Genomic DNA, 72,089 nt, shown 5'->3' with positions numbered 1-72,089 from the left:
GTGGCTTGCCACCCATGTGACCGGATATGAAGATGCCGACAACACTTGTCAGAACCACCTTAAATTACCTCACACACAGCACTGGCATGCATAAGAATATGATGTAAACTTGTTTTTTAAAAGGCATCTTTGGTTTGCGTTAAAACAACTTCAACACACGCAATTGCGTCACAAACGCAGTAGTCATCCTTACCTTTCACAGAGGCACTGAGTTTGATAAATATGAACATGATAGTGTAGAATAATCATATCCAAGGATCAGTGGTGGGTTTCAAAATTTTTTGGAACCTCTTGTGGCCTGCTTTCCTGGTCCACTGGTGGAATCTCTTCTAACCAGTTCGGTAGATTTGATGAACTGGTTCTACCGAATAGGTGTGAACTGGTAGGAACCCACCTCTGGGCAACTCTCTAGGCTGTGTTTGGAGTCCAAGCTTGATTGAGTTCCCAGATGCTATGTGGTGAGTTTCTGAAGAAGGCTAATCCTATCTTTATTATATAACGTAGACTAGCTTAGGTTTTAATGGCTCATTAACAAAGGTGGGGTGGGGGCAGGAAGCTACAGGGAACGACTCTGTCTTTAAAAACATGTTTCTCCCTTTTCACATCCAGGGGAATATAATATTCTGCCTTCTTAATATTTCCAAGGATATTTCAGTTTTCTAGCAGAGGGGTGGGTTTTAACTTCCTACGCTATCCTGGGGCTTCGACCATTACACAAAACTATCTCATCCAGACATTATTGGTCCATTATTTTATTTTTTTACAAAAATGGTACTTATTTATTTTTAAGTCATGGGTACATGAACTATGTACACTGTGCAGAATTAGTATACTTTCAACTGGATCATCAGAGTGTGCCCTTTTCAGGGCTTAATTGATCAGGTGGAATAAATCCGTGGGTTTATGTGGGTCTCCAATGAAGGATGGCCAAAATGTCCAGGCAAGAAACAATGGATGGAAACTAATCAAGGAGAGAAGCCACCTGGAATTCAGGAGAAATTTCCTAACGGTCAGAACAATTAACCAATGGAAGAGCTTGCATTCAGAAGTTGTGGGTCACTAGAGGCTTTTAAGGACAGCCACTTGTTTGAAATGGTATAGGGTCCCTTTCTGGAGTAGGAGGCTGGACTAGAAGACCTCCAAGGTCTTTTTCAATTCCATTATTCTGTGTTCTATGCTCTATCAATTGTGTAGTTGTAGCAAGTGAGGATTATTGTAAAGAATAACTGTAAAATAATAATAAGTAATGCTGTGATGAAGAATCATTAGTGGATTACATTTGAGGAAATGTACTTCTTTCATGTGTAGTCTCTGGAGATTCATTGCTGGGTTTTAAAAAAGACTCATCAAATTTCTACCAAAAAAACCAACAACAACAGGCAATTAATTGCATTCACCCACCAAAAAGTCCAGGCAATAATCTTTCAAAGGGTTAACGGCAATAATGAACCTTACCAGTTCCTTGCAATTTATTGCCAGGCCCTGAGCTCCCAGCAGAAAACCTTCAAAATTAGTTCTGGCAAGCAGTCTTTGCGGCACAAAACATGATTAGCAAAATCTTCAGAAATACAAACTGTTGTCTCCTATGACAGCCACTCCCCTTTCCTTCTAAAGATATAGCTGTAAAATAATAATAAGGAATGCTGTGATGAAGAATCATTGGTGGATTCCAGTTGAAGAAATATACTTCTTTAATGTAGAGTCTCCAGCTCTATTCTGATTGATCGATTGATTGATTGAATCCATGGGGTGGAGTTGCCAAAAGTGAGGTCACATGGGTTTAAAGTTGAGATAGGCTTATGACTTAACCCATTTCTGTGGCCCACAATAATAGAAAGGTATGACATATTTATGATGGACTATTTTTATAATTTATGGCAGTGGTTCTCAACCTTGGTCCATGGACCTCTGGTGGTGGTGGGGCATGATATCATCACAGAGAATCTGCAAAGGCTTGTTATGATTTTCCGTATTTTTTGGACTGTAAGACGCACCGGTGTATAAGACGCACTGAGATTTCGAAGAGGTAAGTAAGAAAAAAAAGCTTTTGCCTTCCCTCAGCCCCCAGTAGCACTTTGCAGGCTTCAGTAGGGCTGGGGCAAGGCAAAAATGCCCCCGTTTTTGCAAAAATGGGCCATTTTTCACAAAAGCGGAGGATTTCTTTGCCTTGCCCCAGCCCTGATGAAGCCTGCAGAGGGCTGCTGGGGCTGAGGGAAGGCAAAAAAGTGTCTGATTTTGCAAAAAATGGGGGCATTTTGCCCAGGTCCGTCTGGTGCACCAATTGCGTCCCTAACTGAACCGGGAGGATCTTACAACAGTCACTCATGCCCTCGTGACCTCAAGACTGGACTACTGCAATGCACTCTACATGGGGCAGCCCTTGAAGAGTGTTCGGATACTCCAGCTGGTCCAGAATGCAGCCGCGCGAGCGATTGTAGGTGCACCCCGGTACACCCACGTTACATCTATCCTTCGCGAGCTGCACTGGCTATCTATTGGCCTCCGGATACGCTTCAGGGTGCTAGTTATTACTTATAAAGCCCTACATGGTATTGGACCTGGGTACTTGAGAGACCGCCTTCTGCCAATTACCTTCCACAGACCCATTCGATCCCACAGATTAGGCCTCCTCCGTATTCCATCTGCCAGCCAATGTCGGCTGGCGACTACTCGGAGGAGGGCCTTCTCTGTGGCTGCTCCAGCCCTTTGGAATGAGCTCCCCGTGGAGATTCGGACCCTCTCCACCCTTCGGGCCTTCCGGACGGCCGTGAAGACCTGGCTGTCCCAGCAAGCCTGGGGTTGAGTTCCCCCCCTACTCGAATTTGCTGTGTCTGTTGTGCTTTTAAATTGTTCTTATTGTCTGATTGCTTTGTCTTACTTTTTGTAATTTCCCCTCCCTTGGCTTTTGTTCAGCCGCCCTGAGTCCCTTCGGGGAATAGGGCAGCCTACAAATTGAATAAACTCCAAACTCCAAACTCCACCCTGCTGAAGCCTGCAGAGGGCTGCTGGAGGCTGAGGGAAAGCAAAAAACCCTCTGTTTTGGCAAAAAAATGGCCCATTTTTTGCAACAATGGGATGTGAGGGCGGGTCTTCAGGTGGCAAAAAATGACTGTATTTGGTGTATAAGATACACCAATATTTCCACGCTCTTTTAGGGGGGGGAAGGTGCGTCTTATACTCCAAAAATATGGTAAATCTTATGTTAGGTCTTGGGGCATGGCCATGGTTCACACCCATCAGTTCACACCCTGTTCATGAAGGCCCAGACATGCTGGGCGGGGCCGTGTTGCAAGGATGCCAGACCATTGCATCACTAAACAGCACTTCTATAGCAGTGGTGGGATTCAGCCGGCTCGCATCTATTCGGGAGAACCGGTTCTTAACTTTCTAAGAGGTTCAGAGAACCGGTTGTTGGAAGAAATCTTCTTTTGTTTTTTTCCCACTTTACAGGGATAATCCTGTAAGGAAGGCAGGAAGGAAACATTCTGGTATTGTTTCCAGCTTAATCTTTATTGCCCTGCTTACAGAAACTGCCTCTCCGGTTAACCCTGATTACATTGTAACAGCTAAGGTAAAGCGCCCATCGACGTGAGTGACGTTGAGTTGGCCATGCCCACACGGTCACATGACCACCAAGCCCCGCCTACCCACTTGGTCATTAGGACAGAAAACCGGTTGTTAAATTATCGTGGTGACCAAAACTGAATGCCGTATTCCAAGTGTGGCCTTACCAAGGCCTTATAAAGTGGTATTAACACTTCACGTGATCTTGATTCTATTTCTCTGTTAATGCAGCCTAGAATTGTGTTGACTTTTTTGGCAGCTGCTACACACTGCTGACTTATATTTAAGTGGTTGTCCAGTAGGACTCCAAGATCCCTCTCACAATTGAGCAAGATACCACATATACTGTACCTGTGCATTTGGCTTTTCTTGCCTAAACGTAGAACCTTACTTTTTTCACCATTCCATTACAGAAAATTCTATAGGAGCTCATCCATACATGACAGATCCATTTTCTAAATTAGATTTGATGCAGTCTTGTAAGAAATCTGCCAAGGGTCAGAGTGCCATCATTATTTTCATTATTGCACCCTAACTTCCTCAATCTCCAAACCAAAATCGCAAGGTGCATAATGAAAATAACGATTCCACTCTGAACTTTTGAAGACTTCGTTCTCAAGCACATCAAGTTTCATTTTTCAGAAGTCTTCCTTTGCTTGGGGCTAGTCCAGCCAAATGGTTACTGTACTGAAATGTAACACTGTGGGAGCTACCGTAATAACACAATGATTTTCACTCATTCTAAAACCTTTGCCTTGGACATGTGCATTCCAAATCCAATCCTTCTCTTTGTGCCTAAAATCCTGGAATTCTTTACACTGGGAAATCTGAACATCGGCCAAAGGATTTACAATCGGAGAATTAAGCAGACAAAAAAAGTTTTAATAAGTTTGACCAAGTGAAGTTATCCTGGAATTTCCCCAAGGAATCACTTGCAGAAAGTCTTTGGCTCAAGGACTTTGGCTTGGTTTGACTTTAGTGCCTTAAAGTTATTAAGAAAGATAAATATTGATTGGAGAAATAGATGAGCCTGGATATAAGCTGAAATGAAAGTGGAAACCAGGAAAAAGGGGGAGGAAAAGAGAGAGAGAGAGAGAGAGAGAGAGAGAGAGAGAGAGAGAGAGAGAGAGAGAGAGAGAGAGAGTCAACTATTCTCCAAAGCACCAGAAGGTAGGACAAGAAGCAATGGATGGAAACTAATCAAGAAGAGAAGCAACCTAGAACTAAGGAGAAACTTCCTGACAGTTAGAACAATTAATCAGTGGAACAACTTGCCTCCAGAAGTTGTGAATGCCCCAACACTGAAAGTTTTAAAGAAGAGATTGGATAACCATTTGTCTGAAATGGTGTAGGCTTTCCTGCTTTAGCAGAGGGTTGAACTAGAAGACCTCTAAGGTCCCTTCTAACTCTGCTATTGTGTTATTTTCTTAGATGGCAATCCAGTTTTTTCACCATCCCAAAATTAGAAATTAATCTTTCTAGAAGAGAAGAGGAGAGAGGAGAGGAGAAGAGTAGAGTAGAGTAGAGTAGAGAAGAGTAGAGAAGAGAAGAGAGAAGAGAAGAGAAAGAAGAGAAGAGGAGAGGAGAGGAGAGAAGAGAAGAGAAGAGAAGAGAAGATTTGGCCAAGTGTGATTAATCAAACAAGGAATGTGTCTCTGGTACAGAAGCTATCAGTGTGCATGTAAAGCAACAGAGTAAGAATAATCACAATAATGATACCAATAAGAGGTTGTAGTAGGGGAGATGAGAAGGATAATTATACTACAGCTGTACAACACAGGTGAATATATTTAGACTAGTTCAAATTATTGCATGGATTGGTTCTCCATTATCTTACTGCAAAATTTGATGTCATTTTGAGACCTCAGAAAAGTAGCTGCTTCTTCTTCTTCTTCTTCTTCTTCTTCTTCTTCTCCTCCTCCTCCTCCTCCTCCTTCTCCTCCTTCTCCTTCTCCTTCTCTCCTCTTCTTCTTGCTCTTCTTGCTCTTCTTTCTTTCTTCTTCCCCTCACCTCTTCTCCCTTTCTTCTCCCTTTCTTCTCCCTTTCTTCTTCTTCTTCTTCTTCTTCTTCTTCTTCTTCTTCTTCTTCTTCTTCTTCTTCTTCTTCTTCTTCTTCTTCTTCTTCTTCTTCTTCTTCTTCCTCCTTCTTCCAAGCTGTGATTCCAGTCTTTATTTCTTTCGCTGCCTGTCCTCAGCCGACCTCTTTGCTAGCTTCCTGCTTCAACTGCAGCAGGAAACAGAAATCAGAGATGTTTCTGGTTCAAGATTAATTTTGCAGAGGGAGAATGAAGTGGGGAAGAAGGAGGGGGAGAAAGAAAAATGACAATTTGGTGTACCCTGGTTTCATTCAGAGGAATTCTCCACCAAGAGTTGCACATGCTCATCCCCGTACATTGTTGTTTTTTTGATATATATTTTAATCCTGGTTTATATCAGGAGATATATAGGAAATGAGATGTTAGTCAGTGATGGAGATCTAGAGAAAGTGAGTTTGGGAGAAAGAACGATATGCTCATGAGGAAACTTGATTTTATTTTTTTGGGGGAAAATACATTGTGATTCCCTCAACAACCCAATCCGGATCTGCAGCTTGAAGATGGCGAAAAAGGATATGCTGAAAATGCAGGTGAGATTTCTTTCTCTTAATCGCACCTGTTTATTTATTTCTAGTTATTTCAAAAGCAACGGTCCTTCAAACATGTGCTGTGCTTTGCATCTTCATAAGAACCACAGTGGTGATATACGCAGAGGGTACATTGAGATATTTGGAGAAACATTATTATTGGAGAATAACTTAGTTGGAAAAACCTTGGAGGTCTTCTAGTCCAACCCTCTGCTTAGGCAGGAAACCCTACACCACTTCAGACAAATGGTTATCCAACACCTTCTTTAAAACTTCCAGTGTTGGAGCATTCACAACTTCTGGAGGCAAGTTGTTCCACCGATTAATTGTTCTTTTGGTCAATTTCATTTTTCCCTTTTTTAATTTCAATTTTTCTTCATGGGAAAAAAAATCACATCTACTTTAGATTTAGTTTCCAAAAAGATGCTTCAGATTAACATAAGCACTGACTATTTAAAATAAAGATTTCTTTTTGGGAGATAGTGGGAGAAGCTGTGGAGAATAAACCCTGATCATTTTGAAATCAAATTGGAAAATGTGGTACAACTGTAAACATAAATGGACTGTATATTGAAAGAAAGATTGAAAGACATTATTGGACCATTTTAATCCTAGACAAACTCTTTTGTGGCACTTTGAAGTAGAAATTTGAGCCTTGCTAAGTGGGATACATCAAGGTAGAATCAAGACCATGTGAAATGTTAATACCGCTTTATAATGCCTTCATAAGGCCACACTTGGAATATTGCATCCAGTTTTGGTTGCCACACTATAAAAAAAGATGTTGAGACTATAGAAAGAGAGCTGAGAGGAGCAACAAAGATGATTAGGAAACTGGAGGCTAAAATGTATCAAGAACGGTTGCAGGAATTGGACATGTCTAGTTGAATGAAAAGAAGGACTAGGGGAGACATGATAGCAGTGTGCCGATATCTCAGGGGTTGCCACAAAGAAGAGGGAGTCAAGCCATTCTCCAAAGCATCTGAGGGTAGAACAAGAACCAATAGGTGGAAACTCATCAAGGAGAGAAGCAACTTAGAACTAAGGAGGAATTTCCTGATAGTGAGAACAATTAACCAGTGGAATTGAGTTGCCTCCAGAAGTTGTGAATTCTCCAACACTGGAAGTCTTTAAGAAGATGTCGGAGAGCCATTTGTCTGAAACGGACATAGCTGTTACATCGCTGGAGGTTTTAAAGTAGAGACTAAACAACCATTTGCCTAAAATGGTACGGGGTCTCCTGCTTGAGCAGGGGATTGGACTAGACGACCTCTAAGGTCCCTTCCAACTCTGTTTATTCTGTTGTTCGGTTATTCAAGCATTTCTTTGTCGTTCTTTTGATTCACTTTTGTGTGGTGGAAGATTTTGTACGAAGGTGCACAACTGTGCTGTTCCCAGAAGCCACAGCAATTCAGCTGTGTACAAAAACCTTCACAACAAATTCCATTCCCCACCCACTTCCAAAGATTTTAGTTTGCCCGGAAAAGATCTGGAGATTTTTGAATGTTTTGACTTATTTTTTTTAAAGCTAAATATTTATAACCATTATGCAAATGCTGATAAAATCCTAGTGGGTAGTGGTCTCTGCTGAGAAACATTGTGAGGAAGGAAGTGAAAAGAATTGTATACACATATGGTTTTGTAATATGGAGCAGAGAGTTGTTTATATCAGCAAATGCATGGAAATAGGGTATTTTGGAAATATATGTCATAAAAAAAGAACAGGCTAGCTGAGAAGGCATGAGTGCTACATGAATATGGGTGGAATACAAATATAAGTAATCAGAATAAAAGAAGTCTATCCCCCTCCCAAAATATGTTTTATTTGTAGTTTTTCTTTAACACCATACATATTTTGTGGATAGTGTATTGACTGGGTCAATATCCTTTTTTTTTTTTTTTAACAAAATGCTAACAGTAATTATCCCATTAAATATACACACTCCTAATCTTCCAACGTCCGCAATACCATTCTCTCTTTATGATTCTTTATCCCTTTTTTTCATAAATCCATTTTAATGTCAGTGACGTTTCTTAATACAATTTGTTGTCCCCTGTTGAATCTTGAATATTTTAAGAATTACTCAATTCCATCATAATTCCAATATACCGAATATCTAGAAACGCTAATAAGGCCAATTATGAACTGAATTTAATCAGTCCCGGGATTATATCTCAAAGTCCTCAAAATTTCTAGTCCCTAAAAATTATAGTTTCCAATATAATTTTATACGTATGACTAGTTTTTCTTTTTCTCTCTCCCCCTCCCCTAATTACTTGCATGGAGGTGATTCTTTTACTATTTATGTTGCTTGCATTATTTGTCATGGATTGTACCAGTGAGGCTAAAACCAATTTCGTTGTATAAATGATGTCCAATGACAATAAAGGCTATACTACACACTGTTAGTAACAATAATACAATTAGGTTTCCTAGTTCTAGACTTCCAACTTCTAACCTTAATTTGCTTACGATTATAATAAATTCTACTATCTACCAATATGTAGATTACTATTTTCCACTTTGTTGTTTCTACTTTTTTTTAATCTTTTATCTCTATCCATCACCTCTTATCCTTTTTGAATTTCCATCATTGATTGATTTTTTTGGGTCACTCTTTTATTTATTTCTCTTAGAATCTTATATCTCTTTCTAGCATTTTAGACCCACTACATATTCCCTTTGGCTTTTCCCCTTGTCTGCTTCGGTTGGATCCTTTGAGCACCCACGCACAGTCCCTTCTTTTTTTGGGGGGAGGATATTTTTCTAGACTAAAAGAAAGTTAGTTGAAGTGGTTTGGTTTTGTAGACAACAAAGGTGATTATCTATATCGTAACCCACGCATAGTCCCTTCCCCCTGGAAACAAGCAATTGATCACAAGCTGGGCTCTTATGGGCTCTCACCATTATTCTTAATGTCCCTAGGCTTTGAGCAAGCAAAGCAAGTAGTAATCAATAGAATGAGGGACATGGAGTTCCAAGAAGAACTAAATAGGTTGCCTCTCCACAGTAGGGACAGAATCAAACAGGGTGTGTGGGAATCGGCAAGATATCTAAATGACCTGATCTCCCCAAAACAAAGAATAGCTTTCTTCAGAGCCAGATTTAACCTTCTTCCTTCAGCACTCCTCCAGGGCAGGTATAAGAGAACACCTATAGCAGAACGGGTTTGTATATGTGGTAAAGGAGAAGTGGAAGATAATTCACATGTTCTATTACACTGCGAGCTATACAGAGCTTGTAGGTCTGCACATATTCTCCCCTTATTAGAGAGATTGCCAGGGAGGGCAGACAATTTTTATCTAGGCTTCCTCCTCCAGGACACTAACCCGGTTACCACGTATGCAGTGGCAAAGTTCTGTGCTGCTGTAATGTCCATAAGAAAAAAACTGGCTACAGAAGTATAGTACCATCTTGTACCCATTATCTGGACATACCTCTAACAATATTTGGACCATTATGTTATTATCCACTTCTAATGTCAATACTTTTTAATTATATTTTAATGTTAGTATTTTTTAATATAGTGTAAAAACTAATGTGCATTGCTGGTCTTTGACCGTAATAAAGATTTTACTTACTATATCGTAACCAAGCTGGTAAGTTTAGTTTAATTTACTTTATTGTCATTGCACATGGTACAACGAAATTAAATGCTGTCTTCAGTGTACATTATAACTATAAAAATAAAAACACGAACATGCATCCTTTACTTTCTATATAATTGAAATTGAAAACCCGATATTGCATTACACCATAGAATTCAATATAGTTACTGCTGTGGAATGGAAGCTGTTTTTCAGCCTATTTGTCCTTCTTTTTATTATTCTGTACCGTCTGCCAGATGGTAATAGTTAAAAAAAAAGGTGCCCGTGAAGAGATGGATCTTTAATAATGTTTTGAACTAAGGTTCAAATCCCTAGTACAGGTCTTTTGCATGAGCCTGGGGTAGGACTAGATGACCTCCAAGGATTGCAGGATGACCTCCTGCAATTCTCTTACATGACACCAAGACTAAAACAAGGATAATAGGACACGAATAAAATGGCAAAACCTTAACAAAAAGTAGCAACCGGAAGTAGTGCTATCAACGATAATCGGTGAATTTCTAGAACTGAGAAGTATTTATAATTCAACCGGTTTTGACCTATTGAAATGATTTAAAAAATGAATCGCTTTTCTTAATTGCAGGAGGGCTGGACATAATATTGTGCCATTATTTAACCAGGTTTTGGGCACAGTGAATATCACTGTGGCTGTTACTCCAGTAATACACTGTGATATATGGCTTGACATAAATCACTCTAGCTCCTATCGTATTGCACATTGAGGGATGTCTTGATAAAACAATGAATTTTATCATCATTGTTTTATCGTTAGCAGTTCTGCATAACTATGAGTAGAAATGTAGAAGAGAGGTTTTGTAAGGAATAGCAATGTTCCAGAATAACAGATTAATAGAGTTGGAAGGGACCTTGGAGGTCTTCTACTCCAACCCCCTGCTTAGGCAGGAAACTATACCATTTCAGTCAAATGGCTGTCCAATCTCTTCTTAAAAACCTCCAGTGTTGGAGCCTTCACAACTTCTGGAGGCAAGTTGTTCCACTGGTTAATTTTTCTCACTGTTAGGAAGTTTCTCCTTAGTTCTAGGTTGCTCCTCTCTTTGATTAGTTTCCATCCATTGGGTTTTTTTCTTGCTTTCTGGTGCTTTGGAAAATAGATTTGCTATGTTTTCTTCCACCATTCAAGGCAAAACATAATCTGTAAGATGTTATACGTTGCCAACAGGATTAGGGTTAGAAAACTCTATTGTTCGCATTTGACTGCAATGACTATGCACTATATAGATGGAAGAAGCATCTTTAGGATAAACAACTTTATTTCATCCCGTTGTCTAGTGGCCAACAGAGAACTTTTTGATAGAGCATCCATCACTGTGAGCCCCAGCTCCCACTATACACCATAATATACCATTGGACAAAATCTGGATGTAGTCCTGCTCAAAACTTTGACTTTCTCCTGTTGCATTGGAGTCACAACGTATTTGCTAGTTTTGCCTTTGATGCGGTAATGTGAGCAAACTCTTCATACAGCAAAGGTGTCTTCTGCCTTTGAATGGGGTGATGATGTACTTACATTGGTGGACAAGCACATTTAGCAAAAGTAGCCTTATTTAGTTCCATTGTCCAGGAACAGACTGAGAAGGTTTTTGATAGAGCATCCATCACGGTGAGTACCAGCTGCTATAGTACACCATGATATATCATTACACAAGAACGGAATGCAGTTCGGTTCAAGATTTTGACTTTTGCCCATTGTGTTAGAGTCACAAGGCATTCTTCAACTTTTGCGAAGACTTTTTGTATTACATTGGTGGATGAAGTTTCTAGTTAAAACACTATTTTCTTCATTTTTGGCCAAGGTGTCTTCTGTATTTGAACATGATGACTATGGTTACAACCTTTTTCTTAACCACAGAACACCTTCAAATGCCTTTTGTAGCCACAATACAATACAATACAATAGCAGAGTTGGAAGGGATCTTGGAGGTCTTCTAGTCCAACACCCTGCCTAGGCAGGAAACCCAATACCATTTCAGACAAATGGCTATCCAACATCTTCTTTAAAACATCCAGTGTTGGAGCATTCACAACTTCTGGAGGCAAGTTGTTCCACTGATTAATTGTTCTAACTGTCAGGAAATTTCTCCTTAGTTCTAAGTTGCTTCTCTCCTTGATTAGTTTCCACCTATTGCTTCTTATCCTGCCTTCAGGTGCTTTGGAGAATAGTTTGACTCCCTCTTCTTTGTGGCATCCCCTGAGATATTGAAACACTGCTATCATGTCTCCCCTAGTCCTTTTTTCATAAGACTAGACATACCCAGTTCCTGCAACTGTTCTCCATATGTTTTAGCCTCCAGTCCCCTAATCATCTTTGTTGCTCTTCTCTGCACTCTTTCTAGAGTCTCCACATCTTTTCTACATCGTGGTGACCAAAACTGAATGCCGTATTCCACGTGTGGCCTTATCAAGGCATTATAAAGTGGTATTAACACTTCATGTGATGTTGATTCTATCCCTCTGTTTATGCAGCCTAGAACTGTGTTGGCTTTTTTGGCAGCTGCTGTATATTGCTGGCTTATATTTAAATGGTTTTCCACTAGGACTCCAAGATCCCTCTCCCAGTTATTATGACCTTGGACCCCCAAGATTGAAACCATGACATTTTTAAAGCCTTGATGGATCCCCTTTGATGACGTTGTAGCCTCATAGGGGTCCATGGACCCCAGCTTGAGAAACACTGGTGTATATATTAGTGGAGGAAGTATCTTCAGCAATAATAGTGTCCCATTATCTAGTGAGAGACTGGGAAAGTTTTTCATAGAGCAGGTATCGTATTACCTAATTGACAGAGTAAACGTCACTGTGGCTGTAAGTTCCATATGCACTATTCTGTATGGCTTGACAAAATATGGAGGGTCCATGGATATATGTTTTGACTAATGGGCAAAACTCTGTTTTCTTCATTTTTCAAAGCTCTCTTCTGCCTTTGAATGTGGTGGCTGTGTCTTAGTTTGATGGAAGAAGTATCTTTAGCAAAAACAGTATAATTTAATCCCATTGTCCAGTGATAGATTGAGAAAGTTTTTGATGGAGCACGCATCACTGTGAGTAGTTCCACTGCACCACGATACCTCATTGGACAATATCCGGATTTAGTTCTGCTCAAACCTTTGACATTTGCAAATTGCGTTGGTGTCACAAGATGTTTGCTGGTTTTGTCTTTGATGTGTTAATAAAGCGAGTAAACTCTTCACTCAGCAAAGGTGCCTTCTGCCTTTGAACTTGGTGACTGGATGCTATCTTGGTGGGAGAACTATATTTGGCCAAACCAGCATTATTTGGTATCATTCTCCAGTGAGAGGCTGAGAAAGTTTTTGATAGAGCATCCATCATGGTGAGCCCCAGCTATGATACACCGTGAAATATCGTTGGACAAGAACAGGATGAAGTCCTGTTCTAAAACTTGACTTTTGCCCATTGCATTGGAGTCAGAAGATATTCTTCATTTTCTGCAAAGACTGTGTATTAGTAGTATATTTGTGTAGTATATTTGACTAAAACATTGAGAGACTGTGGAAGTTTTTGATACAGCATCCATCACTGTGAGCCGTAGTTATAGTCCACAGTGATATATCATCGGACAAAATCTGAACGTACTTCTCTTTCAAGTTTTGACTTTTGCACATTGCTTTAGAGTCACGAGATATTTGCTGGTTTTGCATCTGTTATCATAATAATGTGAGTAAAAGCAGAACTCTTCAAATAACAAAGTTAATCAAACTTACCCGAAGAACGCTTGCTGGAACTGGGTATGTCTAGTCTAATGAAAAGGACTAGGGGTGACATGATAGAGGTGTTCCAATATCTCAGGGGTTGCCACAAAGAAGAGGGAGTCAAGCTATTCTCCAAAGCACCTGAGGGCAGAACAAGAACCAATGGGTGGAAACTCATCAAGGAGAGAACCAACCTAGAACTGAGGATAAATTTCCTGACAGTGAGAACAATTAACCAGTGGAATTGAGTTGCCTCCAGAAGTTGTGGGTGCTACATCGCTGGAGGTTTTAAAGTAGAGACTAAACAACCATTTGCCTAAAATGGTACAGGGTGTCCTACTTGAGCAGAGGATTGGACTAGAAGACCTCTAAGGTCCCTTCCAACTCTGTTTATTCTGTTGTTTGGTTTTTCAAGCATTTCTTTGTTGTTCTTTTGCTTCACTTTTGTGTGGTGGAAGATTTTGTATGAAGGTGAACAACTGTGCTGTTCCCAGAATCCACAGCAATTCAGTTGTGTACAAAAACTGAATTGAGGAGAAATTTCCTGACAATTAGAACAGTTAATCAGTGGAACAACTTGCCTCCAGAAGTTGTGAATGCTCCAATACTGGAAGTCTTTAAGAAGATGTTGGATAGCCATTTGTCTGAAGTGGTGTAGGGTTTCCTGCCTAAGCAGGAGGTTGGACTAGAAGACCTTCAAGGTCCCTTCCAACTCTGTTATTCCATTTCTATTTCTATTTCCCTGATGCCACTGTGTGGCCTGAATTTGCAGATGGCTTCACCAAATACTGCTGAAATATGAGTGTTGACCAAGACAAGAAGACATTGGCATATGGTTGCCCTGGATATCTCAAAAGGAACATAAAGGCATAAATTGTGGTGGTCTTCCATTTTTACTGACAGTGATTGGATAGAAGCCTATAACACCATTTTTGTCCAACATGGGAATTCTGAAACATGTGCTGGAATTCTGGATGTCGAAGTCCACAAGTCTTAAAGTGCTACAACCTGTGGAAGTAACATTTTTATTGATTTCTCAATTGCAGTAGAGTTGGAGATAATGATTTGTCTGTCGGTCTGTCTGTCCATCCATCCGTCCGTCCATCCATCCATGTATCTATCTATCTGTATATGTGTATATGTGTATCTATTTATCTGTCAGTGTGTTCACAGAAAAAAGTGATAATAAAGTGTATATTATCTTTATTTTGTCTTACCCAATCCTACTTGACCCTAAGCCTAAGCCTAAGCCTAAGCCTAAGCCTAAGCCTAAGCCTAAGCCTAAGCCTAAGCCTAAGCCTAAGCCTAAGCCTAAGCCTAAGCCTAAGCCTAAGCCTAAGCCTAAGCCTAAGCCTAAGCCTAAGCCTAAGCCTAAGCCTAAGCCTAAGCCTAAGCCGAAGCCTAAGCCGAAGCCTAAGCATAAGCATAAGCATAAGCCTAAAACTAAGCCTAAACTTAAGCCTAAGCCTAAACCTAAACCTAAACCTAAGCCTAAGCCTAAGACTAAGACTAACCCATCCCATCCCAACCCAACCCAACCCAACCCAACCCAACCCAACCCAACCCAACTTAACTTAACTTAACTTAACTTACGATATTACCTAATCAGGCTTTTGACAGAGTAAACATCACTGTGGTAGTAAGTTCTGTATGCACTGTGCTAGATGGTTTGACAAAATATGGAGGGTTCATGGAGATACATTTTGACCAAGACTACTAAGAGGCAAAACTCTTGTTTTCCTCATTTTTGCAAAGGTCTCTTCTTCCTTTGAATGTGATGATTGTGTACTACATTGATGGAAAAAGTATCTTTAGCAAAAAAAAACCAACAATGGAATTTAGTCCCACTGTCCACTGATAGACTGAGAATGTTTTTGATAGAGCATCCATCACTGTGAGCTCCAAGTACTAGTACTGTACACTGTGATATATCATGGGACAAAATCTGGTTGTAGTTTTGCTCAAACCTTTGACTTTTGCTTGTTGCATTCGAGTCACAACAAATTTATTGTAGGTTTTGCCTTTGATGGGGTAATAAAGTGAGTAAACTCTTCATAGAGAGTTTAAAGAGTACTCATCATACAGCAAAGTTGCCTTCTGCCTTTGAATGTGGTGATGGTGTACTATCTTTGCGGGAGAAGTATATTGAACAAAAGTAGCATTGCTTAGTCCCATTGGTCAGTGACAGACTGAGAAAGTTTGGATAGGGCATTCATCATTGCTGTAGTATACCGTGATATATCATTGGACAAAATCTGGAGTCCTGATGAAAACTTTGACTTTTGCCTGTTGTGTTGGAGGCACAAAATATTTGCTAGTTTTGCCTTCGATGTGATAATGATGTGAGCAACCTCTTCTTACTGCGAAGGTGCCTTCTGCCTTTGAATGTGGTGATTGTGTACTGTATTGTGGTAGAAGTACATTTAGCAAAAGTAGCATTATTTAGTCCGATTGTCCAGTGACTGACTGAGAAAGTTTTTGATAGACCATCCATCACTGTGAGACCCCCCAGCTGCTATAGTACACTGTGATATATCATTTGACAAGAACAGGATGCAGTCTGGCTCAATATGTTGGCTTTTGTCCATTGCATTGGAGTCACAAGGCATTCTTCCATTTTTGCAAAAACTCTGTATATTACATTGGTGGAAGAAGTATATTTAGCTAAAACTGCATCCTTTTGTTCAGTTGTCCATTCAGAGACCACAGAAGTTTTTGATACAGCATCCATCACTGTGAGTTCCCAGGGTACACTGTGGTACCTCATTGGACAAAATCTGTTTGTAGTTCTACTCAGCACTTTGTCTGTTGAATTGGAGTCACAAAATATTTGCTAATTTTGCATTTGGAATAGTAATAATGTGAGTATACTCTTCATACAGCGAAGGTATCTTCTGCCTTTGAATGTAGTGATGGTGTACAATATTGTTGGAAGAAGTATACTTAGCAAAAATAGCATTCTTTACTCCCGTTGTCCAGGGATGGGCTAAGAAAGTTTTTGATAGGGCATTCATCATTGTGAGTAGTAGTTGTTATAGTACACTGTGGTGTATCATTTGACAAGAATGAGATGCAGCCCTGTTCATGACTTTTGCCCATTGCGTTGGAATCACAAAGCATTCTTCAATAGCAATAGCAATAGCAGTTAGACTTATATACCACTTCATGGGGCTTTCAGCCCTCTCTAAGCGGTTTACAGAGTCAGCATATTGCCCCCAACAACAATCTGGGTCCTCATTTTACCCACCTCGGAAGGATGAAAGGCTGAGTCAACCCTGAGCCGGTGAGATTTGAACAGCCGAACTGCAGAACTGCAGTCAGCTGAAGTAGCCTGCAGTGCTGCATTTAACCACTGCGCCACCTCGGCTCTTCAATGTTTGCAAAGACGTTATGTATTACATTGGTGGAAGAAGCATATTTAGCTCAAGCAGCATCATTGTGTACAGTTGTCTGTTGAGTGTCTGGGGAGATTTCTGACACAGTATCCATCACCGTGAGCCATAGCCAGCTTTACTCGATGACCGTGAGTTAGAGCCAGCAGTAATCGTCTGAAAGAAACGTATCACACTGTGATATATCCAGTGACAAAATGAGAACGTTTTTGATAGAGCATGCATCGTATTATCTAACCAGGCTTTTCACAGAGTAAACATCACTGTGATAGTAAGCTCCATATGTATTGTGTTTGACAAATTTTGGAGTGTCCAGGAACGTATGTTTTCATAAAGAGATATTGCCAATAGGGAAAACTGTTTTCTGAAAAAGTCTCTTCTGCATTTGATGGTGATCATGGTGTCCTATATTGGTGGAAGAGGTATCTTTAGGAAAAATGATGTATTTAGTCCCTTTGTCCAGTATTAGACTGAGAAAGTTTTTGATAGGGCATCCATCACTGTGAGCTCCAATCACCACCATACACTATGATTTCCTATTGGACAAAATCTGGATGTAGTCCTCATCAAAACTTTGACTTTTGCCTATTGTGTTGGAAGCACAAGATGTTTGCTAGTTTTGCCTTGGATGGGGTAACGATGTGAGAAACCTCTTCTTACAGCAAAGGTGCCTTCTGCCTCTGAATGCGGTGGTTGTGTACTATATTGTGGGAGAAGTAAGTTTAGCAAAAGTAGCATTCTTTAGTCTGACTGTCCAGTGAGTGACCGAGAAAGTTTTTGATAGACCATCCAGCACTGTGAGACCCCACTGCTAGGGTACACTGTGATACATCGTTGGACAAAATCTGCATGTAGTTCTACTCAACACTTTGCCTGTTGAATTGGAGTCACAAAATACTTGCTAATTTTGATTTGGAATAGTAATAATGTGAGTATACTCTTCATACAGCAAAGGTATCTTCTGCCTTTGAATGTGGTGATGCTGTACAATATTGTTGGAAGAAGTATATTTAGCAAAAATAGCATTCTTTACTCCCATTGTCCAGGGATAGGCTACGAAGGTTTTTGATAGGGCATTCATCATTGTGAGTCGTAGCTGCTATAGTACACTGTGATATATCATTGGGCAAGAACAGGATGCAGTCTGGCTCAATATGTTGACTTTTGTCCATTGCATTGGAGTCACAAGGCATTCTTCAATTTTTGCAAAGACTCTATATATTACATTGGTGGAAGAAGTATATTTAGCTAAAACTGCATCCTTTTGTTCAGTTGTCCATTCAGAGACCATGGAAGTTTTTGATACAGGATCTATCACTGTGAGCCACCATATTACACTGTGGTACATCATTGGACAAAATCTGTATATAGTTCTACTCAACACTTTGCCTGTTGGTTTGGACTCAAAAAATATTTGCAGGTTTTACATTTGATATAGCAATAATATGAGTGTAGTCTTCATACAGCGAAGGTATCTTCTGCCTTTGAATGTGGTGATGGTATACAATATTGTTGGAAGAAGTATATTTTGCAAAAATAGCATTCTTTACTCCCGTTATCCAGGGATGGGCTAAGAAAGTTTTGGATAGGGCATTCATCATTGTGAGCCGTAGCTGTTATAATACACTGTGATATATCATTACACAAGAATTGGATGCAGTTCAGTTCAAAACTTTAACTTTAGCCCATTGTGTTAGAGTCACAAGGCATTCTTCAACTTTTCCAAAGACTTATGCATTACATCGGTGGAAGAAGTATATCTAGCTAAAACAACATCATCTTGGACAGTTGTCCATTGAGTGTCTGCGGAAGTATTTGATACAGCCTCCATCACTGTGAGCCGTAACCAGCTCTAGCACACTGTGATATGTCATTGGGCATAAACCGTAACATAGTTCTCTTTAAAACTTTGGCCTTTGCGCATGGCTTTAAAGTGACAAGATATTTCCTAGTTGTGCATTTGATAGCATAATAATCTGAGTAAAAGCAGAGGTCTTCATACAGCAAACTTCCCTGCGGACCTTGTACAGCCTGAATTTGCAGATGGCTTCCCCAGATACTGCTGAAATAGAAGGTTTGACCACGAAAAGTAGACTTCGACATATTGTTTCACTGGATAGGATTCCCATATGTATACATTATAGTACACCATGAATTATCATTGGACAAAAACGGGATGCAGTCCTGATCAAAACTTTTGATTTCTGCTTGTTGAGTTGGAGGCACAAGATGTTTGCTGGCTTTGCATTTGATATCACAATAATGTGAGTACATTCTTCATACAGCAAAGGTATCTTCTGCCTTTGAATGTTTTGATTGTCTACTATTTTGTGGGAGAAATATGTTTAGCAAACAAGACATTATTTAGTCCGATTGTCCAGTAACCGACTGAGAAAGTTTTTGATAGACCATCCATCACTGTGAGTCCCCCCCACTATAGTACACTGTGATACATCCTTGGACAAAATCCATATGTAGTTCTACTCAAAACCTGGCTTGTTGCTTTGGACACACAAAATATTTGCTGGTTTTGCATTTAATGAGTAAATTCTTCACACAGCAAGGGTATCTTCTGCCTTTGAATATGGTGATGGTGTACTATATTGGTGGAAGACGTATATTTAGCCAAAGTAGCATTATTTACTCCTGTTGTCCAGGGACAGACTAAATTTTTTTTGATAGGGTATTAATCATTTTGAATACCACTGCTATAGTATACCACGATAAATCATTACACAAGAACAGGATGCAGTTCTGTTCAAAACTTTGACTTTTGACCATTGCGTTAGATTCACAAGGCATTCTTCAACTTTTGCAGACTTATGTATTACATTGGTGAAAGAAGTAGATTTAGCTAAAACAGCCTCATTTTGTTTATCTTTGCCTGTTGCAATGGAGTCAGAAGATATTCTTGAATTTCTGCATTGACTGTCTATTATAGCAATAGCAATAGCAGTAGACTTATATACCGCTTCATAGGCCTTTCAGGCCTCTCTAAGCGGTTTACAGAGAGTCAGCATATTGCCCCCAACAATCTGGGTCCTCATTTTACCCACCTCGGAAGGATGGAAGGCTGAGTCAACCCTGAGCCGGTGAGATTTGAACCGCTGAACTGCTGATCTAGCAGTAGCCTGCAGTGCTGCATTTAACCACTGCGCCACCTCGGCTCATAATCTTAATATTATATGTGTGGGAGGATTATATTTAGCTAAAATAGCACCCTTTTGTTCAGCTGTCCATTGACAGTCTGTGGTAGACTGTGATGCAACATCCCTCACTGTGAACCGTAGCAGAGGTGGTATTAAGTGGGTTCTGACCAGTTTTGAAGAACCGGTAGTGGAAATTTTGAGTAGTTTGGAGAACCGGCAAATGCCACCTCTGACTGGACCTGCTCCCATCTATTCTCTGCCTCCCGAGTCCTAGCTGATTGAGAGAAAATGGGGATTTTGCTGTAAGTTTCCCCTGGAGTGTGGAGGGAGTGGAAATTTTACAGTAACTTTCCCCTGGAGTGGGGTGGGAATGGAGATGTTGCAGTATCCTTCCCCTGGAGTGGGGAGGGAATAGAGATTTTACAGTAATCGTCCCCTGGAGTGGGATGGGAATGGAGATGTTACAGTATTCTTCTCCTGCCATGCCCACCAAGCCATGCCACACCCACCAAGCCATGCCCACAGAACCGGTAGTTAAAAAAAATCAATTCCACCACTGAGCCGTGTGTATAGTACTTTACACTATGATGTATTACAATGTGTTGACCAAGATCAGTAGAGTTTGACCCATTGTTGCACTGAATATGTATATTTTAGGACATCATTGGAGAAAGTCCATACGTAATTCTGCTCGAAACATTAATTTTCCATGTTACTTCAGAGTCACAAAATATTTGCTGGTTTTGCATTTGATGTAACAATAAGGAGAGTATACTTCTCATACAGCAAAGGTATCTTCTTCTTTTGAATGTGGTGATGGTGTACTATATTGGTGGAGGAAGTATATTTAGCCAAAGTAGCATTATTTAGCCCCATTATCCAAGGATAGACTCAGAAAGTGTTTGATAGGACTTCCATCACTGTGAGCTCCAGCTGTTAGAGTACACCATGATATATCATTGGACAAGAACAGGATGAAGTTCTGTTCAAAACTTTGACTTTTGTCCATTGTGTTGGAGTCATTTTTTTTGCAAAGAGTCTATGTATTACATTGGTGGAAGAAGGCTATTTAGTTAAAACAGATTTATTTTGTTCAGTTGTTGGTTGAGAAGCTGGGGAGGTTTTTGATACGGCACCCATCACTGTGAGCTGTAACTACCATAGTGCACAGTGATATATCATTGGACAAGAACAGGATGCAGTCTTGTTCAAAATATTGACTTTTGCCCATTGCATTGGAATCAGAAGATATTCTTCATTTTCTGCAAAGACTGTGTATTAGTAGTATATTTGTGTAGTATATTTGACTAAAACATTGAGACACTGTGGAAGTTTTTGATAGAGCATCGATCACTGTGAGCCGTAGCTATAGTCCACTGTGATACATCATCGGACAGAATCTGAACGTACTTCTCCTTCAAACGTTGACTTTTGCTTAAGAGTCACAAGATATTTCCTGCTTTTGCATTTGATATCATAATAATCTGAGTAAAAGCAGAGGTCTTCATACAGCAAACTTCTCTGTAGAGCCTGAATGTCCAGATAGCTTCACCAGATGCTGCTGAAATATAAAGGTGGACCAAGACAAGTAGACTTTGACACATCGTTGTCTTGGAGATGATTCTCAAAATGAATCTAACGCCTCGTATGCAGTGGCAAATTTCTGTGCGGCTGCAATGTCCATAAGAAAAATAATTGGCTACAGAAGTATAGTTGTCATCTTGTGCCAATTATCTGGACATATCTCTAACGATCTTTGGACCATTGTATTTACTCCTATACTTAACAGCGTTGTACCCAGGTAAACCAGGGAGTGATCCAAACAATCTGAGAAGATGTATGTTATTTTCCATTTTTAATGTCAATACCTTTTAATGATATCTTAATGTCATTTCTTTTTAACATGTTGTAAAAACTAATGTGTATTGCTGGTCTTTGACCATAATAAAGATTTACTTACTTACTTACTTACTTACTTACTTACTTACTTACTTACTTACTTACTTATTCCATCGTGATCTTTCATCTTTACAAACTTGGAGCTGATAGAAGCCTATAACACAATTTTACTCCAACATGGGAATTAGAAAACATGCCTTGGAATTTGGGGTGTTGAACAGTGGTGGGTTTCAAAAATTGTTGGAACCTACTCTGTGGGTGTGGCTTCCTTTGTGGGAGTGGCTTTCCACCCATGTGACCAGATGGGAGTGGCTTGTCACCCATGTGACTGGATATGAAATTATGAATTAGTACTTAGGTCGGTCCAAGTAGCTATTCAGAAATTCTGGCATTGAAGCATGCAAGTCTTAAAGCTATCAAGTTACAAGTGGTGGGTTTCAAAAAATTTTGGAACCTCTTCTGTAGGTGTGGCCTGCTTTCCGGGTCCATTGGTGGAACCTCTTCTAACCGGTTCGGTAGATTTGACGAACTAGTTCTACTGAATAGGTGCGAACTGGTAGGAACCCACCTCTGGTGTTGAAGTCCACAAGCTTTAATATACCTCTTTCAAAAGCTCAGTGATATTTTTGAAGTGGACATTTCTAGGGTATTCCAAACATGGGCTGAACAAGTGGTCTCGAGTCATTTTATTTTATTTCATTTATCTAGTTTTGTCACTCATGTACAAATAACAGGAATAAGAATAAACATGAATAACAACACAGGGAATGACTGCAAATAAAGGGAGATGGTGGGGCAGGGATGTTAGGCACACTGGGGTACTTCTGCATGCCCTTACTGACCTCTTAGGAATGAGGTGAGGTCACCAGTAGACAGTTTAAGGTTAAAGTTATGGGGGTTTGAGGATATAACAACAGAGTCAGGTAGTGCATTCCAGGCATTGACCACTCTGTTGCTGAAGTCGTATTTTCTGCAATCGAGTTAGGTGTGGTTTACCTTGAGTTTGTATCTATTGTGTGCTCGTATATTATTGCGGTTGAAGCTGAAGTAGCCCTTGATGGGTAGGATATTGTAGCAGATAATTTTGTGTACTACACTTATATCGAACCATAGGCGGTGTACTTCTAGGTTGTCCAAGCCCAAAATTTCGAGCCTGGTGGCATAAGGGATTCTGTTGCGAGCAGAGGAGTGGAGGACTCTTCTTGTGAAATATCTCTGAACTCGCTCAGTTGTGTTAATAGTGTGGATTCCAGACAGACGAGCTGTATTCGAGTATTGATCTAGCAAAGGTTTTGTGTGCCCTAGTTTGCAGTACAATATTATCGCAGAAGAAGCTTCACAAGATTAGATTAACAACTCTTAATGCCTTTTTGGCAATCTTGTTACTGGCACTTTGGCCATTTGATATGAGTACTCCAACGTCCTTGACAGAACGGGGGTTGTTTATGAGGTTGTATTTGCCGAGCTTGTTTTTGGTGTTCTGATTTTTTTTTTTGCCAAGATGTAAGACAATAAAATCATGCCTCCTTTGTGAATTCATGGCCAAATAGGCTGTTTTTTACTATTAAAAAAACTAAGGCACCTAATTTAGAATGTGATGCAGATTTACATATTTCTCGATCAAAGTACATATATGTTCTATCTATCGAAGTACATATATGTTCATATATGTTCTTTTCACTGGCTAGCTGTCACAGTTCTCTTGCATCACATATTAAAGAACACAAAACCTGAACCAAAAATAGTAACCTCAATAAAATCCAGGAACGATGAAAATCAGTAATGTTCCTACCACTGGTTTAGACCTTTTGAATGAACAATTTTATTGCGTTCTTGCTCCTACTAAGGTTGGACACAATGGTTTGTCGTTATCAAACGAGGTTTTTGGCACAGTGAATATCACTGTGGACGTTACCAGCTAGGCACTGTGATATATGGCTTGACAAAATTTCAAGGTCTCATGAAAATACATTTTCACCAAGACGTGCCATCAACAGGAACAACTATGCTTTATTTGTCTTCTGCAAAGGTTCTCTTGCATTTGAATGTCACGACTGTGTCGTATAATGGTGGAAGGCATACATTTAGCAAAAAAATGGTGTTATTTAGTCCCATTGTTCAGTGTTAGACTAAGGAAGTTTTTGATAGAGCATCCATCACCGTGAGTACCATCCACTATCATACACCACGATGTATCATTGGACAAAATCTGGAAATAGTTCTGCTCCAAACTTTGACTTTTGCCCGTTGCGTTGGAATCGCAACAAATTTGCTGGTCTTGCCTTGGATGTGGTAATAATGTGAGCGAGCTCATCATACAGCAAAGGTGTCTTCTGCCTTTGAATGTGGGGATTGTGAACTGAATTGTGGGAGAAGTACGTTGAGCAAAAGTAGCATTGTTTAGTCCCATTGGTCAGTGACAGACTGAGAGAGTTTTTGATAGGGCATTTATCATCGTGAGCCCAAGTTGCTGTAGTACACCGTGATCTATCATTGGACAAAATCTGGATGGAGTCCTGATAATGAGCAACTCTTCTTACAGCAAAGGTGTCTTCTGCCTTTGAATGTGGTGATTGTGTACTGTGTTTGCTAGTTTTGACTTGGATGTGGTTTTTGAACATGCAGCCTCAATTTTCAGGTGGTTTAACCAGATATTGCTGAAATATAAGTGTTGCCCAACACAAGTGGATTTTGGCACATGGTGGCCCTGGATATGATTCTCAAAATGAACGTAAAGCTTCTCATACCCTCGTGGTCTTCTTTCATTTTTACTGACAGTGAGCTGATAGAATCTTACTACACAATTTTTTTTCCCTCCAAACCAATCAAAACTTTGACATTTGCCTGTTGTGTTGGAGGCACAAGATGTTTGCTAGTTTCACCTTGTGTGTGGCAACGAACAACCTCTTTTTACAGCAAAGGTGTCTTCTGCCTTTGAATGTGGTGATTGTGTACTCTGTTGTGGGAGAGGTAAGTGTAGCCAAAAGTAGCATTAATTAATCCGATTGTCCAGTGACCGACTGAGAAAGTTTTTGATAGACCACCCATCACTGTGAGATCCCACTGCTATAATACACAATGATATATCATTGGACAAAAACAGGAGGAAGTTCTGCTTAAGATCTGGACTTTTGCCCATTGTGTTAGAATCAGAATGGATTCTTCATTTTTGAGGGGCAAAGACTGTATATTATATTGATAGGAGAAGTATATTTAACTAAAACACCATCCTCTAGTTCAGTTGTCCATGGAGAGGCGGTTGAAGTTTTTGATACAGCATAAACCACTGTGAGCTGTTACTGCTATAGTACACTGTGATATATCATTGGACAAAATCTGAAGGTTGTTCTCTTTAAAACTGTGACTTTTGCACTTGGCTTTAGCCTCACAAGATATTTGCTGGTTTTGCATTTGGTGTCAAAATCATTTGAATAAATCCTGCATACAGCAAACTCTCCCGGGACCACCAATGGTAGAACATGCAGTCTCAATTTTCAGGTGGTTTAACCAGATATTGTTGAAATATAAGTGTTGTCCAACACATGAAGACTTTGACACATGGTGGCTTTGGATATGATTCTCAAAGTGAACATAAAGCTTCTCATTCCATCGTGGTCTTTTTTCATTTTTACTGACAGTGAGCTGATAGAAGCCTACAACACAATTGTTTTTCTCCAACACAATCAAAACTTTGACATTTTCCTGTGTGTTGGAGGCACAAGATGTTTGCTAGTTTTGCCTTGTGTGTGGTAATGAGCAACCTCTTCTTACAGCAAAGGTGTCTTCTGCCTTTGAATGTGGTGATTGTGTACTCTGTTGTGGGAGAGGTAAGTGTAGCAAAAGTAGCATTAATTAATCCGATTGTCCAGTGACCGACCGAGAAAGTTTCTGATAGACCATCCATCACTGTGAGATCCCACTGCTATAATACACAATGATATATCATTGGACAAAAACAGGAGGAAGTCCTGCTTAAGATCCAGACTTTTGCCCATTGTGTTAGAATCAGAATGGATTCTTCATTTTTTGGGGGGGGGGGTGTGTGGCAAGGACTGTATAGTATATTGATAGGAGAAGTATATTTAACTAAAACACCATCCTCTAGTTCAGTTGTCCATGGAGAGGCGGTTGAAGTTTTTGATACAGCATACACCACTGTGAGCTGTAATCGGTATAGTATAGACCATCCACCAATGTGAGACCCACATTGCACTGTGATACATCATTGGACAAAATCTGTATGTAGTTCTACTCAACACTTTGCCTGTTGCTTTCGATTCATTGTGTACTCTGTTTTGGGAGAGGTAAGTGTAGCAAAAGTAGCATTAATTAAATCCAATTGTCCAGTGACCGACTGAGAAAGTTTTTGATAGACCATCCATCACTGTGAGACCCCACTGCTAGTGTGCACTGTGATACATCATTGGACAAAATCTGTATGTAGTTCTACTCAACACTTTGCCTGTTGCTTTCGATTCACAAAATATTTGCTGGTTTTGCATTTGATATAGCAATAATGTGAGTATACTCTTCATACAGGAAAGATATCTTCTGCCTTTAAATCTGGTGATGGTGCAGGTTCATATTATCATATGTGGTGGAAGTGCAGGGATGCAAAAAGCCATTGGGTTAAAATAAAATAAAAATGGTTAGAGAAAATGATATATCAACCCATAGTGTTTAAGCCAGAGGTATGTTTATTGGGTATTCTACCAGAGAAATATAGTAAAGAAGATTCATATTTGATTGTACAGATAATAACAGCAGCTAGAATTGAATTGCACAAAATTGGAAAGCAGATAAAATCCCATCGGAAGGGGAGGTTATAAAGAAGATACTAGATTGTACAGAAATAAACAGGTTGACATTGAGAATAAAGGACAAAGAGGAATAAGTGTACTACAGGACATGGGGGCGATTTTACAATTGGCTTGAAAAAAGATATAAATAAATAAATAAAAAGGAAGAAAACATGAAATAAATAACTCAGATGATACTTTATAAAATTAAGGGGGAGGGGAAATAAGAAAATATATCAAATCTAAATATACAAATCTGGTGATGGTGTACTATATTGGTGGAAGAAGTATATTTAGCCAAAGTAGCATTATTTACTCCTGTTGTCCAGGAAGAGACTGAGAAACCTTTTGATAGCGTATCCATCACTATGAGTTCCCCCAGCTGTTATAGTACACCATGATATATCATTACACAAAAATGGGATGCATTTCTGTTGAAAAGTTTGACTTTTGCACATTTTGTTAGAGTCACCAGGCACTCTTCACCTTTTGCAAAGACTTTATGCATTACATTGGTGCAAGAAGTGTTTTTTCCTAAAACGGCATCCTTTAGTACAATTGGTCACTGAAGGCTGGGGGCGTTTTTGGCACAGCATCCATCACTGTGAGCCGTACTCGTAGTACACTGTGATATATCATTGGACAAAATCTGAACGCTGTTCTCTTGATTTTTGCGCATTGTTTTAGAGCCACTAGATATCTGCTGGTTTTGCACTTGATATCATTAATAATGTGAGTAAAAGCAGAACTCTTTGTATAGCAAACATCCTTGGGGCCACTAACGGTAGTATGTACATCCTGATTTTGCAGAGGGTTTCATCAGATACTGCTGAAGTATAAGCATTGTCCGAGACATGTAGATTTCGACACACGTTTGCCCTGGATATGACTCTCAAAATGAACATAAAGCCTCTAAATCCATCATGGTCTTCTTTCAATTTTACTGACATGCAGTGGATAGAAGCCTCTAACACAACTTTTCTCCAACATGGGAACTCTAAATCATGTACTGAAATGTTGTGGGTTGAAGGCCACAAGGCATTAAAGTGCTATAATTTACTTCTTTCAAAAGCTCAGTGATATTTTTGAAGTGGACATTTCTAGGATATTTCAAACATGGGCTGAAAAGGGGGTCTCCAGTCATGCCTCATTTGTGAATTCATGTCCAAATGTGCTGTTTTTACCAGGAAAGGCACTTCATTTAGAATGTGATGCACAGTTCATATATGTTCCGGTCACAGGCTAATGTCCCGTCTGCATTTGATTGTGATGACTGTGTTGTATATTGGTGGAAGAAATATCTTTAGCAAAAACAGTGTAATTCAGTCCCTTTGTCCACTGACAGACGGAGTATGGTTTTTGATGAAGCATGCATCACTATGAGCTCCAACCACTACTTCTGTACACTGTGATATATCAGGGGACAAAATCTTCTTGTAGTTTTGCTCAAATGTTAGACTTTTTCCTGTTGCATTGGAGTCACAACAAATTTGTGGTTGGTTTTGCCTTTGATGGGGTAAAAAAGCGAGTAAGCATTTCATAGAGCAAAGTTGCCTTCTGCCTTTGAATGTGGTGATGGTGTACTGTATTGCGAGAGAAGTATGTTGAGCAAAAGTAGCATTGTTTAGTCCCATTGTTCAGTGACAGATTGCGAAAGTTTTTGATAGGGCATTCATCATTGTGAGTACCAGTTGTTGTAGTACACCGTGACATATTGTTGGACAAGAATGGGATGCAGTCCTGCTCAATATGTTGACTTTTGCTTATTGTGTTGGACGGCACAAGATATTGGCTAATTTTGCCTTGGATATGGTAATGATGTGTGAGCAGACTCTTACAGCAAAGGTGCCTTCTACCTTTGAATGTGATGATTGTGTACCATATTGTGGGAGAAGTATATTTAGCAAAAGTAGCATTATTTAGTCCCATTGTCCAGTGTTAGATTGAGAAAGTTTTTGATAGAGCATCCATCACTGTGAGCTCCAACCAGTACTACCGTACACTGTGATATATCATGGGACAAAATCTGGTTGTAGTTTTGCTCAAAAGTTTGAGTTTTGCCTGTTGCCTTGGAGTCACAACAAATTTGTTGTTCATTTTGCCTTTGATGGGCTAATAGAGCGAGTAAACTTTTCGTACAGCAAAGTTGCCTTCTGCCTTTGAATGTGGTGATGGTGTACTGTCTTGGTAGGAGAAGCATCTTTAACAAAAGTAGCATTATTTAGTCCCATTGCCCCGTGACCAACTGAGAAAATTTTTGATAGAGGATCCACCACTGTGAGCCCCAGCTGCGATCATACACCGTGATATATCATTGGACAAGAACGGGATGCAGTCCTGCTCAATATGTTGACTTTGGCTTATTGTGTTGGACGGCACAAGATGTTGGCTAATTTTGCCTTGGATGTGATAATGATGTGTAAGCAGCCTCTTACAGCAAAGGTGCCTTCTGCCTTTGAATGTGGTGATTGTGTACCATATTGTGGGAGAAGTATATTTAGCAAAAGTAGCATTATTTAGTCCCATTGTCCAGTGTTAGATTGAGAAAGTTTTTGATAGAGCATCCATCACTGTGAGCTCCAACCAGTACTACCGTACACTGTGATATATCATGGGACAAAATCTGGTTGTAGTTTTGCTCAAACCTTTGAGTTTTGCCTGTTGCCTTGGAGTCACAACAAATTTGTTGTTCATTTTGCCTTTGATGGGCTAATAGAGCGAGTAAACTTTTCGTACAGCAAAGTTGCCTTCTGCCTTTGAATGTGGTGGTTGTGTACTATCTTGGTGGGAGAAGTATATTTAGCAAAACCAGCATTATTTAGTCCCATTGGCCAGTGACGGACAGAGAAAGTTTTTGATGTAACCACTATAGCAATATAGTATACTGTGATATATTTGGAAACAACCAAATTCCGAAGGTTGTTCTCTTTAAAAGTGTGACTTTTGTACTTTGCTTTAGCGTCATGAGATATTTGCCGGTTCTGCATTTGGTGTCAAAATCATTTGAATAAACCCTGCATACAGCAAACTTTCCCGGGGCCACCAATGGTAGAACATGCAGTCTCAATTTTCAGGTGGTTTAACCAGATATTGTTGAAATATAAGTGTTGTCCAACACATGAAGACTTTGACACATGGTGGCTTTGGATATGATTCTCAAAGTGAACATAAAGTTTCACATTCCATTGTGGTCTTTTTTCATTTTTACTGACAGTGAGCTGATAGAATCTTACAACACAATTTTTTCCTCCAACCCAATCAAAACTTTGACATTTGCCTGTTGTGTTGGAGGCAAAAGATGTTTGTTAGTTTCACCTTGTGTGTGGTAATGAGCAACCTCTTCTTACAGCAGAGGTCTTCTGCCTTTGAATGTGGTGATTGTGTACTCTGTTGTGGGAGAGGTAAGTGTAGCAAAAGTAGCATTAATTTATCCGATTGTGCAGTGACCGACTGAGAAAGTTTTTGGTAGACCATCCATCACTGTGAGACCCCACTGCTAGAGTGCACTGTGATACATCATTGGACAAAATCTGTATGTAGTTCTACTCAACAATTTGCCTGTTGCTTTCGACTCACAAAATATTTGCTGGTTTTGCATTTGATATAGCAATAATATGAGTATACACTTCATACAGGAAAGGTATCTTCTGCCTTTCTGATGTGCTGATTGTGCAATATCTTCGCAGGAGAAGTACATTCAGGAAAAATTGGATTATTTAGTCGCATTGTCCACTGATAGACTGAGAACGTTTTTGATAGAGCATCCATCACTGTGAGCCCCAACCACTATAACTGTACACTGTGATATATCAGGGGACAAAATCTTGCAGTATTCCTCAAACTTTTGACTTTTGCTTGTGGCATTCGAGTCACAACAAATGTGTTGTTGGTTTTGTGTTAGATGTGGCAATGATGTGAGCATCCTCTTCTTAAAGCAAAGGTGTCTTCTGCCTTCGAATGTGGTGATTGTGTACTATATTGTGGGAGACTTGTATTTAGCAAAAACAGCATTATTTAGTCTGATTGTCTAGTGACCGACTGACAAAGTTTTTGATAGAGCATCGTGAGCCCCAGCTATGGTACACCGTGAAATGTCTTTGGACAACAACGGGATGCAGTCCTACTCTAAATGTTGTACTTGTGCCAGTGGTGTTGACTCAGAATGCATTCTTCATTTTCTGCGAAGACTGTATATTGGAGGGAGAAGCATATTTGACTAAAACATCATCCTTTTGTTCATTTGTCCATCGAGAGTCTGGGGAGGTTTTTGGTACAGCATCCATCACTGTGAGGGATTATAGTACACTGTGATACATCATTGGGCAAAATCTGTACGTAGTTCCACTCCATCCTTTGCCTGTTGTGTTGCAGTTACAAAATATTTGCTGGCTATGCATTTGATAGAGCAAGAATGTGAGTATATTCTTCATGCAGGAAAGGTGTCTTCTGCCTTTGAATGTGGTGATGGTGTACTGTATTGCGGGAGAAGTATGTTGAGCAAAAGTAGCATTTTTTAGTCCCATTGCTCAGTGACAGATTGAGAAAGTTTTTGATAGGGCATTCATCATTGTGAGTACCCGTTGTTGTAGTACACTGTGACATATCGTTGGACAAGAACGGGATGCAGTCCTGCTCAATATGTTGACTTTTGCTTATTGTGTTGGACGGCACAAGATGTTGGCTAATTTTGCCTTGGATATGGTAATGATGTGTGAGCAGACTCTTACAGCAAAGGTGCCTTCTACCTTTGAATGTGATGATTGTGTACCATATTGTGGGAGACGTATATTTAGCAAAAGTAGCATTATTTAGTCCCATTGCCCAGTCTCCAGATTGAGAAAGTTTTTGATAGAGCATCCATCACTGTGAGCTCCAACCACTACCACTGTACACTGTGATATATCAGGGAACAAAATCTTATTGTACTTTTGCTCAAACCTTTGAGTTTTGCCTGTTGCCTTGGAGTCACAACAAATTTGTTGTTCATTTTGCCTTTGATGGGCTAATAGAGCGAGTAAACTCAAATGTTTGATGTTTGCTGGTTTTCTGAACTACTTAGAAAATTACCAACCGGTTCTCCCAAATAGGTGCGAACTGGCTGAATCCCACCACTGGTTTCACATTATAACAGCTGCAGAACTAAAAGACTTGGTTCACTCAATGGGAAGACATTGGAGGGCCATAATTCATGCTAAAGGTTACCCAACTACCATAAGTATTAACTGACATGGTGATCATTTTCTTTATCTCATTTTTTTTCTATTGTGATAAATCTTGTATATCTCATTTTTTCTACGTGTTTCAATTTTCTTCCTTATAACTGCTATTCTAATAGCAAATCCTTCATAAACGTTATTGCATTACATTCTTGATTAAATTGTCTTTCGACTGATATATAATTTTATGGTACTGCTCCAAAAAAAGGTGGTATTATTATCATCCATCAAACCTCAAAAATACCGTACACTTTTTCCCAAAGGTTTCCGGAATTTTGGCCACTATGTATATATATATTACATTGGTGGCAGAAGTATATTTAGCTAAAACAGCATCCTGTTGTTCATTTGTCCATTGAGAAACTGTGGAAGTTTTTGATACAGCTCCATCACTGTGAGGGGCTATAGTCCACCGTGATACATCATTGGGCAAAATCTGTACGTGGTTCCATTCCACCCTTTGCCTGTTGCATTGGAGTCACAAAATATTTGCTGGCTTCGCATTTGATAGAACAGGAATGTGAGTATACTCTTCAAGCAGGAAAGGTGTCTTCTGCCTTTGAATGTGGTGATTGTGTACTGTATTGTGGGAGAAGTATGTTGAGCAATAGTAGCATTGTTTAGTCCCATTGTTCAGTGACAGACTGAGAAAGTTTTTGATAGGGCATTCATCATTGTGAGTCCCAGTTGCTGTAGTACACCGTGACATATCATTGGACAAGAACAGGATGTAGTCCTGACAAAAATTGACTTTTGCTCATTGTGTTGGAGGCACAAGATGTTTCCTAGTTTTGCCTTGGATGTAGTAATGATGTGAGCAACCTCTTTGTATGGCAATAGTGTCTTCAGCCTTTGAATGTGGTGATTGTGTTCTGTGTTGTGGGAGAAGTATGTTTAGCAAAAGTAGCATTATTTAGTCCGATAGTCCACTGAGAAAGTTTTTGATAGAGCATCCATCACTGTGAGTACCAACCACTGCCGTACACTGTGATATATCAGGGGACAAAATCTTATTGTAGTTTGGTCAAATGTTTGATGTTTGCCTGTTGCCTTGGAGTCACAACAAATTTGTTGTTGGTTTTGCCTTTGAATGTGGTGATGGTGTACTATATTGGTGGATGAAGTATATTTAGCCAAAGCAGCATTATTTACTCCCATTGTTCAGGGATGTACTGAGAAAGTTTTTGATAGGGCATTCATCATTGTGAGTACCAGTTGTTACACCATGACATATCATTGGACAAGAACGGGATGTAGTCCTTATGAAAACTTTGACTTTTGCCTGTTGTGTTGGAGGCACAAGATGTTTGCTGGTTTTGCCTTGGATGTGGCAATGAGCAACTCTTCCTACAGCAAAGGCGGCTTCTACCTTTGAATGTGGTGGTTGCGTACTATGTTGTGGGAAAAGTATGTTTAGCAAAAGTAGCATTATTTAGTCCGATTGTCCACGGACCAACTGAGAAAGATTTTGATAGACCATCCATCAATGTGAGATCCCCCCACCTATAGTACACTGTGACACATTGTTGGACAAAATCTGTATGCAGTTCTGCTCGACACTTTGCTTGTTGTGCTGGAGTCACAAAATATTTTCCTGTTTTGCATTTGATATAGCAATAAGGTGAATACACAAAGGTATCTTCTGCCTTTAATGTGGTGTTGGTGGACTATATTGGTGGAAAAGTATGTTTAGCACAAGTAGTCTTGTTTAATCCAATTGTCCAGACATAGACTAAGAAAGTTTTTGATAGAGCATCTACCACTGTGAGTCCCAGCTGCCACTGTACACTGTGGTATACCATTGCACAAGAAGTCGATGCAGTCCTGCTCAAAATTTTGACTTTTGCTCATTCCACTGGAGTTAGAAGATATTCTTCATTTTCTGCCCAAAGACTGTGTCTATTACTTTGGTGGAAATGTGTATTTTGCTAAAGATGTATATTTGCTGTATGTACAGTTCTCCGTGGAATCTGTTAAAGTTTTTGATACAGCCTCCATCACTGTGAGTCGTTAGAGTACACCATGATACATCATTGGGCAAAATCTGTACGTAGTTCCACTCCACGCTTTGCCTGTTGCATTGGAGTCACAAAATATTTGCTGGCTTTGCATTTGATAGAACAAGAATGTGAGTATACTCTTCAAGCAGGAAAGGTGTCTTTTCCTTTGAATGTGGTGATTGGGTACTGTATTGCGGGAGAAGTATGTTGAGCAAAAGTAGCATTGTTTAGTCCCATTGTTCAGTGACAGATTGAGAAAGTTTTTGATACGGCATTCATCATTGTGAGTCCGAGTTGCTGTAGTACACTGTGACATATCATTGGACAAGAACAGGATGTAGTCCTGAAAAAAATTGACTTTTGCTCATTGCATTGGAGGCATAAGATGTTTGCTAGTTTTGCCTTGGATGTAGTAATGATGTGAGCAACCTCTTCGTATGGCAACGGTGTCTTCAGCCTTTGAATGTACACCGTGACATATCGTTAGACAAGAACGGGATGCTCAATATGTTGACTTTTGCTTATTGTGTTGGATGGCACAAGATGTTGGCTAATTTTGCCTTGGATATGGTAATGATGTATGAGCAGACTCTTACAGTGGGAGAAGTATATTTACATTTGCCTGTTGCCTTGGAGTCAAAAAAAAATTGTTGTTGGTTTTGCTTTTGAATGTGGTGATGGTGTACTATATTGGTGGAAGAAGCACATTTAGCCAAAGCAGCATTATTTACTCCCATTGTTCAGTGATGTACTGAGAAAGTTTTTGATAGGGCATTCATCATTGTGAGTACCAGTTGTTAGAGTACACCATGACATATCATTGGACAAGAACGGGATGTAGTCCTGATGAAAACTTTGACTTTTTCCTGTTGGGTTGGAGGCACAAGATGTTTGCTAGTTTTGCTTTGGATGTGGCAATGAGCAACTCTTCTTACAGCAAAGGCGGCTTCTGCCTTTGAATGTGGTGGTTGTGTACTATGTTGTGGGAGAAGTACGTTTAGCAAAAGTAGCATTATTTAGTCCGATTGTCCACGGACCGACTGAGAAAGTTTTTGATACACCATCCGTCACTGTGAGATCCCCCCACCTGTAGTACACTGTGACACATCGTTGGACAAAATCTGCATGCAGTTCTGCTCGACACTTTGCCTGTTGTGTTGGAGTCACAAAATATTTGCCTGCTTTGCATTTGATATAGCAATAAGGTGAATACACAAAGGTATCTTCTGCCTTTAATGTGCTGTTGGTGGACTATATTGGTGGAAAAGTACATTTAGCACAAGTAGCCTTGTTTAATCCAATTGTCCAGACATGGACTAAGAAAGTTTTTGATAGAGCATCTACCACTGTGAGCTCCAGCTGCCACCGTACACTGTGGTATACCATTGCACAAGAAGTCGATGTGGTACTGCTCAAAATTTTGACTTTTGCTCATTCCACTGGAGTTAGAAGATATTCTTCATTTTCTGCCCAAAGACTTTGTATGTTACCTTGGTGGAACTAAGTGTATTTTACTAAAGATGTATATTTGCTGTATGTACAGTTCTCCGTGGAATCTGTTAAAGTTTTTGATACAGCATCCATCACTGTGAGCTGTAACCAACATAATACACTGTGATATATCATGGGACAAAACCCGAATGTTGTTCTCTTTAAAGTCCATCGGGATTGGGCGGCCTATAAATTTATTAAACAGTTAAACAGTTAAAACTTTGACTTTTGCACTTTGCTTTAGTGTCAAAAGATATTTGCTGGTTTTGTATTTGGTATCAAAATCCCGTGAATAAACTCTGCATGTAGCAAAATTTCCCGGGGCCACTAATCGTAGAACATGCAGCCTCAATTTTCATTTTCATGAAACAGATATTTCATTTCCCCCAAAAACTGTATAAAGAATTGACCAAACTTCTGGAAACCTTTTAGGAAAAGTGTATTTTTGTGGTTAGATGGCTAATAACACCACTTTTCTTTAGAGTAGTACCATAAAGTTATATAGAGTCCCCTTCGGGGGGAAAGGGCGGCATATAAATATAATAAAATCAAATCAAATATATCAATGAAAATATAATTTAATCAAGAATGCAATGCAACCAGGTTTGTTAAATTGTCTGTATTCTCTGAAAGGTTATAATCAAATATATCCAGCAATAAAGCCTAGTCAATAGAAGCAATCATTCAATCTTGGTTTCACACAGTGGTGGGATTCAAATAATTTAACAACCGGTTCTCTGCCCTAATGTCCATCTGGGTAGGTGGAGCTCGGTGGTCATGTGACTGGGTGGGCGTGGCCAACTCAAGGTCACTCAGGCCGATGGGCGCCTCGCCTTAGCTGTTACAATGTAATAAGGGTTAACCGGAGAGGCAGTTTCTGTAAGCAGGGCAACAAAGATTAGGCTAGAAACAACACCAGAATATTTCCTTCCTGCCTTCCTTACAGGATTAGCCCTGTAAAGTGGGAAAAAATACAAAAGGAGATTTCTTCCAACAATTGGTTCTCTGAACTACTTAGAAAGTTACCAACTGGTTCTCCCGAATAGGTGCAAACTGGCTGAATCCCACCACTGGTTAAACATTATAAAAGCTGCAGAACTAAAAGACTTGGTTCACTCCATGGGAAGACATTGTAAGGCCATAATTCATGCTAAAGGTTACCCAACTACCATAAATATTAACTGACATGGTGATCATTTTCTTTATCTCATTTTTTTTTCTATCGTGATAATTCTTATATATCTCATTTTTTTCTATGTGTTTCAATTTTCTTCCTTATAACTGCTATTCTAACAGCAAAACCTTCATAAACGTTATTGCATTACATTCTTGATTAAATTGTCTTTCCATTGATATATAATTTTATGGTACTGCTCCAAAAAAAGGTGGTGTTATTATCCATCAAACCTCAAAAATAGCGTACACTTTTCCCAAAAGGTTTCCAGAATTTTGGCCACTATGTATATATATTACATTGGTGGCAGAAGTATATTTAGCTAAAACAGCATCCTGTTGTTCGTTTGTCCATTGAGAAACTGTGGAAGTTTTTGATAAAGCCTCCATCACTGTGAGTCGTTATAGTACACCATGATACATCATTGGGCAAAATCTGTACGTAGTTCCACTCCACCCTTTGCCTGTTGCTTTGGAGTCACAAAATATTTGCTGCCTTCGCATTTGATAGAACAAGAATGTGAGTATACTCTTCAAGCAGGAAAGGTGTCTTCTGCCTTTGAATATGGTGATTGGGTACTGTATTGCGGGAGAAGTATGTTGAGCAAAAGTAACATTGTTTAGTCCCATTGTTCAGTGAGAAAGTTTTTGATAGGGCATTCATCATTGTGAGTCCCAGTTGCTGTAGTACACCGTGACATATCATTGGACAAGAACAGGATGTAGTCCTGACAAAAATTGACTTTTGCTCATTGTGTTGGAGGCACAAGATGTTTGCTAGTTTTGCCTTGGATGTAGTAATGATGTGAGCAACCTCTTCATATGGCGATGGTGTCTTCAGCCTTTGAATGTGGTGATTGTGTTCTGTGTTGTGGGATAAGTATGTTTAGCAAAAGTAGCATTATTTAGTCTCATTGTCCAGTGTTAGACTGAGAAAGTTTTTGATAGAGCATCCATCACTGTGAGTTCCCACCACTGCCGTACACTGTGATATATCAGGGGACAAAATCTTATTGTAGTTTGGTCAAATGTTTGACGTTTGCTTGTTGCCTTGGAGTTACAACAAATTTGTTGTTGGTTTTGCCTTTGAATGTGGTGATGGTGTACTATATTGGTGGATGAAGTATATTTAGCCAAAGCAGCATTATTTACTCCCATTGTTCAGGGATGTACTGAGAAAGTTTTTGATAGGGCATTTATCATTGTGAGTACCAGTTGTTACACCATGACATATCATTGGACAAGAACGGGATGTAGTCCTAATGAAAACTTTGAGTTTTGCCTCTTGGGTTGGACGCACAAGATGTTTGCTAGTTTTGCCTTGGATGTGGTAATGAGCAACTCTTCTTACAGCAAAGGTGACTTCTGCCTTTGAATGAGGTGGTTGTGTACTATGTTGTGGGAAAAGTATGTTTAGCAAAAGTAGCATTATTTAGTCCGATTGTCCACGGACAAGAAGCAATCATTGGTTTCACACAGTGGTGGAATTCAAATAATTTAACAACCGGTTCTCTGCCCTAATGACCATCTGGGTAGGTGGAGCTCAGTGGTCATGTGACTGGGTGGGCGTGGCCAACTCAAGGTCACTCAGGTCGATGGGCGTTTCGCCTTAGCTGTTACAATGTAATAAGGGTTAACCGGAGAGGCAGTTTGTGTAAACAAGGCAACAAAGATTAGGCTAGAAACAACACCAGAATGTTTCCTTCCTGCCTTCCTTACAGGATTAGCCCTGTAAAGTGGGAAAAAATACAAAAGGAGATTTCTTCCAACAATCGGTTCTCTGAACTACTTAGAAAGTTACCAACCGGTTCTCCCGAATAGGTGCGAACTGGCTGAATCCCACCACTGGTTTCACTTTATAACAGCTGCAGAACTAAAAGACTTGATTCACTCCATGGGAAGACATTGTAAGGCCATAATTCATGCTAAAGGTTACTCAACTACCATAAGTATTAACTGACATGGTGATCATTTTGTTTATCTCATTTTTTTTTCTATCGTGATAATTCTTGTATATCTCATTTTTTCTCGTGTTTCAATTTTCTTCCTTATAACTGCTTTTCTAATAGCAAATCCTTCATAAAAGTTGTTGCATTACATTCTTGATTAAATTGTCTTTCCATTGATATATAATTTTATGATAGTGCTCCAAAAAAAGGTGGTGTTATTATCCATCAAACCTCAAAAATAGCGTACACTTTTCCCAAAAGGTTTCCAGAATTTTGGCCACTATGTATATATTACATTGGTGGCAGAAGTATATTTAGCTAAAACAGCATCCTGTTGTTCGTTTGTTCATTGAGAAACTGTGGAAGTTTTTGATACAGCCTCGATCACTGTGAGTTGCTATCCCCGTAGTACACTGTGATATATCTTTGGACAAAATCTGTATGTAGTTCTTCTCAAAACATTGCCTTTTTCCCATTGGTTTAGAGTCACATAATATTTATTGGTTTGGCATTTGTGTCATATTAATGTGAGCAAACCGTGCACACAGCAAACTTTGCCGAAGCTGCTAATGGTAGAATGGGCACCCTGAATTTGGAAATGACCTACCTAACAAAATCGGAATGATCAGATCCTACTCAAATCTAAGTGTTGTCCAAGACAAGTAGACTTTGGCACTGGACAAGATTCTCAAAATGAACACAAGTAATCTTATTCTAGCATTGTGTTATTCTGTCATCCAAGGGGATTTTTTTTACCGACAGGGATCTGATGGAAGGATTACAGCTGCTCTAATGTTTAATTAGAAAATTAGTTGGCAACTCTTACTAACCACAACAATTATACTTTGAGATGGTACAAAATTAATCACTTAGTCTGCTGGGCTTTGCTTGGTATGGATAAATTACTCAATGATAATCTTTGTTGCACTTCTCTGCACTCTTTCTAGAGTCTCAACATCCTTTTTGTGTGTGTCTTGGTGACCAGAACTGGATGCTGTATTCCAAGTGCGTTCACACCAAGGCAATATCGTGGCATGACATAAGCGCGAACGTTAAAAGCGTGCCGACAAAACCGTGGCGCTAAAACCGTGATGTCAAAAGCGCACCTAAAACAGCGTGCCGACAACAGCGCGCCGACAGAAGCGCGCCGACAGAAGCGCAATCTAAGTTAAGGTAAGGTTTAGGTTTAGGTTTAGGTTTAGGTTTAGGGTTAGGTTTAGGGTTAGGTTTAGGGTTAGGTTTAGGGTTAGGTTTAGGGTTAGGTTTAGGGTTAGGTTTAGGGTTAGGGTTAGGTTTAGGGTTAGCTTTAGGGTTAGCTTTAGGGTTAGGTTTAGGGTTAGCTTTAGGGTTAGCTTTAGGGTTAGCTTTAGGGTTAGGTTTAGGGTTATGTTACAGCGCACTTCTGTCGGCGCGCTGTTGTCGGCGCGCTGTTGTCGGCGCGCTTCAGCGCTCATTCGTCGGCGCGGTTTTCACGGCGCGGTTTTGTCACCGCGGTTTAGTCACACACGCTTTTGTCGTTCGCGCATTTGTGGTGGAACCGGCAATATTTCGCCGTACTAATACGCCGTACGAGCTTGATACTGTTTCTCTGTTGGACTGTATTGGCTTTTTCCGTAGCTACAGCACATTGGTGACTCACACTTAATGGTTGTTAGGCGTTTATGATTATTTGGGATGTGTTCTTGCTGGGAAATAGCTTGAATCCAGGCATCCAGCATCTTCCAATCTACATAGAAAGAACTTCAAACAAGTAGTATGGTGGAAGATTGTGTCAACCAATCCCATGCATTGAATTGTTGTTGGTTGTTAACAACATGAAACATAATCCCTGGTGTTTCCAAAGAGGAATGGATGGCTTTTCAAACAAATTTAATACATTTTTTTTTTTAAAGTTCATACATGCTTTTTTTGAAATTAACAAATATGTAAAATACACACACACAAAACTTAGATGTACACCACATTTACACAATACAATACGAACAAGTTTCCTGTTCTTTATAATAGCAATTATCAATCGATACCGCTCACCTTATATTATTTCCCCTTCTATTGCATTTCGTTTGGATTTCACCATTCTTAACCCTCTTATTTTACTCATAACTATTATTTTTTGAGTTTTGTTATATTCCTTCATTGAGTCTTGTTTCTTTCCTCCATCCACCTATACAATTTATCCCATATCTGGTAGAATTCTGATTCTTCTTTTCCCTGGATTTCTTTAGTTAGTTTGTCCATTTCAGCACAACCCATAACCTTTCTTATTATTTCATCTTTGCTTGGAGTTAATTTGTTTTTCCATTTCTGGGCAAAGGCAATCCTTGCCGCCGTAATTATAGGTAGTATTAAATACTGGATTTCTTTTTTGTATTTCGCAGACATTATTCCTAATAAAAAAAACCTTCAGGTTTCCATTCTATTTTGACACTTGTTATTGCCTCCATTCATTCTTAATAGACAGTGTATTGTCTGGCTCAATTTACAGTATTTATACAATATAATACAAATAATCAATCTAGCTCTATGGTATATCCAAAGCTTCTGGCTTCATTGTTTCTTTTACTGGTTTATCTTCCATTTTACTACTTAACAGATAGATATATATTTTCTTTGCATTTGCATCATGTATATATATTAGATTTCTTTTACAACCCCCGGTATGCCCAAATATGGGAGGAAGGTCACACTTCCACTCTCTGTCCTTCGGCTCGTAACAAGAGACCATCCAGGCAGAAACCCAATATTTTTACTGTTGCCTTTTTGTTACTAGATCTATACTAGTCTCCCTTTATTTATTTATCAGCACAAATACAACATTGTCCAGAATGCAGCCACGCGAGCGATCGTGGGTGCGCCTTGGTTCACCCACGTAACACCTATCCTCCGCGAGCTGCATTGGCTGCCTGTTGATCTCCGGTTACGCTTCAAGGTGCTAGTCGTCACCTACAAAGCCCTTCATGGTATTGAACCTGAGACAGCCTACTGCCAATTACCTCCACTAGACCAATTAGATCCCACAGACTAGGCCTCCTCCGAATTCCATCAGCCGGCCAGTGTCGACTGGCGACTACCCGGAGGAGAGCCTTCTCTGTGGCTGCTCCGACCCTCTGGAACGAACTCCCCGTGGAGATTCGTACCCTCACCACCCTCCAGGCCTTCCGCATAGCCCTTAAAACCTGGCTGTTCTGACAGGCCTGGGGCTAAAGACTCGCTGCCCCACTTCGAATGGTATGATTGTTGTGCTTTTAACTATGTATGGTTTCTATGTTTTTGTTATTCTGTTTGTATTTCCCCTCCTTTTTTGAGTTGTGAGCCGCCCTGAGTCCCTTCAGGGAAAAGGGCGGCATACAAATAAAATTAAACCTAAACCTAAACCTTTTCTTTGATACTAATCTGCTCTGATCTTGTTAAATTTCTGAACCCAAATTTAGCCAGGTGCTGCCACCTGGTGAATATGTATAACGTAGCCATCCTTCAAATGCAGCTTCCCAAGTTTGAAGGAGGCGTGTCACCTTCCCAACCTGTGAAACGTGGGAAGCAGCAATGGAAAGGCCTGTTATACAACTGAGGGGGATCAGGGTGGGAAAAAAAGGAAGCCATTGGTCTGGAGTGAAGCTACTCAAATGACTCAGTCTTGTTATTTTTAAAGCAGCCCAGATGTTGAAGGTACAGTCTGTTTTCAAAGGCATTGAACAAAGCTGCAGTGTCCTTTTGTCAGTCACTATTTTTAAAAAAACATCTGGATTGAAGCAGAGACACCAGCAGAAGTGTAGCCTTCTGAAGTAGGTTTTCGACATAACATCTGTCACTGTGGGACCCCCAGATATCTCACACCGCAATGCACTTCATGGCCAAATTGAAGAGACTGAAGGAGTGTTTTTTCCTATAGACATTTCTCCATTTGTGATTTATCACCCATGGAAGGGAGATACAGTAGCTAATCTTCTTGGGTGGAATTCTTAGAGAGGTTTGGTTGACACCAGATGTTTGAGGGACCCAGCAGGATATTTTGCGCATTCTGACCTCCTAATGAAAGGAGAGAAGCAACTTAGAACTAAGGAGAAATTTCCTGGCAGTTAGAGTAATGAATCAGTGGAACGACTTGCCTCCAGAAGTTGTGAATGCTACATTACTGGAAGTTTTTAAGAAGAGATTGAATAACCAATTGTCTGAAGTGGTGTAGGGTTTCCTGCCTAGGCAGGGGGTTGGACTAGAAGACTTCCAAGTTCCCTTCCAACTCTGTTATTCTATTTCAATTATTTCTATTATTTCTATTATTTCTATTATTTCTATTATTTCTATTATTTCTATTATTTCTATTATTTCTATTATTTCTATTATTTCTATTATTTCTATTATTTCTATTATTTCTATTTCTATTTCTATTTCTATTTCTATTTCTATTATTTCTATTTCTATTTCTATTTCTATTTCTATTATTTCTATTTCTATTTCTATTTCTATTTCTATTTCTATTTCTATTTCTATTTCTATTTCTATTTCTATTTCTATTTCTATTTCTATTTCTATTTCTATTTCTATTTATTTCTATTTCTATTTCTATTTCTATTTCTATTTCTATTTCTATTATTTCTATTTCTATTTCTATTTCTATTATTTCTATTTCTACTTCTATTCTTAATGTTTTCCGTTCCATTCTATTCCATCCCATATTTTCTATTCTATTCTATTCTATTCTATTCTATTCTATTCTATTCTATTCCTATTCCTATTCCTATTCCTATTCCTATTCTATTCTTAATGTTTTCCATTCCATTCTGTTCCATCCCATATTTTCTATTCCATTCCATTCATTCCATTCCATTCTATTCCTATTCCTATTCCTATTCCTATTCCTATTCTATTTCTATTCTATTCTTAATGTTTTCCATTCCATTCTGTTCCATCCCATATTTTCTATTGCATTCCATTCATTCCATTCCATTCCATTCTATTCCTATTCCTATTCCTATTCCTATTCCTATTCCTATTCCTATTCCTATTCCTATTCCTATTTTATTCCTATTCTATTCTTAATGTTTTCCATTCCTTTCTGTTCTATCCCATATTTTCTATTCTATTCTATTCTATTCTATTCTATTCTATTCTATTCTATTCTATTCTATTCTATTCTATTCTATTCCTATTCCTATTCCTATTCCTATTCCTATTCCTATTCCTATTCCTATTCTATTCTTAATGTTTTCCATTCCATTCTGTTCCATCCCATATTTTCTATTCCATTCCATTCATTCCATTCCATTCTATTCCTATTCCTATTCCTATTCCTATTCCTATTCCTATTCCTATTCCTATTCTATTTCTATTCTATTCTTAATGTTTTCTATCTATCTATCTATCTATCTATCTATCTATCTATCTATCTATCTATCTATCTATCTATCTATCTATCATCTATCTATCTATCTATCTATCATTCTATCATTCTATCATCTATACATCCATTCATCCCTCTCTCTCTCCCTCCCTCCCCTTCTCTGTCTCTCTCTGTCTCTCTCACACACTTTCATCATGTCTCTCTGTCTCCTTCTCCATCCCATCCATCTATCTATCTATCTATCTATCTATCTATCTATCTATCATCTATCATCTATCTATCTATCTATCTATCTATCTATCTATCTATCTATCTATCTATCTATCTATCTATCTATCTATCTATCTATCCATCCATCCATCCATCCATCCATCCATCTATCTATCTACCTATCTATCTATTATCTATCTATCATCTATCTTCTATCTATCTATCTATCTATCTATCTATCTATCTATCTATCTATCTATCTATCTATCATTCTATCATCCATCCATCCATCCATCCATCTCTCTCTCCCCCCTTCTCTCCCCTTCTCTCTGTCTCTCTCTGTCTCTCTCACACACTTTCATCAGGTCTCTCTGTCTCCCTCTCCCTCCCTCCCTCTCCCTCTCTATCATGTATCTCTGTCTGTCTGTCTGTCTATCTATCTATCATCTATCATCTATCATCTATCATTCTATCATCTATCCATCCATCCATCCATCCATCCATCCCCCTCTCTCTGCCTCCTTCTCCCTATCTCCCCCCTCTCTGTCTCTCACACACACTTTCATCATGTCTCTCTGTCTCCCTCTCCCGCCCTCCCTCCCTCCCCCTCTCTCTATCATCCATCCATCCATCCATCCATCTATCTATCTATCCATCTATCTATCTATCTATCTATCTATCTATCTATCTATCTATCTATATCTATCTATCATCTATCCATCCATTCATCCCTCTCTCTTTCTCCCTCTCTCCTCTCTCTCTCTCTCTCTGTCTTTCTCACACATTTTCATTATGTCTCTCTGTCTCCCTCTCCATCCCCCATCCCCCACCCCATCCATCCATCCATCCATCCATATCTATCTATCTATCTATCTATCTATCTATCTATCTATCTATCTATCTATCTATCTATCATTCTATGTATCATTCTATCATCTATCCATCCATCCCCCCTCTCTCTCTGTCAATCATCTATCTTCATCATTATCCTCTTCCCCCTCTCATTTATATTTATGTTTGTCTGTCTGTCTATCAACTCTCTCCTCTCTCCCCCTCTTTTCTCCCCCATCTATCTATTTTCTAATGCCTAACTCACAGAAAGCTAAGCGAAAGGCAACGATAAGTTTTAGAAGGCTGTGAGAAAAGCAGAATTTCAAAAATTCTACATAAAAGACCAAGTTGTGCATTCAAAGATTAATTGTGTGTATTTGTGTATTCCTGACTTCACACGTGTCTCGTTTTAGTGCCATGTGAAGAAATCTAATATGTGTCCAATCACTGTCAATCTCTTGCCTACCACTGTGATACGTTCCTTCACAAAAACCCTTGTGTAATGCAGTAGTTCTTGGAAGATTAGACACTTCTCCAAGGGGAACAAAAATGTCCCTAAAGTTTGAAAATATCTGTTCTCTGAAAGTGTGTGAGTAGAAAAACCTGCTAGCAAAATTTGGTAAAGATAGACAGCGTTTCCCAGAGAAGAATCAGTGTTCAATGTTCAATACTCCAATATTTCCACCAAAACACTTTACAGAATTTCCAAATTCGAAGACAGTAACATTCCAAACCCCAAATGCTGGACATTGGCATCTTTGAAAATAAATAAATAAAAAAGAGAACAAGCGTTTCTTACAGATGAGGCAATACCAAATAACAATAGAAGAATTTTTTTTAAAAATGACAAAATATTGGAATTCAACAATCAAGACGCAGAGATTGTGGAGTAAACTGTCAAAAGTCACTCACATATTTACTGGAGTATTAAGAGCTATTACAATGGAACGGCCAAAACAGCTGTCAAAATTACAATAATTTGATGGGCCACTGTTTAGTTACAAAATCAGCTTTGTTTGGAAGCGCATTTATATTTTGACAGTTTTTAGGTTTGGGAAAAAGAAAACCTTGAATTGACTGTAACTTGCCAGCATCTGCTAAGTATTCTTCAGAAGAGAAATATAATAACAACAACAATAACAACAACAATAGTAATAATGAGCATGGCTTAAGATGGGAACAATCAAGAAAGAAATGGAAGGTTTAATACTGGCTGCTCAAGAACAAGCACTACAAACTAATGCCATGAAAGCGAAGATATAAAAATCCATGGGCAATGCAAACAGCTGACTTTGCAACAACAAAGTCGAAACTGTTTCACATTTAATATGTTAATGCAGCAAAATGGCACAAAGCGATTACAAATCTAGACATCACCGAGTTGCTAAATTAATTTTTTTTATTATTATTATATATTTTTTATTTTATCAATTTCATATATACATTCACAATTATATGATCTCATAACTGTTATTAATAATATGTATTTATAACAATTTTTCCCTACAGTTGACAATATACTTGAAGATTGCTTTCTTACCATCCCATAGATCCATCTTATCTTACAACGGTCCTACTTCTTCTTCCCTCCCTCCCTCTTTCCTTCCCTCATTTCTTCTCTCCTACTCTCCTTCCTTCCCTCCTTCCTTCCTTCCCTCCTTCCTTCCTTCCCTCCTTTCTTCTCTCCTTCTCTCCTTCTCTCCTTCCTTTCCCCCTTCCTTTCCTCCTTGTTGCTAAATTAATTAGCTGGTCATTATGTAAAAAATATGACTTACCTGTATCCAAAAAGTCACGGGAGCACAAAGTGGAAAAAGTTACCAAAAAGGAGAAGGTGAAGATCTTGTGAGACTTTCGAATACAGATGGATTGTCATTTTGAACACAACACCCCAGATATCACGGCTGTTGATGGCTGAAGCGTACAGTTTATTAATACCACTGTACCAGGAGATGCCAGAGTTGAAGAAAAAGAACTGGGGGAAATGATGAAATATCAAAACTAGGTGATTATGGATGAAACATGTAATAGTGATACCCATTGTCATCAGGGCACTTGGCACCGTGTCCAAGAATTTTACAAAACACATCATGAAATTGCATCTTCCTGCAGTAACACCAAAAACTGCACTTCTCAAAACATTGTGCATCCTAAGAAGATCCTTAGTTGATACTTAGGAGGCGGGCAGCAACCTGTATTAGCACCAGTCAATGGTATTTGTGACTCATTTTTAAATGTTCAGTTGACTGAGTTTCATGTTTAAGGAATAAAAGAGGTAATAATAACAATATGCCATATTCAGAAGGGTAGCTATCTCCTGCAGCTAACTTCCAGGGAATATTCTACATGTAATGACTCCTGCTTGAGCAGGGGGTTGGACTAGAAGACCTCCAAGGTCTCCTTTCCAACTCTGTTATTCTTCAAATGTACCTTGTTTTCCCCAAAATAAGACCTCGCCGGATAAGCAGCCCAATCGGGCTTTTGAGTGCATGCGCTAAAATAAGCCCTCCCCTGAAAATAAGCCCTCCCCAAAATATTGGAAGATGGCAGCAGCCATTAGGTGACCATGCTCGCTGCCTCCTGCACCTTAAAAATAATATGACCTCCCCGAAAATAAGGCCAAGCGCTTAGTTCAGGGGACAAAAAAAAAAAAAAACCTTGTCTTATTTTCAGGGAAACACGGTAGCTGCATTCTGAGAGTTCTTCCAACTCACTGCAGCTTTATGACTTAGTGTATATTTAGAAGGGACTAAGGAAGTCGGTGCTTCTTGTGGTTCCTCTTTCAGTTTCCCCTTTGTCATCCAGACAATTAGCCTCAAAAGTCAAGTTCAGTTGCTCCAAGAATAAATCACGTTGCAGATCTGTGGCTGAAAAACGAATAACAAACGGCTGCATTGCAACAAATCTTGATCATTGGACTAGTTTTTTTGATGTGGAAATTCCAGCTGGTGCACCATAATGCACACCTCATCCACACCCAACAGAGAGCAGTGTTACAATGTCTCAGGGGCTGACACAAAGAAGGAGTCAAAGCTATTCTCCAAAGCACCTGAAGGCAGGACAAGAAGCAACGGGTGGAAACTAGTCAAAGGAGAGAAGCTACCTGGAACTAAGGAGAAATTAGAACAATTCATCAGCGGAACAACTTGTCTTCAGAAGTTGAAAATGCTCCAACGTTGGAAGATTTTTAAAAAGAGGTTGGAAGAACCATTTGTTTGAAACCGTGTAGGGTTTCTTGCCTGAGTGGAAGGTTGGACGAGAAGACCTCCACGGTCCCTTCCAATTTTGTTATTCACATGCAAAAGATTGGATGTGGATCCATGTCAATCCATTCTGGAGCTCTTATTTCTTTTTTAACCTGACCTACTTTAAGCCATTTTTGGTGGTTTCGGTTACAGAACGTGGTTTTTTAGGGGAAGGATTTGCAGCACTAACTATGATTTGGGAAGCCCTGGAGTTTTTGACAAAGGATCCACCACTGTGGTTGCTATATGCCCTGTGATACAGTCTTTGACAAAATCTACAGTAATCCAAAATGACCTTTCCATGCAAACTGTGTGAAGCCAGCTGCTTGGACTTTCGGATGTGGTATCAAACATATCAATGTTTGCTTATTTTCAGATGGGATTGTCCAAAAGAAAACAAAACACGGATTTCTTTTAGCATCTTCTAATGGAACGCTTGTCACCTCTCAAGGACTAGCAACTTAAGTCCTTCATAACAGAAGAAGACTGTTCTTTAGAACATTGGTGGTTAATCGGACTGTGCGCTTTCAATGAATTCTCTGACCACAAAACGTTACTCTGGGGTTTTTTTTTATTCTTTTCTGCTGGTGTAATAAGCACGTGTGAGAGAAAGTTTCAAGTGGCAATAGGAGATACACATTAGTAATTTTGCAACCACGATTTCATCTTTAGAAAACTGAAGCCTCATTCGGTTTGAGTTCAACAATTGGTGAATTTATGGATGTATAGGTGGACATCACAAACTTTGGTGACTGAGGTAGGTAATACATTTAAATAAAGGACTAAAATTTTGTGGGAAACAACATAGATTTGTTACTTGTGGGTTTTTTTTTTAAAAAAAAATCTTTCCTTAGCCTACAGCTTTAGTATTCCCTGCCTTAATATTTACTGCACATGTTTTTATTCAACCTAGATAAAGCTGACCAGATGCTATATCTCTTGAGGCAGTATCGATTTCAGTCTTACTAATTCAGTATTTTCTTTCCAAGGTGTGTATTTAGGACTGCGATCCTGACTTCTAATACAGGAATTAGCATCTTTCTTTCTTTCTTTCTTTCTTTCTTTCTTTCTTTCTTTCTTTCTTTCTTTCTTCCTTCCTTCCTTCCTTCCTTCCTTTCTTCCTTTCTTCCTTTCCTTTCCCTTTCCCTTTCCTTTCTTTCTTTCTTTCTTATTTGTAATTTTCCCTTAACATTCATACATATTTTGTGGACTGTTTATTGACTGAGTCAACATATTTTTTTTCACAATGCTAGCATTAATAATACAATTAGATGTGGTAGAGGTTGTTGGAGGACGGAAAAAAGAAATAAGAACTTGAAAAAAGTAGTTTGTGTTATAGATGCAGTAGAAATTGGTGATCAAAGTCTAAGATAGGATATATAAATCAAGGAAAAATGGTATACTAGTAGAAGAATAACAAAGACTGTCTGATGTAAATAGTCAAACGTAGATTGATAAGTAAAAGAGAATGAAATAAGGGGATTAAAAGTGTAAAATTGAATAGAAATGTATTGAGAGGGAAATAATGTATGTATGTAAAGATGTACCTGCTATAAGAAGGAACTTGACGTTCCTACATGATGTGTAAATGTTGTGTATGTTTTTGTCAATGTGTTTACACACACACACACACACACACATATATGTGTGTGTGTGTGTGTTTGTTTGTGTGTATGTGTGTGTGTTGTATTTGTGCTGATAAATAAATAAAGGGAGACTAGAGTAGATCTATATCAAGCTATTTAGCTCTCATCAGCTAGCCATACCCTTACTGGGATTCGAATATATATATATATATATATATATATATATATATATATATATATATATATATATATATATATATATATATATATATATATATATATATATATATATATATATATATATATATATATATATATATATATATATATATATATATATATATATATATATATGTATGTTAATATTTTAGAAATTACTTGGTATTCCACCACAAATCCCAAATTCCAATTGTTTAAAAACACCAATAAAACCAATCATTAATCAAATTTAATCAATCCCGGGATTGTATCTCCAAATCCCCTAAAATTATAAGTTTTCAAATATATTTTTACACATTGTTAATAGTAATAATACGGTTAGGTTACCACGTCATAGGCTTCCATCTTCTAAACTTACTTTGCTTATGATTATAGTCAATTCCATTATCTATCTATATATGTTCTACAATTTATATTTTCTACTTCTTTTAATTTCGAATACATTCACTATATTGAGGTATTTTAGTTAGAAGAGGGAGTGAAACTATTCTCCAAAGCACCTGTGGGTAGGACAAGAAGCAATGGGTGGAAACTAATCCAGGAGAGAAGCAACTTAGACTGAGGAGAAATTTTCTGACAGTGAGAACAATTAATCAGTGGAACAGCTTGCCTCCAGAAGTTGTGAATGCCCCAACACTGAAAGTTTTAAAGAAGAGGTTGGATAGCCATTTGTCTGAAGTGGTGTAGGGTTTCCTGCCTAAGAAGGGGGTTGGACTAGAAGACCTCCAAGGTCTTCCAACTCTGTTTATTCTATTCTGTTCTGTTCTGTTCTGTTCTGTTCTGTTCTGTTCTGTTCTGTTCTCTTCTCTTCTCTTCTCTTCTATTCTATTCTATTCTATTCTATTCTATGTTTTACTATTTTTCCAATTTGTATTTTCTACTTCTTTTAATTTCTAATACATTCTCTATAGTGAGAGGAATTCTATCCATCATCTCTAAACTTTTTTTGAGACTTTTTTGAGACATCATTTCTTGATTTTTTGATCCCTCTTTTATATTTCTCTCTTGGAATCTTATTTCTCTTTCTACCATTTTTATATCCACTAAAATATTCTTTCAAGCTTACCCCTTGTCTCCTTTTGCTCTATCATTTGAGCACCCATCCACAGTCCTTTCATTATTTGGGGGAGATTTCCTATCCCCCCTTCTATTGTAAACTCTTAAAGCTTGTCAAATTTCCTGAAGACCATTTCTATATTTTCAGAGGAAGGTTTAAACACTTTAAAAGATGTAAATGTAAATTAAATGCAGCACACACAAATTAATCTATTTTTTTAAAAAATAAATAAACATTAAAACATTGGACACAGAACATCCTTTCTGGCTTTGTCATTTTCATACATATTTTAACATAACAGCAAATACAGTTCCTACTTGTCATACATTGCTAGTTTGATCTTATAAACATATCCCTTGTCCTCCTTTGTATATTTGTCTAAGTATTGTCCAGTTTCAATTCTGCAAATCCTCAGAATATTCTGTTACGACTCCTCCTCATTTCCACCCATTGATACATTTTGTTCCAAATTTCATAATATTCTGTCTCATCTTTATTTTTAAGCTCTAGTGTCAGTCTGTCCATTTCTGCCCAGACCAAAATTTCTTTTATTACTTCTTCTTTGGTGGGGGCATCTCTGTTTTGTTCATACAGAAATCTTGCTGCAGTTATAACATGCAGCATTAGATATATCAATCCTTTACTATATAAGGAGTGCAGAGAAGAGCAACAGAGATGATTAGGGGACTGGCAGCTAAAACATAGGAAGAACAGTTGCAGGAACTGGGTAGGTCTAGTTTAATGAAAAGAAGGCCCAGGGGAGACATGATAGAAGGCTGAAGGTTAGACAACAATCATACAAGAGATAGCTCTCCAAAGCACCTGAAGGCTAGGACAAGAAGCAATGGATGGAAACAATGGATTAGGCAAGAAAAACGAAATGCACAGGGACAGTATAGGTGGCACCTTGCTCAACAGTAGTAACTGTGAAAGGGATCTTGGAGTCCTTGTGGACAACCATTTAAATAGGAGCCAGCCGTGTGCAGCAGCTGCCAAAAAAGCCAACACAGTTCTAGGCTGCATCAATAGAGGGATAGAATCAAGACCACGTGAAGTGTTAAAACCACTTTATAATCCTTTGGGAAGGCCACACTTGGAATACGGCATCCAGTTTTGGTTGCCATGATGTAAAAAAAAAAGATGCGGAGACTCTTGAAAGAGTGCAGAGAAGAGCAACAAAGAGGATTAGGGGACTGGAGACTAAGACATATGAAGAGCATTTGCAGGAACTGGATATGTCTAGTTTAATGAAAAGAAGGACTAGGGGAGACATGACAGCAGTCTTCCAATATCTCAGGGGTTGCCACAAAGAAGAGGGAGTCGAACTCTTCTCCAAGGCACCTGAGGGCAGGACAAGAAGCAATGGGTGGAAACTAATCAAGGAGAGAAGCAACTTAGAACTGAAGAGAAATTTCCCAACAGTTAGAACAATTAATCAGTAGAACAACTTGCCTCCAGAAATTGTTTATGTTCCAATAAGTTTTTAAGAAGATGTTGAATAACGATTTGTCTGAAGTGGTGCAGGGTTTCCTGCCTAAGCAGAAATTGTAGGTGATTCATCACTGGAGGTTTTTAAGAAGAGACTGGACGATCACTTGCCAGAAATTGTATAGGATCTTCTGCTTGAGCAGGGGCTGGACTAGAAGACCTCCAAGGTCCCTTCCAACTCTGTTATTCTATTTCTATTTCTATTTCTATTTCTATTTCTATTCCTATTCCTATTCCTATTCCTATTCCTATTCCTATTCCTATTCCTATTCCTATTCCTATTCCTATTATTTCTATTTCTATTCCTATTCCTATTCCTATTCCTATTCCTATTCCTATTCCTATTCCTATTATTTCTATTATTTCTATTATTTCTATTATTTCTATTATTTCTATTATTTCTATTATTTCTATTATTTCTATTATTTCTATTATTTCTATTATTTCTATTATTTCTATTATTTCTATTATTTCTATTTCTATTTCTATTTCTATTTCTATTATTTCTATTTCTATTTCTATTTCTATTTCTATTTCTATTTCTATTTCTATTTCTATTTCTATTATTTCTATTTCTATTTCTATTTCTATTTCTATTTCTATTTCTATTTCTATTTCTTTCTATTTCTATTTCTATTTCTATTTCTATTTCTATTTCTATTTCTATTTCTATTTCTATTTCTAATTTCTATTTCTATTTCTATTTCTATTATTTATATTTATTCTATTTCTATTTCTATTCCTATTCTTAATGTTTTCCATTCCATTCTGTTCCATCCCATATTTTCTATTCTATTCTATTCTATTCTATTCTATTCTATTCTATTCTACTCTACTCTACTCTACCCTACCCTACCCTACCCTACCCTACCCTACCCTACCCTACCCTACTCTACTCCATTCCATTCCATTCTAAACCATGATGGAAACTAATCGAGGGCAGGACCGAGCTAGAACTGTGGAGAAATTTCCTGGCAGAGGGAACTGTTCATCAGTGGAACGACTTGCCTCCAGAAGTTGTGGGTGCTCCAACGCTGCAGGATTCTGTTCGTGTAACATTACAATGAATTGGTAGTACTCATAGTCTCTGCTTTTTATCTGAATCAGAACAGAGCTGGAAGGGACCTTGGAGGTCTTCTAGCCCAGCCCCCTGCTCAAGCAGGAGATCCTATACCATTTCAGAAAAGTGACTTTCGAAGAAGTTTGCTTCACGTGAAGATTGTGGGTTAGACACATCGAAAGCAACACACTTGGCAACGCAATTCCTTAGATTTCTAATGGTTTTTGTATAGGGTTGTTTCACCGTGAAGCCCCAGTTACACAGTAAGTGGTCCCTTGACAAAAACCTTTCTGCTTTAAAAACTATTGTAATTTTGGGGTGAATATCCTGATGTTCAGCATAGGCCCTCAATAGAGTAGAGTGGAGTGGAGTGGCGTGGAGTGGAATAGAATAGAATAGAATAGAATAACAGGGTGGCAAGGGACATTGGAGGTCTTCTAGTCCAGCCCCCTTCTCAAGCAGAAGATCCTATACCATTTCTGGCAAGTGACCATCCAGTCTCTCCAGTGATGAATCACCTACAATTTCTGAAGGCCAGCAGTTTCAACTGGTTAATTGTTCTAACTGATAAAAATGTTCTCCTTAATTCGAGGTTGCTTCTCTCCTTGATGAGTTTCCATCCGTTGCTTCTTGTTCTGCTTGTATCTCAGTAGCTGATATTTCTTCTTTAAATCTCTTTCTCTCTCTCTTTCTCTCTCTCTCTCTCCCCCTCTCTCATTCTTTCCCTCTTGTTCTCCCTTGTTCTCATTGACAAGAAATTTCTACTTGGTTCTAGGTTGCTTCTCTCCTTGATGAGTTTCCATCCATTGCTTCTTGTTCTGCTTGCATCTCAGTAGCTGATATTTCTTCTTCAAATCTCAATCTCTCTCTCTCTCTCTCTCTCTCTCTCTCTCTCTCCCTCTCTCATTCTTTCCCTCTTGTTCTCCCTTGTTCTCATTGACAAGAAATTTCTCCTTAGTTCTAGGTTGCTTCTCTCCTTGATGAGTTTCCATCCATTGCTTCTTGTCCTGCCCTCTGATGCTTTTTTCGGGGGGGGGGGAGTTGACCCCCTTGTCTCTGTGGCAGCCTCTCAAATACTGGAATACTTGCTATCACGTCCCTCCTAGTCCTTCTTTTCTCTAGAATAGCCAAACCCAGCAACCCAAGAGCCAAGGTGGCGCAGTGGTTAAATGCAGCACTGCAGGCTACTGCTAGATCAGCAGGTCAGCGGTTCAAATCTCACCGGCTCAGGGTTGACTCAGCCTTCCATCCTTCCGAGGTGGGTAAAATGAGGACCCAGATTGTTGGGGGCAATATGCTGACTCTCTGTAAACCGCTTAGAGAGGCCTGAAAGGCCTATGAAGCGGTATATAAGTCTAACTGCTATTGCTATAACTGTTCTTCATATGTTTTAATCTCTAGGCCTTTAATCATCTTAGTTGCTCTTCTTTGCACTTTTTCCAAAGTCTCCACATCTTCTTTTTGTGAGCAAAGCTGGATGCCGTGTTACAGATGTCGCTTTACCAAGGCTTTATAAAACAATTAGTGGGCTCCCATCAATCTTGCAAATGTCTGCTCTGATTACTGATTTTTTTAAAAAAATAAATAATCTGATGAACATAGCAATTTCATACATTAACGTTGGAATGAAATGACCCTCAATTATTTGGAGTAGGTGATATCCTTCACCACGCTCCCCTCATTCCTTGTATAAAAGGTTGGAGCCAGACTAAGTTAAAATATGTTTTGGTCCTATCAAAGTCAACGTTTAGAACTAAGCCACTGTTACATTCTTAGGGCACCTTATGCTGAAAACATCAGCATGGAAAGCAGGAGACCATGAGTTCAAGTCCTGGCTTAGTCCTGAAAGCCAATTGTGAAGATTGTGAGTTATACACAGCGAAAGCAAGGAGCATGGCAATAGGATTCCTTAGATTTCTAATGGTTTTTGTATAGGGTTGTTTCACAATGGCGGTCCTGTTGCGCAGTAAGTGGTGTCTTGACAAAAACCTTCCCTCTTTAGATACGATTGTAATTTTGGGGTGAATATCCTGATATTCAGGATCTGCATTGGATAAGATAAGATAGGATAGGATAGTGTTCTGACCCCCCTCTTCCCACACCAACACACTCCGAGTCAAAGATACTTTCCGAAATTTATTAACAGACAGACAGGTCCTTGGCAGCAAGCTGGCACAGATAAGCCGTGGCAGCAATCCAACACAGATAAGTCGTGGCAGCAATCCAGCCTGCCAAGCTCACAATTCCTAGTTTCTGCATTGACTTCTGCAAGAGAGGTGTGTGCACAAGCAGTCTTTTTATAGTCTGGAGAGGAGCCTAATGACCACCAGCTGAGTGCAATTACCTCCTGTACTTGCGCAACTGTTCCTGACGCCTATTAGCTCTTCGGTGCCGGGCATCCAGGAACAACTCACTGCTGGCTTCTGGATCACTCTCCCTTGTCTCCTCCCCACTGGTCCAAGGCTCAGGCGCCTCCTGGTGGCCAACCAGTCTCTCTCTGCCCTGCTTGGAGTCGGAACTCTGTCCAGGGTCCTCCACATCCTCCAGAGCCGACTCATCTGGCCTGTTGCTGTCGGAGTCTGGTGGCAGCTCCAACGGCTCCTGCTGGGCCACAACAGGAGAGACTGATGGGATGGAATGGAACAGAAAGGATTAGGAACAGAATGGAATAGGAATAGAAAGGAATAGGGATAGAAAGGAATAGGATTAGAGAGGAATAGGAATAGAAAGGAATAGGAATAGAATAATAAAGTTGCAAAGGACTTTGGAGGTCTTTGAAGAGCCAAGGTGGCGCAGTGGTTAAAAGCAGCACTGCAGGCTACTGCTAGATCAGCAGGTCAGCGGTTCAAATCTCACCGGCTCAGGGTTGACTCAGCCTTCCATCCTTCCGAGGTGGGTAAAATGAGGACCCAGATTGTTGGGGGCAATATGCTGACTCTCTGTAAACCGCTTAGAGAGGCCTGAAAGGCCTATGAAGCGGTATATAAGTCTACTGCTATTGCTATTGCTATTGCTTCTAATCCAACCCCCTGCACTCTTCTCATTGTAATGCCAAAAGCAGAAGCAAGTAGTAACTCCGAACTTTGCATTTTTCTTTGCAAACTTTCCCCGAAGCTGTGATGTGGGATAACCAACCACCATTTTCTTGCAATATTTTCAAAAGATCATCCCAAAACCCATGGGTCTTAATGTTCAATAGCCCCTTCACCTTTTTTTTCTGCAGGCCTTTTCACTATGCTGTAGAATTCCATTAAAAGTCTTTGCCAGATTTAGAAGAGAACAGGGTAGGAATTCACCTTGGTTTATCTTTTATCTTCAGAAAAAGCATGCAGAATAGAATAAACAGATCTGGAAGGGACCTTGGAGGTCTTCTAGTCCAACCCTCTGCTCCGGGAGGAAACCCTACACCACTTTGATTATTTCCTTAAAATGCTTGAAGTCTCTTCTCCAAAGAGGCCATGTCCCCTTTTAAAATATGGCATGACCACGGAGATGTGGGTATAAACAGGGTGTCAGGTCTGCAATTATATTCCTTTTAGAATTTTGGCCTGCCACACTTTCTCTTATTTCATTATGCTGTTTCAATAGTATAGTTGATGGGAGGGGGGAATAGACAGGAGTAGGATTGTGGAATGTGTTGTTGTCATTCTTTTCTAGAAGACCATCTTTGTCTCTGCACCTTTGCACCTGACCGGAAGCAGCTGGGTGGAGACGCCAGCGTGGAAGAAGAAAATTGGACCATGTGATGGATTTGTGGGTGTGGGGACAAGATCATGAACTTTTAACTGGGTGGAATCCCAGGAAGCTCTTGAGAATTGGGATTACACAGATGTGCTAAGATGTCTAATTTATTAAATTGGAACTTTAAGGATCGTTTTGCCTTGGACTCTGATTTAATTCCACATGATACTTGGAACGCTGACACAGGGAACGTTCTACCACATCTGGTGGACCTGCCCCAAGGTGAGAAAATATTGGCATAAGATAAGAAAGTGGCTGGAACAGTTAACTGAACACAGGATAGAGTTGAGGCTGGAATTGTTTCTCCTGGGTATTTTTTATGGAAAAATTGAGAAAAAAATTACAATAACATTATATATATTAACCACGAGTAGAATCATCTTAGCACAGAACTGGAAACAAACAGATACTCCCCCAGACCCAATGAAAAAAAGAAAAATTTATGATTGTGCAGAAATGGATAGACTGTCTATGGAAATGAAGGAGAGGGAAGAAACCGATACTATCAAATTTGGAATATATGGTACTCCTGGCTTCAGAGTAAACGTAAAACTTAAGGTAAGAGATGTAAAAATATAATATATAGAATGCAAAATTTATAAGAAATAGATGATATCAATGTTTCAGTGGATGTTATTATAATTTAAATAAGGATATAATTTAGGATAGTTTTATTGAGTTAGAATTTTTGTAAATAGGATTGTTACGAAAGATATTGATAGCGAAATGGAAAAGCTATAGGTATAAATTTGTGTTTTGTGTTTTTAAATGTTGGGAAATTTAATAAATACTATTTTAAAATCCAAAACTAACTAAATAACTAAAGTACGCCATGACCCTCGGTATGTCACTCAAAACACTTCAAACCGATAGATGTTGTGCTAGTTGAACAATAGCTGTGACTTTTACCACCAGATTGAAGTGTGTGTGTTTTAAGAGCATGCTGGGAAAAGAAAGATGTCAACCTTACTTTTCCATAGAGACTTTGTGCAGGGATGGTAGACGGGCTACCTTGATTGAGTTAAGCTTGAAAATAGGTGGCTGTTTGCATTGTTATTTTTGTCTTTGATTCTTAGTCTTGATTCTCAGGAAGCTGGCAGCATTTGTGACTTAATGGATGGCTCAGAGAATTTACTCAGCCAGGAGTTTACTTAATGGATTGTATCACTGTGCTATCCTGTCACACAGTGATTTATGCCTTGACAAGAACTGATCAAATCTCTGTTCCTGGAATCAAGATTTGCACAGCTAGGACTGGAAGAGGTTGCAATAGATATGAATGTAGTCTTAATCTCAATCTATCAGAATAGAGCTGGAAGGGGCCTTGGAGGTCTTCTAGTCCAACCCCTGTTCAAGTAAGAAACATTTCCGACTAGTGGCTGTCCAGTCTTCTTCTTAAAAACCTCCAGTGATGAAGCATTCACAACTTCTGGAGGCAAGCTGTTCCACTGGTTAATTGTTCTCACTGTTAGGAAGTTTCTCCTGAATTTTAGGTCAGTTCTGATTAGTTTCCATCCATTGTTTCTTGTCCTGCCCTCTGGTGCTTTGGAGATGTTTTGATCTAGGCTTCCTGATATAGTAAAAAGCACACACTTAGTCCAGTGGTGGAATTCATTTTTTTTTACTACCGGTTCTGTGGGCGTGGCTTGGTGGGCATGACACGGGAAGGATACTGCAAAATTTCCATTCCCACCCCACTCTGGGGACAGCCAGAGGTGATATTTACCAGTTCTCTGAACTACTCAAAATTTCTGTTACAGAATCTGTCAGAACCTGCTGAATTTCACCTCTGGCTCAGTCCCAAAAATCCTCTTTTTATTTCAAAAGGTGTGAATTATATTCATTCACAGCCTGTAATGAGTCACAAATTAGTTTGTAAAGAGTCCGACAGTCGGCTGCCACAGTCCTTCAGGATAAAACTGATAAGCACCCACCTTTATCTTCCTTGAAACGCTGCCAGAGACCTAATTGGCGATTAGCTTGCAAGGCCACACGGAGCAAAGAGTCAAAAAGGAGCACCAGAATTTAAACCGACCAGCATGAACAAAGCTGCTTTCTGCAAAGACTCACGTGCCTTTGCTTCTCCTTTATATCCTATGGGTGGGGCCAATCACCTGCAAGCATTACTCCTGAGTTGTCCCTTTTGTCTTAACTGTTCTGTCTTCTGGCAGCCCTGCGCATGCGCACACTGGGAACAGGCTCCCCCTGTTCCTCTGCCTCGCTGATGTCTGACTCCGGAGGCAGCACGTAACTCCCAGATTGCCCTGTCCCCCTCTCTGCCTCTGATGCAGAGCCCTCATCTGAGCCTTCTCCAGACTCCAGGACTGGACCATGTTCCTCCCCAACCTCCTCACTGTTGGATTCTACTGCCAGTTCCACAGGCCGTCAGTTGACTACAACAGAACAGGTTCACCCCCTATTTCCAAAGCACCTGAAGTAAAACATTTCCACCCATCTCAATATTTATAACCATGACTGTGGATTGTTAAACTGTTTTGGGCAAAACAAAAAGACCACTTATACTTGCAATTAAAGATCTTCAAGATGTAAAAGGCCATTTTTGCATATTTTTACTGCCTATCTTTTAAAATATGTTTGTCAGCGTTCCAAATACCATGCAGAATTAAATGAGAGTCGAAGGCAAAACTATGCTTAAAGTTCCAATTTAATAAGACAGGCATGTTGGCATCGTGCTGTGGGATTCGAACTCTGGAAGTTACATCAGAATCCCACCCAGTTAAAAGTTCATGATCTTGTCCCCACACCCACAGTCCATCACATGGTCCAATCTTATTCTTCCACCCTGGCGTCTACACCTAACTGCTTCCGGTCAGGTGTGAAAGTGCGGAGACAAAGGATGACCTTGGCTTCTAGTAAAGAATGAAAAACAATACATTCCACAATCCTACTCCTTCTATTCCCCCCCCCCCCATCGACTAAAAGAAACAGCACAATGAAATAAGAGAAAGTGTGGCAGGCCAAAATTCTAAAAGGAATATAAATGCAGGCCTGAAAATGTTATTTTTGGAATGTATGTTTCAAAAGACTTGCAAAAAAATGTCCACGGATCAGTTTTCTTATTTTCTCTATATTGTGATGCTTCAGATATGTCATGGACATTTCCCCTTTCAGCTAGTACTTGTTCTGACCTGACAAAAGATTTTGTACGGGTGTTAATCACTGTGTTACCACTACCCCATCCACAGTGATACAGCCTCATACAAATTTCAGGAGCCAATGCTGAACAACTGAGCAGAGAAGGAAACATCATTCTGAGAACATTTCCACGGTTATTCTGAGCAAGGACTAGATTGAGAGGATAGTAGTTTGCTTTAGATCCAATTGATATTTAACGAATGTGTAGCATCCTGCAACTTTGTCCTTCAATACCTAATCAGTAGATATCATAATGAAAGGACATTAAAGTTATAAAGGGGAAGAGTCCTTTCAGACAAGCTGAATTCCTGGTGACTTCATATCTCATGTTTACGTTTTCTTGCCAATAATATGGAAGCTATTTACCGTTTCCACAGCCCTAACTTTTAGCTGAGGTCTGCAAGTTGTTTAACTGCACAACTCTCCATTGCCAACTTGCCACAGCCAACTCACTGCACTCAACTCCCAGTGGCCAACTCTCCATGGCCAACTCCGCAGGCAACTCATCATGGACAGATTGCCACAGCCAACTCATTGACCTCAACTCTCTGCAGCCACCTCTCTGTGTCACAAATTACCAACTCATGGTGGGACCAACTCATCACAGGACAAAAAGTACACTAATATTAAAGACATGGTGGCAAAGAATCATGAGAGAAAGGATGCAAAAGGAAGGATAAAATAAAATATGAATGAGAAAAATTAAAATATATATTTAAAATTATGTTAAGTAATTAAAGTGAATTGTGGAATTGTCCTGGGGTGAGCGGTCCCATGGCAAATTGACCGTGGTAAGTTCTCCCACTGTGGCATTTGATAGACTCCTTGGACATGAAAGAAAATTGGTGTTCATTGATTCTCCCTCTCTCCCTCCCTCCCTCCCTTTCTCTCTCTCCCACTCAGTTTTCTGGTCAGTTTTTCCTTGCTTTTTAAATTATCTTAAATAATTAAATCAAATTGTTGGTTTGTCCCATGGTGAGCTGCCCAATGGTGAATTGGCCATAGCAAGTTGGCCTTGTTGAATTGGCCAAACTCAGTTGTCCTATTCTGGCATGTGATAGAGTCCTTGGGCATGGAAGGAAATTGGTGTTCATTGATTTTCTCCTCTCTCTCTCTCTCTCTCTCTCTCTCTCTCTCTCTCTCTCTCTCTCTCTCTCTCTCTCTCTCTCTCTCTCTCTCCCTCCCTCCCTCCCTCCCCCCCTCTCTCTCTCTCTCTCTCTCTCTCTCCCCAACTCAGTTTTCTGGTCAGTTTTTCCTTGCTTTTTAAATTATCTTAAATAATTAAATCAACTTATTAGATTGTCCCATGGTGAGCTGTCCAATGGTGAATTGTCCATAGCAAGTTGGCCTTGTTGAGTTGGGACTTGTTGAGTTGGCCGCAGTCAGTTGTCCTATTCTGGCATTTGATAGAGTCCTTGGGCATGGAAGAAAATTGGTGTTCACTGATTCTCTCCTTTCTCGCTGTCCCCAACTCACTTTTCTGGCCAGTTTTTCCTACAGGTTCTTCTTTGTAGACTTGTTCTTGGAGTCGTCATTTCTTTCTTGTTATTATCCTTTCCTTTAGTACCCTTTGGAAACACATTTGACAACTGTTTGAGGGGAGCGGAGTCAACTCTCTGTGGCCAACTTGCCACCACCAACTATTTGTGGTCAATCCATTCCCTGGCCAAGTCTCTGTGGTCAACTCACCATGGCCAATTTGCTACAGCGAACTCTCTGTAGAGAACTCAACATGGCCAACTCATCATGGGACAAAAGTTACACTGATGTCAAATAAATGGTGGAAAAGAATCATTAAAGAAAGGAATGCAAAAGGAAGGGATGAAATTAAATGTGAATGATAAAAATAAAAATACTTTAAAAATTACCTTAAATAATTAAATTGAATTCTTGAATTGTCCCATGGCAATTCAACAATTGCCATGAGCTGCCCCATGGCAATAGCAATAGATATATAGCAATAGCAGTTAGACTTATATACTGCTTCATAGGGCTTTCAGCCCTCTCTAAGCGGTTTACAGAGTCAGCATATTGCCCCCAACAACAATCTGGGTCCTCATTTTACCCACCTCGGAAGGATGGAAGGCTGAGTCAACCTTGAGCCAGTGAGATTTGAACAGCCAAACTGCAGAACTGCAGTCAGCTGAAGTAGCCTGTAGTGCTGCATTTAACCACTGCGCCACCTGGCAAGTTGGCCAGGGTGAGTTGTCCTATTCTGGCATTTGATAGAGTCTTTGGGCATGGAACAATGTTGATGTTAATTGAGTCTCTCTCTCTCTCTCTCCCTCCCTCCCTCTCCCTTCCTCTGTCCTTCTCTGTCTCTCTCCCTCTCCCATTCCCTCCTGCTGCTGGGGAAGACATGGAAGTGTGGAGCTCTGATTGGGGGGGGGGGCTGGCCGACTTCCTCCAATTGAAACCAGGCTTTCTCCTGATAATCCACCTTCTGCCATTGTTGCCTGATCCCCCCCCCCCAGCACCCCAAATATTGGAGGAGTGCTCAGAGAGCCCAAGATTCAGGAAACCCGGAAATCTTGATAGATTTTTAAAAGTCAGTTTAGGCTCTCTGTGAAGTTCCCAAGAGATGACCTAATTAATTTATGAGCCTCGAGACAAAGTTAAAAAAAAACATTCATTTATTAGGATCAACACTTTGGCTTGATCTTCTGTGGAGCCTAAACTGGCTTTTGCTTAATTGCGTTTGAACTTTACTCCTCTATCTCCTCCCTTCTGTCATATGTCATACATCATATTCACGAACTAGGTTGTAGAAATATGAGATCCGACTTTGGCTGAAGGTATGTATGGAATCCTCCCTCGAATGCCAACCTGATAATAGTCATGGCAACACTTCACAAGTTGACACCATCATGAACACCATTCATCCCTTCTGACCTGGAAAAATGCTCAATAAAAGCAGGAATTCCACTAAGGTGTTCATCTCTGTTCTTCTTTTTTCTTTGCAGAACTGATGGGCTGCCCATGAAGACTGATCCTTAAGAGAAAATGTGTCAACTCTGGTGATTTATATAACGAACACGTTATCCAACACACTGTTTAAGGAGGAAAGGAGTAGAGTAGAATAGAATAGAACAGAATATAGAATAGAATAGAATTCAGAATAGAATAGAATTCAGAATGGAATGGAATGGAGCAGAGTAGAGTAAAGTAGACTAGACTAGACTAGAATGTAGAATAGAATGTAGAATAGAATAGAATTCAGAATGGAATGGAATGGAGTAGAGTAGAGTAGAGTAGAGTAGAGTAGAGTAGAGTAGAGTAGAGTAAAGTAAAGTAAAGTAGACTAGAATAGAATAGAATGTAGAATAGAATAGAATTCAGAATGGAATGGAGTAGAGTAGAACAGAATAGAATGTAGAATAGAATTCAGAATAGAATAGAATAGAATAAAATTCAGAATAGAATGGAGTAGAGTAGAGTAAAGTAGAATAGAATAGAATGTAGAATAGAATATAGAATAGAATAGAATTCAGAATAGAATAGAATTCAGAATAGAATAGAATTCAGAATTGAATGGAGTAGAGTAGAGTAGAGTAGAATAGAATAGAATAGAATGTAGAATAGAATTCAGAATAGAATAACGGATTTGGAAGGGACATGGATGGTCTGGTCCAACCAATTTTCTAGTCAGGTTTTTTCATGCCAGTTTTGTTTCGCAGACTTATCATTGGGTCACCCTTTCTTTCTTGTTTTTTTTTATTGTTTTTTTTATTATTTTTTTTAAATTATTTTTATTTTTTATTACACAGACAACAATGGGAAAGGGAGAGGATGGGAGAAAAAGAAAAAGGAAAGGAAAAAGGGGGGGGGGAGGGAAACCCATCTTCACATATAATATGTCGTTTAATCACAGGTGCATCCCTACTAAGTTTATACATCCCGTATCTCTCTGTTGTATATTTGATAAGCACCACAATAAGCTAGGGTTTAAGAAACAAAAAACAACAAAATAAAACAAGGGAGAGAGAGAAGAAAAAAAAAGGAAAAAAGGGGTAGGGGGAGGAGGGGGAGGCCAAAAAGGGCAAAAAAAGAAGTCCAAAAAGGAATGGAAAGGAAAAGAGGGAAAAAAAACAAAAAAAACCCCAAAAAAACCAAAAAAAACCAAAAAAAAAAAACCCATCATCACATGCAACATGTCGTTTGATTACGGTTGTTTTAACATCTACATCTTCAAATAATGTTTACCATCTCAGATGTTTCCTCTAATGTAACTAAAGGTCTCATTTTCCTTCTACAATATATATTCAGTTAACATTAGCATTGTTTCCCCCCAGAGAATATACTTCTATTCATTGTTAATCTTGCATTTCATACCTTCAAACAGAGATCTTATTCCTTCATTGTTCAACAAGGCATCGCTGCCTATATATACCAGTTTTCATTTGTTCCCCTATTAGAATTGCCTTATCAGCAGCGAAATATCATTATAGTAAGTTCTTAACCTTATACATTATATCACCAGACCTTATATTAGTACTTCCTTATATCGTTGTTGAATTATTTCACAGCATAATTATATCATCATTTACTTTCTCCAATTAAGACATAAGTGTATCATTTTTCATTTCCAAGATTTTGTTTTTTTTCCTTTAGCCATTGATAAAACAAGTCCCATATCTTATAAAATTGTTCATCCTCTTGCTCTCTAATTTCAAATGTCAATTTACTCATTTCGGCACAGTCCATTATTTTCCGAATGATTTCTTCCTCTTTTGGTATTGTTTCATTTTTCCAGTTTTTTGCAAATACAATTCTGGCTGCTGTTACAACATTTACAATCAAATATTTTAAGTCTTTGTTGTAGATTTCTGGTAAGATTCCCAATAAAAAGACCTCTGGTTTAAAGTCTATTTGTTTGTGTATCATTTTCTCCAACCACATGTGGATTTTAGTCCAGTATCTTTTGGCTTCAGTGCAAGTCCACCACATGTGGTAGTATGAGCCAGGTATCTGGTGACATTTCCAACACTTTTCTGATTTATTCTTGAACATTCTTGCGATTCTGGTCGGGGGTAGGTCTCTATATGCAGTAGACATTGTCATTTTGTAATTTTGAGACCACAATTTCTGCCAATTCTCTAAATCAATCCCATACTTAAAATTTTCCCCCCAAGCAATCATAGTTTCTTTAACTTGTTCTTCATGCAATTTAAACTCCAATAAATATCCATATAGTTTTTTAATTACTTTTTCATCAGTACCTGTTAGAATTTTGTCTAGCTCAGTTATTTTATTATAGAGACCTTTAGTTTTTCTATCTTCATTATATCTAGATTGTATCTGTACATATGAATACCAGTTCATTTCCATCCCTTCTTGCTTCAACTCTTGACTAGATTTGAGCTCCTTTCTTTCTTGTTATTATCCTCTCCTTTAGTACCCTTTGGAAAACATATTTGAAAACTGTTGGAGGGAAGCGGAGTAGAACTGCTTTACAACGAACGAGAACTTTTGCAGATGCCTGACTTTGTGTGGTTTTGTGATGGATGCTCTGCAGCTTTCTCTCATCGTGCTCTGTGCCTGGCACAGAAATATACTCCAATATCTGCGGTTGTGAAAGATCTCAACTCGAGATAGAATTCCTTTTTGGACGTGTCTCTGGTGATAACAATCCGATTGTTAAAACGTGAACTGTAGTAGGCTTCCCCTCCTTCCTGAACGCTCTTAATTCCTCCCAGCCATTCAAGACCTTTTCCTGGACATTTTCGGTTCCAACCCCAGAACCAACCACCGACGTCGACTCCAGAGACAGCACAGGTCAATTTGACCGATTCTCCCGGTCCCTGCGTTTCGGACAGCTGCACGTTGGGGAAAACGCCTGGTGGAATCAAAGAAAGTTTGGAATCACAAATTTGGCTCCTGCGATAAGAAACCCTGGAAGTTCTTAAGCGATCTTCCTACAGATCTTTCTTTCTTTCTTTCTTTCTTTCTTTCTTTCTTTCTTTCTTTCTTTCTTTCTTTCTTTTAAAATAAGTTGATATTTTTATTCCCTTACATATAGTTACAGGTATACCTTCACGCTGTTATTATTCTCATTTATCTTTATCACTTTTTACGTATTTGTTTTTACATGTGAAAGATTAAAATATACATTCTGGGTTGCTTACCATCCTGTACACCTATTTTGTATTATCACCACTCTATTTTTTTTCCTTTTCTTTTCACCCTCCCTCTCTTTTCTTTCTTCCTCCTCTCCTTACCCTTTCCTTCTCCCCCTACTCCTCTCTTCCTCATCCCCCTCCTGCCCTCTCTCCTTCTTTTTCTATCCCTTCCCTCCTTCCCCCCTTTTCTCTTTCCTCCTTCTCTCCCCTTTCCTCTCTTCTCCTCCCCTCCTCTCTTCCTCATCCCCCTCCTGCCCTCTCTCTTTCTCTTTCTATCGCCTTCCCTTTTTCCTCTCCTTTCCTCTTTCCTCCTCTCCCCTTTCCTCTCTTCTCCTCCCCTCCTCTCTTCCTCTTCCCCCTCCTGCCCTCTCTCTTTCTCTTTCTGTCCCTTCCCTTTTTCCTCTCCTTTCCTCTTTCCTTCTCTCCCCTTTCCTCTCTTCTCCTCCACTCCTCTCTTCCTCTTCCCCCTCCTGCCCTCTCTCTTTCTCTTTCTGTCCCTTCCCTTTTACCTCTCCTTTCCTCTTTCTTCCTTCTTTCCCCTTTCTTCTCTTCTCCTCTCCTCCTCTCTTCCTCTGTCCTTTTCTATTATTGTGGTTATCTCTTTTCATTTCTGAACTGGTGTATTTTTGCAGTGGTATTCCCACAAACCCTGTTATAATTTTCTGCTTATTCTTTCCTGTTCCCTTTTCTTCATTCTCATATCCTAGCTCTATCTATCAATCTATCAATCTATCAATCTATCAATCAATCTACCAATCTACCAATCTACCAATCTACCAATCTACCAATCTACCAATCTACCAATCTACCAATCTATCAATCTATCAATCTATCAATCTATCAATCTATCAATCTATCAACCTATTTCTTGAACATATACTTATATATTGGTACTTTCTTTTCTATTCTCTCCCTCTTTCCTTGCTTTTCCATTTAATAGTGTCTTGTCTGAGTTCTGTATCTCTCTCATTTTTCTTTTCTAGATTCTTTTCTCTAACCAATCATAAAATCTTCCCCATGTCTTGAAGTACACTGATTCCTCTTTATCCTTTATTCTCAAAGTTAATCTGTTCATCTCTGCACAATCCATTTCTTTTTAATTCTCTCTTCTTCTGTTGTTCTTTCTAGGTCCTGAACAGTTGAGGAAAACAGAAATGGATGGATCTGGGCCAGATGCAATTTCTTCTCACAATCCCCAATGCTCAACAATTCTCAATTCTAGGAGAAATTCCCTAACGGTGAGAGCAATCAATAAAGGAAAATTCATAAACATATAAGACAGTTCATCTTTGCTTCCATGCCATCATGAATTCCGTTCATCCCTTCTCACCTGGAAAAATACTCAATAAAAGCAGGAATTCCGCCAAGATGTTCATCTCCGTTCTTCCTGCTTCTTTCATTTCTCTCTTCCCCCTTTTTTTCTTTTTTTCTTTTCTTGTTTGCAGAACTGATGGGCTGCCCATGAAGGCTCTTCCTTAAGAGGAAATGTTTCATCTCTGGTGATTTACATAAAGAACAGGTTGCCCAACACACTATTTAAGGAGGAAAGGAAGCCGGGAACAATCTCTACAAAATGTTGGAACTGCAAGATGTGTGTCTTTGTGCATGCGTGTTTGTGTGTGTAAAATTTTCTAAAGAAGAAGGGGAACAAGCAAAAGGAGAACAAAAATTGGTGTAGAACTATAATATCCATCAAGTTCCAAGAAATGCACCCATCACAAATTGTTCAGTTTCCTCAAAGAATCAATTTATTTAGATACACCATTTTAGCACTAACTGGTAGAAAGCCAGTACTAAAGTTCCCAGGCTATACACCCCACTATGAATAAGATTTTCACATTTGTGCAAAACAATATGTGACATTGTCCAACTGGACAAAGAAAGCTGGTTGCTTGGCAACTTCACTCATCCTTCTCTGACCATTCAGCTGTTGGAATGTAGCTGACTCATTGGCTAACAATTGGTGTGGCCCGCCAGTGCCCAGTGGAGCTGGCAGCAGATTTTGACAGTGAGGAGGTTGAGGAGGAAGATGGACCAGTCCTGGAGTCTGGGGAAGGCTCTGATGAGGGCTCTGCGTCGGAGGAAGAAATGGGGTCAGGGCCATCTGACAGTTATCAGCTGCCTTCAGAGTCGGACATCAGTGAGGCAGAAGAACAGCTGGAGCCTGTTCCCAGTGTGTGCCTGCGCAGAGCTGCCAGGAGAAGGGTACATCTAAGGAACAAGGGCAGAGTCAGGAGTAAAGGCACAGGTTGACGGTGAATGGCCCCTCCCATAGGAAATAAAAGAGGATATTTACTACATACAAGAAATCCTTTACTTATGAACACCATGAAGCCCAAAATTTCCTAAGCACGTCAGTCATTAAATCAATTTCCCCCATTTTATGACCTTTCTTGCCCTAGTCATTAAGTGAATCACTGCAGTCGTTAAGTTAGTGACACAGTTGTGGAGTGAATCTGTCTTCCCTGATGAGTTTACTTGTCTGAAAGTCGCAAAGGCGGATAACATGACGCACGGCAACTGTCTTGAGTACAAGCCAGTTTCCAAGCATCTGAATTTGGATCACATCACATTGCCCTGGTGCAAAGTGTGAAAAATAGCCATGAGCAGAAGTGGTATTCTACCGGTTTGGACCGATTCACCTGAACAGGTAGCGGAAATCGCAGGTGGCCCCCCATCCCCCTCCCCATCTCCATGGCATCCCATTTGGGCCCTTTTTTTCACCAAAAGCGCATGCGTGGAAGGCTGAGTGCACCCGGGTGCGCTCATATTTGCACACTGCAAATAGGGAAGGTAAGTGAATAGTACCCCTGGTCATGAGTCATTCTTGTAACTTAAAATGGACACTAAGTGAATGGTGATAAGTCGAGGACCACCTTTACAATTAAATGTTCCTTCTGCTTCAAGGCCTTTCCAACATTTATTCCTGTTAGAAGATGTTTGCAATGAGAAAAAAGAAGACACATATCTGTTCTGACCCACCCCCCTCCGTATGGTGAGGCACGCCAACACAAGATTACTGCTAGACAATTTATTCACAGTAAATTAACACACCGACAAGACTTTGGCAGCAACCCAGACTTCCACAGATAAGAAATACACACGAGAGCTTCTCCAGCTTTAGTATATTAGTTGTGTCCTGCAAACAGCCTCCTCCCAAAGTCTCTTCTTATATACTCTCTTGGGAGGAGCCTAATCACAACCACCTGGTCCCAATTATCTTCTGTATCTCCGTAGTTGCTGTCAGCGCTTATCTGCCCGCCTTTGCCTGGCATCTGGGACTAACTACCTTAGCTCCTCCCCACAGCTCCAGGGCCTGACGTCAGGGACAAACTCCCTTTGGCTCTCACCACTGCTCCATGCCTCAGGCGCCTCCTGGTGGCCAACCAGCCTCTCTGGTCCATGCTCGGAGTCTGAACCCTGTCCAGGGTCCTCCACATCTTCCAGAGCCAACTCATAGGGCCCCTCGCTATCGGAGTCTGTTTGCAGCTTCAACGGCTCCTGCTGGGCCACAACACGTATCTTATGCATAAAATTTAATCCGGCTATTATCAGTAGCTGGTTTCAGATTAGACATATACCTTATAGAGCAAAGGAAGGCATACAATGTATGTATAGAAAAACATGAGGAGGAGACAGGGGTGGGTTTCTCGCCCCGTTCCAACCGGTTCGGTTGGAATGAGGCCGGCGGCGTCCTCGCGTGCGGCGCACGCATGTGTACTAGCGTCTGTGCGATGCTCCAGCTGCTCCTGGAGGATCGCGCAGGCGCTGTATGCATCCTGCGCATGGGTGGAAGCGCAGAATTCGGCAAAATCGGGTAAGGAGCGGGCGCGGGGGGGGGGGCTTTGCTGTTCTCGAAAGTTACTTACTTCCGGGTTCGGCGACCAACCGGATCGCAGGGACCACCGCGAACCGGTTGAAACCCACCCCTGGGAGGAGAACTGCAGAATAACAGAGTTGGAAGGGACCTTAAAGGTCTTCTAGTCCACTCCCCTGCTTAGGCAGGAAGGCCTATACAATTACAGACAAATTGTTGTCCAATCTCTTCTGTAATGAAGCATTTACAACTGCTGGAGGCAAGGAGTTCCACTGGTTAATTGTTATAACTATCATGAAATTTCTCCTTAGTTCTAGGTTGCTTCTCTCCTTGATGAGTTTTCATCCATTGCTTCTTACGTGCTTTTCACTGCTTTTGTTCTGTCCCTGCTACACGTTAGTCTGCATGGAGTTCGGTATGCGGGTAAACCCATCTATCCTTCAATAAAATAGACCATGTGTGTAGATCTGAATGCTTTATTGAAAGAACAGGATATGGTGAAATTGAGGAAAATAGGAATACATACAACGAGAACCAAGTAAAAGATAGGTAGTATTGGGTTACTGCCACTGGTGGGATTCAAATAATTTAACAACTGGTTCTCTGCCCTAATGACAGCAGGGTAGGTGGGGCTTGGTGGTCATGTGACTGGGTGGGAATGGCCAACTCAACATCATTCACGTTGATGGGCACTTTGCCTTAGCTGTTACAATGTAATAAGGGTTAACTGGAGAGGCAGTTTCTGTAAGCAGGGCAATAAATATTAGGCTAGAAACAACACTAGAATGTTCCCTTCCTGTCCTCCTTACAGGATTAGCCCCGTAAAGTGGAAAAAAACAAAATGAGATTTCTTCCAACAACTGTTCTCCGAACTGCTTAGAAAGTTACCAACTGGTTCTCCTGAATAGGTGCAAACTGGCTGAATCCCACCACTGGTTACTGCTGAACACAACTGCTCTGATCTAGGCTTCCCCAAAAAGCACGGGACAGAGTCCTGATCCCGACAAAACCTCTTTTATTAAATGAATGTGAATTCCTCTCATTCACATTCAGCAAAGGCCTGGCAAGCAATCTTTCAAAGGAATATTTATGAGTACAGATCTTATCTATCTTGGAAAGCTGCCATGTCAAGATTTTCCAGTTTTCCTGTGCAAGGAAAGACTGGGCACAGAGTCTCTGGGATTCACAGAGAGATTTTCACACTCCTGAAATGAATCCAGTGACTAGTCAAATGAATTGTTTCCTGCAAAAGCCCACTCCCCTTTCCCTCCTCTTTTATTTCCTCTTGGATGGGCCCATCACCTTCCACCTGTGACTATACTCCCAAGTCGACCCTGATTTCTGAGTTCTTTTCTTCTAGCAGCTCTGCACATGCGCACACTGGGAACAGGCTCCAGCTGTTCCTCTGCCTCACTGCTGTCTAGCTCTGAGAACTGCCAGACGGCCTTGACCCCGTCTCTGCCTCTGATGCAGAGTCTTCATCAGAGCCTTCCCCAGCCTCTAGGACTGGTCCATGCTCCTCTCCAACCTCCTCACTGTCCGAATATGCTGACAGCTCTGCTGGCTGCTCACGGGCCACAACAACAGCAATGAATAAATACAAGCAATTTAAATCTCACCAGCAATGCTTTGAG

The 72,089-nt window shown here is 39.7% G+C and overlaps 1 long non-coding RNA gene across 1 annotated transcript; it reads left to right on the top strand.

Moving 5' to 3' along the window:
* Window positions 1–48,157: 48,157 nt before the first annotated feature.
* Window positions 48,158–67,987, top strand: LOC148046864 (uncharacterized). Its single transcript, XR_015696511.1, has 3 exons — window positions 48,158–48,969; window positions 63,483–63,536; window positions 67,767–67,987. It is a non-coding gene; the product is annotated as an uncharacterized LOC148046864 (long non-coding RNA).
* Window positions 67,988–72,089: the final 4,102 nt, after the last annotated feature.

This window comes from Thamnophis sirtalis, unplaced genomic scaffold, assembly GCF_051295495.1.
Source record: "Thamnophis sirtalis isolate CommonGarterSnake01/CBP01778 unplaced genomic scaffold, rThaSir2_p1.2 scaffold_4, whole genome shotgun sequence".
Taxonomy (NCBI): domain Eukaryota; kingdom Metazoa; phylum Chordata; class Lepidosauria; order Squamata; family Natricidae; genus Thamnophis; species Thamnophis sirtalis.
This window is presented reverse-complemented; position numbering and strand designations above follow the sequence as displayed.